The sequence below is a fragment of the Protomyctophum parallelum genome, assembly GCF_964188405.1.
Source record: "Protomyctophum parallelum genome assembly, chromosome: 23".
Lineage (NCBI taxonomy): Eukaryota > Metazoa > Chordata > Actinopteri > Myctophiformes > Myctophidae > Protomyctophum > Protomyctophum parallelum.
This window is the reverse complement of record NC_139715.1, coordinates 16,997,288-17,069,376: the sequence shown is the minus strand read 5'-3', so window position 1 is coordinate 17,069,376 and position 72,089 is coordinate 16,997,288. Positions and strand designations below refer to the sequence as shown.

The 72,089-nt window shown below is 43.4% G+C and overlaps 3 protein-coding genes across 8 annotated transcripts in view; all 3 read right to left on the bottom strand.

Moving 5' to 3' along the window:
- The window catches only part of creb3l1 (cAMP responsive element binding protein 3-like 1), a 61,339-nt gene extending 51,210 nt beyond the window's left edge, over window positions 1–10,129 (bottom strand). For all 3 annotated transcript variants that reach the window (XM_083759040.1, XM_083759041.1, XM_083759042.1), the window contains exon 1: window positions 9,564–10,129. In XM_083759040.1, coding sequence (XP_083615166.1) covers window positions 9,564–9,716 — 153 coding nt within the window. In that variant the 5' untranslated portion in view covers window positions 9,717–10,129. The remainder of the gene's footprint in view (window positions 1–9,563) is intronic.
- Window positions 10,130–31,054: 20,925 nt separating this feature from the next.
- Window positions 31,055–59,715, bottom strand: LOC310854168 (voltage-dependent L-type calcium channel subunit beta-4-like; the record flags this gene model as incomplete). 4 transcript variants are annotated; one of them, XM_083758699.1, is made up of 15 exons in its annotated part: window positions 31,055–31,315; window positions 32,041–32,226; window positions 32,856–32,951; window positions 35,670–35,821; window positions 35,988–36,097; window positions 38,234–38,292; window positions 42,413–42,493; window positions 45,154–45,173; window positions 45,757–45,833; window positions 48,471–48,598; window positions 49,271–49,393; window positions 50,410–50,460; window positions 50,530–50,595; window positions 56,929–57,012; window positions 59,617–59,715. In XM_083758699.1, 15 exons carry the CDS (start codon window positions 59,677–59,679, stop codon window positions 31,055–31,057), a joined length of 1,557 nt encoding a protein of 518 aa, XP_083614825.1. The 4 variants fall into 4 exon arrangements, with proteins under 4 accessions (XP_083614825.1, XP_083614823.1, XP_083614826.1 ...); XM_083758697.1 differs by having other exon boundaries at window positions 50,410–50,595; window positions 59,617–59,679; XM_083758700.1 differs by lacking the exons at window positions 56,929–57,012; window positions 59,617–59,715 and adding an exon at window positions 53,543–53,587.
- A 2,973-nt stretch (window positions 59,716–62,688) lies between these two features.
- On the bottom strand, window positions 62,689–65,967 carry ddx4 (DEAD (Asp-Glu-Ala-Asp) box polypeptide 4; the record flags this gene model as incomplete). Its single annotated transcript, XM_083758401.1, has 10 exons — window positions 62,689–62,757; window positions 63,041–63,145; window positions 63,242–63,512; window positions 63,593–63,692; window positions 63,801–63,946; window positions 64,036–64,202; window positions 64,360–64,489; window positions 65,079–65,233; window positions 65,535–65,687; window positions 65,788–65,967. 10 exons carry the CDS (start codon window positions 65,965–65,967, stop codon window positions 62,689–62,691), a joined length of 1,476 nt encoding a protein of 491 aa, XP_083614527.1.
- Window positions 65,968–72,089: the final 6,122 nt, after the last annotated feature.

The window sequence follows — 72,089 nt, the reverse complement described above, 5'->3', positions numbered from 1 at the left end:
TGTGTGTGTGTGTGTGTGTGTGTCCGTGAGCAGCTAATCTTGGCCACCGTTAACCCGGTCGATGCCAAATTTTGCACACACACTCCCTGGATGCCAACGATGAACCTCTGCCCCAAACTTTCCAGAACGGCCTGTTATAGCGCCACCAGGAGGCCGCTTTGTGCAAAACAAGTTTTTGCACAGTACACCTACAGATTTTGTCCAAACATCACGCAAATTGGTACACAGTCTCTCTAGAGCCATTCAACGAAACCGGTCTTTCAGATTTCTCAGACTCCATCCTGATTGGTTAAGATTGGCTTCCAAAGTTCACAGGAGTGCTCAGTTTCAAACAAAATGCTGCAAATCATGAACACATCGCGTGATTTCCGTGAAATTGTGCACCCACATTCCCACTAGGCCCAGGACGAAATGCCACATGAACAATTTCAACTCAGCCTCAAGGTGGCGCTATAACTGTCCGAAAAGTGTTTTTACCTCTAACTGCACGGATCTGTGGATAACTTTGCCAACTCCCTAGTTTACTTTTGTTGCCCTTTTATCCAACCACCAGATGAAGGCAAGCTGCAATGTCCTACATTCCTATCCTGGTGGAGACCTGTGCCCAGAAGGGCACTTTTTCTAGTTATATTGTATTTTTCTATTTCTATTTTCAATTCTATTTTATTGCTTACCTTTCGGAAAATGTATATGTGAACATTATGTAGGTTTATTTGGGTACATGTAAATGCATGGTGATATCGTGCCATCTACTGTGCTCTGGTTTTGTGGTCTGTCTGGTTCATGGGCAGGTTGAATTAGGCTCACCTGCTCTAATCACCTAATTTCATTCACCTGTTGGGTCTTGGGCATGTTAAGAGCAGAACAAACAGACCAGAGCAGAAGAGAGGAGCTTTCATGTCAGTCTCCACAAAAGATGAAAGAAAGATGACAAAGATAAGAAAGAAAATAATAACAAGAACTTAACTGAACTCCTAAAATCTGTGCAGAAGGCGCATACGGTACGTTCCCAATTGTTTTGTCTGTTTCTGTAAAAGTTTTATTGCTATTGTATCGTTTGTTCACATTTCATTGTGTTTGTGTACATATTGTGTTTCTTTATATAACAATACGGACATCAGGATTAGCTGACAAGAACATTCATATTTCATTGTTTCATTGTATTTAAAAGAATATTATGTTTTTGTTGCAGTTTTTCACGGTTGCCACTTGGGGAAAATAAAAAGCCCTCAGTGAGATCAGTTGGAACGGTGTCTTATTTCTGCCACGGATAAAGAGGGTTTAGGAGCAGTTACAACCAGTTTCACTTTAACTTTAATATCGTGGTGGTTTCTAAGTATGTGTAGCCCAGGGAAGTAGACTTTGGCGATCTTGCATGCATTATAGAAGGGTCGGTGTCAGGGAAAACACTGTCCACATTTTGCAGGTGTGGGAGGCGGGGGGACAGAAGATAGTTGTGAGTAGGGCAACAAAAACATCAGCTACAGCCCTGTGTGTGTGTGTGTGTGTGTGTGTGTGTGTGTGTGTGTGTGTGTGTGTGTGTGTGTGTGTGTGTGTGTGTGTGTGTGTGTGTGTGTGTGTGCGCGCAAGTGCGCGCACTACACATACCATTTACCCAGGGTGTGCGTGTGTCAGCCAGCCAGCACACACACACACCACCTCAGCACCTCTCATCGCCACAATCATGGGATGCCAAGTTCTTCCGCGCATTATTTATTTCCCAGTCCCACCCTTAGAGTAAGCTCCCACCACTGATTCAAAGTCACCAGTGACTGTGAGTGTAAGTGTGTGTGTCACTGTCAACATTATTTTGTTTTGAAACAAAAGCGCATCCCGCCGGTTACAAGAGAAGGAAATACAATGAAGGAAACAGACGTTTAGAGAGGTCCCAGCATGATGCATCACTTGCAAATGTGCAGGTATGTTGATGTGTTCAGACAGACAGTGACAGACAGTGTCGTGTTAAGCAGCTCAACCCACAGGTGACAGGAGTGACGGTGCTGTGCTGTGAGTAAACTGACAACGCTTGGCTTTCTGACATCCCTTTCTCACAATCTATATACAAGTGAAAACATGTGAGCGAAAACATGTGAGCAAAAAGGTGTACCCATGTCGTATCAACATGGTCACCTGTAAACTCACTCATTTACAAACAAGCTCACATCACAACAATAATCCATGTAATAATAACAATAATAATAACAATCACAATAACGATACTAATAATAATAACAATAACAAGAAGAACAACAATAACAACACTAATAACAGTACAGTACAGTACAGTAGATGCAACCGATCCGATATTATATCGGTATCGGCCTCCGATCCAGCTTAATTAATGTATCGGAGATCGGATTTGATGCCACAGCCCACAGATACACGCTCCGATACAGGAGGGGGACACGTGTTTAATGTTTACAGTCCGTCCTGCACAGACACGAATCCAACCTCCAGTATGTACAGACTGCAAACAGAGACTATAGAAAAAAGCCCCACTAAGGTGCAATATGCAAGAGAATGGAATCACTTACAGACTTAACAGTAATAAAAGTATAAAGTTTACCCGTTGTCGCACGGATGATGACGGATCAGTCAAATTACTGCATGCGCAGTTCAGTTGTGTGGTGGAGCCTATCATCTAGCTGCGTTCTGACATTGTTGATGAGATTGCTCTTGTAATCCATTCTTCTGCTATATATTGCACACACGTGCTGTTTAGCGCTATGTGATTCAATCTTTGTAACTTTATTATTGCCATTGAAAAAAATGCTGCTGTGACGACGACGATGATGATGAAGAATAAGCGCGTCGTCGTCGCGGTAAAATCCGTCTTTATATAATTGGCTCAGTTATCAAACCATGACATTGTTGTCAGAAGCTCAAACACTGATTCAGATTGTAAGTGTAGTGCAATTCTTAAGACAGACAGAGTTTGCAAACTAAAGTACAACACCAGCTAGCACCATAACAAACGTCCTGAGGTATTTTTATTCTCCCCGAGTTCTGTCGGTAAGGCTCAGGGCTTTTGTCACATGAAAGCGCAGCTGATTCCCGGCATCGCATTAGGGGTTAAAAGGTACCACGTGTATATAGCAATAATAATAATTAATATTATTATTATTATTATTATTAATAATAATAAACCATAGAATGAATTAACAGGTTACATGCAGGCATCACTTTAGGGCAGGGGTCGGCAACCCAAGATGTTGAAAGAGCCATTTTCGACCAAAATTAAATTCAAAATCTATCTGGAGCCGCAAAGAAAATGTACGCATTATAATGCAGCTTGCCAAACTTTATTATCTCCCGGGTTGCAACAAAACTAGCAGAATTTAGCATGCTTTCACTGGAAATGTCTTTCAACGTTACTTTTTTTGTTGTTTGATAGCTTCTCACTGCAGATTAAACATACAGGCAGTCAATCTGCATTGGCTGTGAAGGCAAAAGCCTCTGTCCACGAACTGTTAAATCCTCTGTTTTTCGTCGGCTATCTTTATTTTTCTCCCTGTAGAAGCCGTAGTAGCGTAGCAGGCAGCATCCTCACACACCCACCGGTTTGTTTATAATAGACACCTGGCTGGCACGGCACTGAGTGTGTCGCATGCTATGACGCAAATTTTTGTTTAGTTAAGTTTTCCAATTTTGTAAAAATGTGTAGAATAAATATTAAGAATGCTTGTCACGTTTGGCCTCCTACAGAAACCATAAATGAAAAATAATTTATTGCTACTTTTAATGCTACAGGGAGCCACTAGGGGTGTGCTCTAGAGCCGCATGCGGCCCTAGAGCCGCCTGTTGCAGACCCCTGCTTTAGGGGTAAAAATGTACCTTTGCACATAATAATCCATAGTATTAATTAACAGGTTGCCATTCCCTTAAGGTTTACAGGTTAAACAGTTCATATTCTTATTTTTACAGGTTAAACACTTAACCATAAACATCCCCTCTTTGAATTGTTTTGTATTTATTTGTTTTGCTATGTAGCCTACAGCAAATATCGGATCGGCAAATATCGGATATCGGGAAATTTCTAAATTAATATATCGGATCGGAATTGAAAAATCAGTATCGTTGCATCTCTACAGTACAGTAGAGTACAGTACAGTACAGGACTACAGTACAGTACAGGACTACAGTACAGTACAGTACAGTACAGTACAGTACAGGACTACAGTACAGTACAGGACTACAGTACAGTACAGTACAGTACAGTACAGGACTACAGTACAGTACAGTACAGTACAGTACAGTACAGTACAGTACAGTACAGTACAGTACAGTACAGTACAGTAAAATACAGTACAGAACAAAGAAGTACAGTAAAGTACAGTACATTTCAATACAGTACAGTAGACAACATTACAGTACAGTGCAATACTAAGGAGTGCAGTACAGTACAAAGGGGTACAGTACAGCACTCGCATCACCCTCCCGCTATTGCCTTCTTCCCATTTGTGACACATCGAATGGTGCTAGGATGAGCGGGCCGCAGACCCGCAAAATTCTAGTAATAGGAATAAGAGGGACACACAGAGTGACACACAGTCGGGACAGACAGATACAAAGATCTCCAATTGATTGCCACAAAAGGCACACACACAGACAGACAGTTACTCTGACAACGGTATAACGGGTATTGCGTAACAGTGGTGGGGCATGCATTGCATTCCCTAATTGCATCGTTCCCAACTTACATCATTCTTGAGTAGGGCCGGTGGCCGACGGGGACAAGACTAGTAATAATAATACAAATTATACAAATAATAATAGTAATAAAGTGATTGTGCCTATGTAACAATTGACCCGTTGATTGTAACGGGTCAATAATAGACGTCATGCTGCAGTGTCAAAGGCAGTTCCTCCGTGTGAAACCCCTTGTAAGCCAGCGTCTTGGGTTGGGACCCAGGCGGGTCAGCAGAGCAGAGAGACACATCTCTGGTGGTGGCTAACCCACATGACATGAGCCTCTCTCTCAGTCACCGAGCCACAAAGTCCTCAGCAGAAGGTCAGCGCAAGCACCGCAGCCACTTTGAGTTCAACGGGAGCAACCCCGCCCCCACGCATGCATGCACCCATGCATCCCGGTCTAAAAACAGTCCAAAAATCAGCCAACCGCCGCTCCCCACCCCCGCGGCCTGCAAGTGGTACGGCCCCGGCCCGGCCCAGTGGCCTCACACCGGAGTGGACGACTTTATTTAGCACAGTGAAGGGGTAGGAAAAAACCACAGCTAACCAACGGAGACAGACGGACAGACAGACAGACACTGACTGGTTCAATGACTTACTGACTATAATTGAGACCTGGATTGTGTGTGTGTGTGTGTGTGTGTGTGTGTGTGTGTGTGTGTGTGTGTGTGTGTGTGTGTGTGTGTGTGTGTGTGTGTGTGTGTGTGTGTGTGTGTGTGTGTGTGTGTGTGTGTGTGTGTGAACGTACTTGGAGGAGGGGGTGAGGGTACGTACTGTGGTGTCTGTGGTCCCCCTTCCCCCAGCCATTCTAGTCTCTCTCTCTCTCTCTCTCTCTCTCACACACACACACACAGACACACACACACACACACACACACACACACACACACACACACACACACACGTGTGTGTGGCTGTGACCTATGCTCCTTTTGAGACTTAAAAGGTGTTGTTTGGACTAGTACCCCACCCCTCACCCCAACATCCGCACGCACACACACACACACACACACACACACACACACACACACACACACACACACACAGCTTCCATCCGATTCGCGCACACGCCTCCCTCTCCTTTTAGTTCATTCAAGTTCATTCAGCGCCCCTCCACAGACAAAAATCACTGCTCTCTCAATGTGCTGCCGACTGACTGCTACCTGGAATTACACCCAAATTATACTGCTCTGCATCAGCTCCATCCTGTCTGTCTGTCTGTCTGTCTGTCTGTCTGTCTGTCTGTCGGGTGATTCCTTTGTCTGCCTGCCTCTCTGTCCGTCCGTCTTTCAGTATTTTTGGTTTGCTGCCTTCAGCAGCTGCCAAACCAGAAACCTCTAACGCTTGAAAAAGAGAATGAGGGTGAGACAGTGAGAAAAAGAGGCAGAGAGAGAGAGAGAGAGAGAGAGAGAGAGAGAGAGAGAGCGAGCGAGCATCATATCTGGACCTTTGATGACCACTTAAAATAGCGACCTGCTCACAGTGCTTTTGCGATGCGAGCTTGTAGATCAGCAATTTTCGCTGCGCGCCACCACCGTGCTTCAAAGTATATGAAATAGGGCTCACGTGGAGCCCTGGTTAGACACTCTCCCTAATGTGCTTCGCAAGGCAAGGAAGGTGCAGCAGCATACACAGGCACACGCACGCCCAAATAGATTCACACAGAAACAAAAGATGTGACCTTTATCTGGTATCCTTCTACGTCATGGCTGTTTTCCTTCCACTCAGAGACCGTGTGTCAGAGTGTGATGGCAAACAAACACAACCTACCACTACTTAAGCCCAAAATACACCAATGGGTGGCCATGCAACTCCTTGTAGATGCATGGTTTGGGCCATTGTTCGACGTGCAACAGGACATATCACACCACTGGGACGAACTGCTAAAACAGTCTCATCCCGTCTCAACCTCGACTTTACTGCAAAAAACAGGGTCACTTTTCATACCCCCCCTTCACTGGTGTGAATGGAAGTTTGTGGTGCGAATGGAAGGTTGTGGCGTCGTTCACTCAGGCAGACACAAAGATACAGGCTACCATTCCTTTTCAATGGAAGCCAGCGACGTGAAGCTACAAAGCAAATCTGACGTTTGTAGCTGCTACAAAAGATACAAGGATACAAAGCTACAAATAAGATGAACTGGCTTCAACTTCAGATGCAAAGATACAAAGCGACAAATATGCTGTGCATCTTTGTACCTTTGCATCTGCCCATGTGAACAAAGCATTATGTTACGTTCACACGTTGCAGATTAAACGATGCAGTCTACCATTCATTGTCAATGGAAGCCAGAGACATGATGCTGCAAAGACAGAATGATGCATGTAGCTGCTCCAAATCAACCCACAACGCGTCTTTGCATCGTTTCATCTGCCCGTGTGAACGCACGTCCTGTCTCCTGAACTGTTCAGTTCATCGATTACCGTACGACACTGTCAAGAATACAAAGACGTCGCCAGGACAAACATGTCGAGTGCGATTACAAGCTAGACACAACCACTCACTCGCAATGATCTACTCACTGGCTTCGCAAGGGACAGCTGGCTGCGTGACACTGGTGCATCTGTGCCCTGGGGCTGAAACACGAGGATACTTTGAACTCTCAGTTTTTGTTCAGCTAGAAAAATGTGACCGATGTATTACTTATACTGTGGCAAGGCAGCTGCCTGGCTGATACCAGCTCTGGTAATATTATCAATGGCCAGTTTCGGTGCAGTGCAGTCAGTCTACACCGGTACCGAGGTGTCACATTCTCACCCCAAGCCATCAACTGTCCCCTCCCAGCTCGTCAGATACATCCAGCTGCTTGGTAAACACGACGACTTGGGGGTGACAATTCCGTGTTGACCTTTAGCACTGTCGCTGGGGTGTCTCTCATCTCACCCTGTGAAGGGCACAGCGCTGTGGGGACCGGGGTAACAGTCAGTAACACATCGTCATGCATGAAGGCGAACAATCAAAAGGTGGGTGCACCAAGACGACAGGAACGAATACCTGCCGAGTGGCTGTAAACGTATACATGCTTCATTGTAACCACAAGAAGCGAAGACAGATCGATTTTCACAAATGTCCCTGATTCGTTTCCAAACGCTTTCATACCCGTTCCCTGATCCTGTTCATTTCCCCCCATATAGCTTCCTTTGATTGGGCTCAGCAAAACATTTTAACCGGAAACATGTACAGTAGGCCTACGCGTTTCCGGATCATGTCAAATCTAATGTGGATGCTGCTGAGCAGAACACAGCTATGCACAGAGCCTATTGACACACTATGATTGGGCCATCATCACCCCTTGCCCTCCAGGTGGAGACATCCTGGAAGAGAGGCCATTTAGCAAATGTTTTAACAGTCACTTGGTATTACAGTAGATATGATCATATTATGCCATGTTCTTCTTGGGAGCAAAATGTGTGGGCTTGAAGGAGCCGGAGGTGGGGTCACATTGGGGATATGGGCATTAGGGATGCACCGATCCGATACTCGTATCGGAGATCGGCGCCGATCCAGGCTAAAATTCTAGATCGGGTATCGGATCGGTGGCCGATCCATTATCCGATCCGATCCGATCCGATAATTATGTGTAATTACAGTATGAAAACAACTCTACCTCCTCTGTGACACAGCAGTGTAGTATTGACAGTATAACATGTGGAATGCAGCCAGGCTAGCCTGCGCACACATTAACCTGGTCTAATTGTTGCACAGTTATTTAATAAATAATTCAGTGCATTTATATCTGTGTTTGTTACATTTTGTTTTACAAAGTTGGGAAAGTAATGTTTAAGTCAAGCCTTGATGTTGCCTTACACAAAATAATGATTCCAGACTCCACACAGTGAGGCATACAGCTTAATAGGTTATTACGTTTCTTTGTGGGGGGTATCGGATCGGTACTCTGTATCGGCAGATACTGGACCCCCATTTATCGAAATCGGTATCGAATGCCAAAAAGCCGGATCGGTGCATCCCTAATGGGCATGTGTACGCACGCGCGTGTGCGTGCATGCGACGCGTGTGTGTGAAATGATGTCTTGACAGGGTGAGGTACCGTACAAGACGTGTCCAGTCGCGCTCTGTCTCTCAAGTCTCAATCACTACTCTAGCTATCCAGATCACTGCTCCACACACTGTGGTGAACTGCTCGCTGGAGCACTCAATCACCAACACACGGCATGCATATTACTGACATGTGACACCCCCCCCCCCTCCCAGTGACCCAGGTGTGCTGGTGAGATGTGCAACACCTGCTCTGCTATACATGCATGGAACACACACACGCGCACAAACACGCTCACACACACACACACACACAGAATAAGTGAGGGTTGCTGTGAGTGCTTGCTTGCAGTGAAGTTAACCAGTAACTTTAGACATCACACACACACACACACACGAGCACACGCACACAGTACATCTGATCTATATATGCCCATGGTTTGCTGTGATATGTAGATGGCCATCTTGCACAATTCTAAACTATCCTCACTTTCTATCTTCTCACACATACATAGGCTACTGTAGGCCCACAACTACAATACATACATTACATAAATACATAATATTTAGTTATCACAAGCACACACACACACACACACACACACACCTTGTTAAATGCATACGGGCGCACACACACACACACACACACACAGGATATCAATCAGGATCTGAGCCGTCCTCCTCCTTATAAGGTCCGGCTCCGGGGCATGAATAAAAGTATCGTTTCATTTATCAGTTCAGCAGCTGAACAAACGTGAGCATATTCGCATAATTATGTGACTTCCCAGAAAATAATAACAATAAATAACAACAACAACAATTCCCATATAGGCCTATATATATATAATATTCATTCTCCTTCTCCATCATCTCACCACATTGCTGAGGAAGTCTCCGTCATTGAGTTCTTCCAGGTCCAACAGGTGGTTGCTGCCGGTTCCTCCGGAGTCCAACAGGTGGTGGCCGCTGCTCCCGCCGGGAGAGAAGAGTTTCTCTGCACTTAGACTGTCCAAGATTGACTCCATCATTGTGTATATCTTCTGCTTCTATACCTGCGCGTGCTATTAACGTATAGACTCTATGGAAACACTCAGCAGTTTCCGTGGAAACTATTTATATGGGTTTTAATTGTCAGAACGAGTCGAGACGCCGTGCAGGAGATCCAAATCTTCTTGGCGTGAATTTTACATGCAGCCACGAATTGTCACGGCTGGTTAGGTTAATTAATGAAACGAGACTGACATCTGGGGAGAAAAAATATCGGCGACCCAAGGATTCAACAGGCGGTTTAAATGCGTATATAGTTTCTTTTTCGTTTTTTTTCCCGTCGTTTTTGCTTTGTGCTTCGGTTCCGTAGTAAATGGGAGTTTAAAAATGTTATGTTATGTTATTTTTCTTTTGCCGTCGGTCGTTGGTTGGTTGGACGGCACCGAGCCCTCTGCCTGCTTCAGAATCTACTCTCTGACATCCAGCTGCAGCTCGAGCCCTCTCTCCGAGAGGGGGCCGGACCGGCTCATGAATATTCTTGAACACCCCGCCCCCTCAACAAGATAACGCCACACCCTCTTTAAAAAAAATAAAAATACTCTTGTGTGAGTGTGTGCAATGGTGGGAAAAGTACTCACATTCTTTACTTTACATACTTTACATCTTCATATCAATACTGGCAGCATTAATACTTTTACTTTCGACTGTTACAAATAAGATAGGATAAAAGTCCAGAATTCAAAATGTATTTGAGTAAAATACAAAAGTATTAGTATCAATCTTTTGAAAATAGAATATCTACTATAAGCTCACAATGCGTCGCGATTCGTCAATTATTGTAGAGCATTGTTGTAGATCAGCTATTTTCAAATAGCGGCGGAATATATACAGTATATAGGGCTGAAGTGAGGTTTTGTAATAATCAAAATCTACAAAGTAACTAGTTACTAACGTTTTCAACTTTTCAAATAAATATAGTCGAGTAAAAGTAGCAATAAATATGTGGATCCAAGATGTAGGTGGGGTAGAAATACAAGTATTGGAAATGTATTTGAAATACTCAAGTAAAGCACATATACTTCAACATTGCATTTAAGTACAGAGTAAATGTACTTACACGTACCTTCCACCACCGTGTGTGCGTGCGTGAGCAGTGTGAGCACGTGAGCACGTTGGGGGGTGGGGATGGTTAAATACCAGAGGTAAGTGTTTTGTTATAACATTATATAAACTTATATAATGCTTAGTAATGCTATAGGTCTCAACAAAGACATGCAGGCCTTTAGGCGGTGTGTAAACCTCTAACAATTAACCTAGAATAACAGACCTAATGGAAAAGCCGAGAGGGATTTATGACACTTTAGCCTGTACTCATCATACAGGTGCAAAAAGCTAATGTTGGAAGATCCCACTCAGGGCTTAAAGCCAAAAACAATCCCAAGACTGAAAAGGTTTTTTTTTCAAATCTGCACTGATCTCATTAAATGACCCCTATGAGATCCTCAGGACTGAAATCAGTCCCCAGGACTGAGAACTTTAAGCCCTGTCCCACTGTAACGCAAGACAATAGTGCATTGTATAGGTACTTTAGGTAGGCAATCACTGTATTGTTCCCAATATAAGACGACTCTGATTATAAGACGACCCCCATCTTTCAAGACTCATTTGTGGAAAAATAACATATTTAACATATAAAATAACAGATTATAATACAACCCCGTTTTTAGGATATTTCCATTGGAGCAAAAAAAACATACAGTAGTAGTCTTATATTCATTCTGGCCAATAGGGTATTTGCAAAAGGCAAATTAAAATATGAAAGTAGAAATCAAACATTTTATCTCCTACCCCTCGTCTTTCTTCATCTCTCTCTCTCTCTCTTTCTCATCCCATCCCTCCCCACCCCCCACGGTGTCAACAAGGTGCCCTACTTTCCCCTCCCAGGCCCAGGGAGAGACACAAGGATACAAAAGATAAGTCCAGCAAATAATGGCTCAGTGACACATAACAGGTATCATATTATGAAGCATGTGTTTGTGTACAACCTGTACAACCTGTGTGTGTGTGTGTGTGTGTGTGTGTGTGTGTGTGTGTGTGTGTGTGTGTATGTCTGTCTGTGCGTGCGTGCGTTTGTGCATGTGTGTGTGTGTGTGTGTGTGTGTGTGTGTGTGTGTGCATGCGTGTGTGTTTGTTTGAGTGCTGTAACAATGACATTTAATCTGGGCAGATTCCGATAAAAGCGCCTGAAGGCTGCAGACCGGTGCTGTAGCTTGGAAGGATGGTTACAGAATACACTGTGACATTTCCTGGTTCTCACCTGTCAGCGCCGCTGTCTTTCCCAGAATACAATCACTTTTCTGGCTTGTTAATCATCTTTGGGCCCGGACAGGGTTCGGGAGCAGGTTCACCCCTGTGTGCGTCTAGAATGCATAAAGTTAAAGGAAAACTAACAAAACGTCACCCTTTTTGCACAAAAATGTTAATGATGTTTAGAAGATTTAGAACACTTTCCTGGGCGTATTTATGTGTGTAATATGTGGTTTTAGATATTTTAGATTGCAGCAGTGAGCCCATGTGTCTCTGATGTCATGGACACTGTGCTCACTTGCGTGTATATTTTCTACATCCGAGCATAGGCATGGTAACGCCCCGCCTGCCTCTGATTGGCCTACCGACACTGCCCGTCTTGCCTGTCCTCCGAGATGCAAGGCTGCTACGTGGTGGGAAAGTACATGAGAATGGCAACACGCAACAGTAATTTGTAACTTTATTTTTTGTAGAAGAGGCAAACTAATATTGTTTGTGCCGTTTCTTTGATTGAACACGTACGTACTATGATTTTTATTTTGGCTGTGTTCTAAATTAAAGTGTTAGTGTTGATTATCGTGTATTAATCTAAACTAACACTAAACTAATACTATTATACTAATAAAGATCAAGGGAAAAGAGATTTTTTTTTACAGTACAATAATGTTTCAAGTTTACACATGTATACAAATAGACAGGCCAACGGCATAAACAATATTAGTTTGCCTCTTCTACAAAAATAAAAGTTGCTGTCGCGCGTGCCAAGCTGTCATTCTCTTGTAGCTATTATATATCATACTTGTATTATTTATTTATTTCCCACCACAGAGTAACCTCGCGCAGCAGACTATCCAGCATGTATCTTCCACCTCGGCTGTGTCGGTAGGCCAATCAGAGGCAGGCGGGGCGTTACCATGTTTTAGACGTAGAAAAGATATACGCGGCTCACTTCCTTCCTACCCACAAGGAGGAGCAGTGCACCAAAGCATTATGGGAATTGTAGTCCAGGAAGGAAGTGAGCCCATTGTCCATGACATCAGAGAGCTGGGCTCACTGCTAAAATCTAAAATATCTAAAACCACATTACACACAAAGACCCCCAGAAAAGTGTTCTAAATCTTCTAAAAATCATTAACATGTATTTTTTGGCAAAAAGGGTGAAGTTTCCCTTTAACTTTATGCCTTCTGTTCGCCACGACTGATTTCAATCATTTGGATTCCATAGAATCCAGTGTGTATTCCATGGAAGCATGCAGCGAAAATAGGGGGGCACAAAGTCCATAGACTTGGGTGCCACATAATATCACGGGGTGGGGGGGGGGGCATGAAGAATACAAACATTAAAAAGACTATTAGACCTGGCTGCCACATGACGTCACGTCACAAAGCCAGACGTTGGAGGGGATAGCGCCACATGTGAAGTAAGCGAAGCCTCTTAATCATGATGATGTATGATGAAATTGAATGTCATCATATATCCCTTTTCAGGCCCACATGGCCTATAAGTTTATACGGAATAAAAAGTTCTGTAAAAAAAGTCCTTAGACTTGGCTGCCACATGACGTCACGGGGGTGGGGGGGGGGGGGGGGGGGGCACGCATTGGCACAGCTACACTGCTCAACACACTGGGAAGTGAATTCACTCAATGGTCTGCAAGAATGGACGACAATAATTATAGAGGAAGACAAAAATGTTGACATAGGCCTATAACTTGTTTTGTTCCAAATTAGACTAATTGTTCCCAAATAGACTAATTGGGAACAAAACAAGTTATATAGGCCTATGTCAAAATATTTGTACTTCCTCTAGCAGGCTATGACTGTATACGAATATGACCCGAGTTCAAATATTATATTGGCACAGTCAGAGTACAGACACCTTAGAAGATGTTCCCCCGAATTGTCTCCAAAATGGCAAATGTTGAGAAACACATTTTCCCATTTCCTGCCCTGGGATGCAGGCTCATTAAAACATATAAGGGCTCTTGTCACCAGCCAGCTGGAGGCCAAAGATGAGTCATTCTATGAACACTGGCTATGGGCAACGTGCGTCATCCATTTAACTCTATCTTACTGTCTGTCCGTGACTGTCAATATGTACCACCACCCCAAGCACACCAGCCCACCACCTCTCTATATACGATCATCAATCACTCCGAATCTTTTCTGTCTCACTCTCTCCTCTCACTTACTGACTGACTGACTGACTGACTGACTGACTGACTGACTGACTGACTGTCTGTCTGTCTGTCTGTCTGTCTGTCTGTCTGTACTACCAGGCATCTATCGTTCCGGTGGTCATTAAAGCAGGTTGCTATGGCAACTAGGACACCTGGTGGCCGACATGCACGCACAGGCTGTGCATGTTTGTGCGTGCACACATGCATGCCTGTTAAAGCACACGCTCGCACGCACTCGCGCACACAGACACACAGACACACACACACACACACACACACACACACAGGTCAGTGGTCAGTAAAAGGAGCCCATCTGGAGTTTGGTCGTAAACGGTGGAAGTCTCTGCTGTCTCACGCAGAGCCTTGGTTTTACTAAGTACTGTAGGAATCAATTATGTCCCATTAGTGACGAGAACTCCATCATCATGCTTATTGTCAAGAATGCTCGCTCTCTTGTCTGTCTGTCTGTCTGTCTGTCTGTCTGTCTGTAGCGTCAGTAGACAAGTCTCTATCCACCTGTCTGTCTGTTGATGGTTCTGTCTGTGTCTGTCACTCCGTCTGTGTCTGTCTGCGTCTCTCTGCCGATGCTTCTGTTTCCATCTTTCTGTCTATAATTATATCTACGACTGGAGGCCGAGGCGTGAAAAATGAGGAGGGGAGGAAATAGATGGTTAAAAAGGAGGCGTAGAGTTGTGTGTGTGTGTGTGGGGGGGGTGGGAGGAGTTTGAACTTGAAGAAGAAGTAAAGAGGAAGAGGAGGCACCATGAGGAAAAGAGAGGTGTTGATTTGATGAACTGTCAACAGACATTTGGCCACCAGAAGCAGTATGAATCAAATGTAGACAGACCCATATGAGAAGCATTATATTCCAACCGCAACCGCACTAAAACAAATATGTTTCTGCAACGGTTGCCCCAAGATCCAAAAGTGGACCATGAGATATTTTGACAGGTACAGTAAAAAAAAAGAAATATTAACAGCTTGAATGCCTACAATTTACGTCGTCTTTCAGGCTAGACTGCCTATGATTAAAGTTACCTTTGAACAGCCAGTGCACCGATCGCCGAGTTGCTCGTCATGAAAATCCACTTTAAAACGGTGTAATCGCTGTTATATTCCAAAGTGCTGACCACAACAACAGACCAGACGGGCAGCTAGGCAGCTCTCCCATTGTAAACAATGGGGACTTCATTTCCCATAACCCTTTGCACGTCGGAGCGGCGGACCTTTTTGCGATGACGTCATCAAAACGGGTCTCATATCCCATTCTGTCCGGTGGATTGCCCGTATGACTTAAAACTGATTAAAAAACGTGGATTAAACAATGATAACATAACTTGGGCAACTCGCGAATCGCAGGGAAAGTGTTCTACAATTAATTAACTCGAGCAACTCGTGAATAGAAGTCAAAGTGTTAACAACGTTAATATTTGTTCTCGCAGTTCACTTATTAAGCAAGTCAGTTTTGTACTTCATCATACAGCTCACAATGCGTTGTTCCTAGTACTGGACAAAATAATGGTATCCAAGGCGCTTTACAGAGATTGTGCATTACATTATCCCATTCACACACACATTCATACACAGAGGAAACCATGCAAGGCACCAATCTGCACATCGGGAGCAATTAGGGGTTCAGACAGAGTCTTGCTCAAGGACACTTCGACAGTAACTCTGGGGGAGCGCAGGTTTGAACTGGGCCCAGTAGCGGTCACTACTTTTTACAGCCTTAAAGCTGCACTGCATTTTTTTGTCAGGTGAAACCTGACTAATGACAGCTCATGAAATGTAAGCGACCTACTCATCAATGGAGCGAGCTATAGTCATCAAGTCCCATCCCATGCCGCCTAAGCCTATGTGAGTCTGACCCCATACTCTGAAACACCGCCTAAGCCAATGGGAGTCTGACCCAGGGGAGCAGTGAAGCCAGTAGTGTCTGAAGCCATCAAGCCAGTAGGAAATCCTGACTTCCTGAAAGTTCATATAATGGCCTGTTGTGGTGCTGAAGAAGAAGGGGGGGGGGAAGTCCCGCCTCGTTGTCCGGGCAGGCCAATGGCCAGCTGGGCCCAAACGGATCTAGAAAGATGGCGATTTACAATTCAAGGACTGACAGGCTTCATCTTACGTCCATATCAGACCCGGAGAACGCTTTGTCCATATCTTTTTACAGTCTATGGTCTGACCCCATACTCTGAAACACCGCCTAAGCCTATGTGAGTCTGACCCCATACTCTGAAACACCGCCTAAGCCAATGGGAGTCTGACCCATACTCTGAATTGCCGTGTCAGATCCTCCTGACCTGATCTAAATGTCTCACTAGAAGAACAGGGAGACCATGAAATACAACCACCCCAATTGGTTAGTTATATTGTATTGACATACAGATTTGACAAAATGACATTTTATTCATTAAAACTTTTTTTTTTTTTACCTGACTGACCTAGTGTCCTAATGACGTAGTGAGCTAAACCCGGTTCATGAAAATGTTACTGGGTCTGTTTAAAAATGGGTCCATAATCAAATTCAGACCAGCCCTTCTCTCACCCATTATTCCTCTTTTGATGTGAAATCCATATTTACTCTGTAAATGAGTCAACGCACACAATAACTGGCCCACTTTAGATCACTGTGTCTTGGTCTAGAGACTTATTATGTGTTGTTAAATACAACAGTGTTTTCAATCTAGTGTTTTCAACATTAATGTTCCCTGTGTAGAGTAAGAACACAATACTACATTGAAGTCCATATCCCTTAATAAAGGGAAGTATAGGCCTATGCATTATCATATATATACAGAGAGAGAGAGAGAGAGAGAGCACAAAGTGAGACGGAGATAATTATAGAGTTTGAGATTGTGAGGAAAAAATCAAACCAGTCTGAAGTGTGTGGTGCTGTACTGTACTCGTCTACCTGGCCTGTGTGTGTGTGTGTGTGCGTGTGTGTGTGCGTGTGCGCGTGTGTGACGCTGCTCAACAGTGCCAGTCAGTGGTATTAACGAGGCGTTTCAGTTGTCCGTGCCCGGACAGACACAGGGGCACATAGGTAGGGACACACATAGCTGCGTATAGGAGTGGCTAGCACCACCAAAGACAGACAGAAATGGTGAGAAATTGACAGTCAGACACAGGGAGAGAGAGAGAGAGAGAGAGAGTGAGTGAGAAGGGGGGATTAATGACAGTGATGAATGGAGAGAAAAGGATGTTATGACATCACGGTGGTCGCCTAGGTAAATAAAGGTCACAACCCCCGGTAAGGTCTTTTGTGTCATCTCAGAATAGAACATGAATCAGAACGTGCATCATCCTAACGACAACCAATGAGGAGGCAGCTTCATATGTAGCGTGGCTGTCGGGCGGAAACCTCATACAAGACACACGGTATACAGTATGTCGAAAACTTTTCACAATTCAAAAACGTGTTTTGAGCTTGTATAGATCGGCTATTTTTCGCTACTGTTTGTGCAAAGATTTGTGCCGCATTTTCACGATTTTTCAAAAAGAACAGACCTACAAAGCTCGTAGTGCGCTATGAGCTTGTAGATCTGCTATTTTTCAATAGCTAAAGTATAACATAATGCTTAGTGAAAACACCAAAAGGGGTTCCCGTCCAGAATGGGTTAAAAAAAAGTTAAATTATGGAAAAGCATTTTGGGGGATTTTGCCTATTTTCTGGGTGCCGCTATACCCACACGCTTAGGTGTTGCTCGTTCCATGATTGCAAGTTATACCTCATTGTAAAGTCGACTAATCTAATCAACGATAACAACAATATAAAATGCAATATCAGTTGTTATTATGGAAGGGAAGAAATAATCGACTTAATCGAGTTACGTTTCCATTTTGTGCCATAAGAGAAGATTGTTGTTCTCAGATTAGACTTAGAAAATAATATTACAACTGTTCATAGTATACTGCAGTGGGGAGGTAACAGTAGACAGAGTGAAACCTAAGATCTGAATCATTCTTATACATTCTCTCTCTAGCCAGTGAAATAATAGTGGCGTTAAACTTCTCCTCATTTTGACGGGGACTCCTGACCCCAAATTTAAATGCACTGGTATGTAAAAAGCTGCTCAAGTATTTTACACAACCCAGTATTCCTATCGTCAATGCCTTCCTATGGTCAAACGGGAGACTCGGTTCCATCAAGGACAAATGTGTTTTTTGTTTCTTTGGCGCGTTCAGACTCTAAAATGGGCCTCTAATAATGACTTTCTTTTGCCATTATGCAACAACTCACCGATCTGGTAAGTCTCCTCGTCCTCATTGTGTGTGTGTGTGTGTGTGTGTGTGTGTGTGTGTGTGTGTGTGTGTGTGTGTGTGTGTGTGTGTGTGTGAGAACTGATATTCCAGAGGAGGAAGGCAGAGCGGTGAGGGGGTGAAGTGTAGAGAGAAAACTGAGATTTGAAGGAAGAGGAAGGAGTTAAATGACTGAAACAGGGAGAAAGTAGAAAGATGAGAAAGTGAGAGAGAGAGAGAGAGAGAGAGAGAGACACAAGTAGTGGGTTGGTTTGTACTGTACACTAGATAAAATAATATAATAGAAGCTATTGTGAGAACAGGACAGGGTTGGGCACGGTGTACAGCACTGAACACCACATGTGACACACACTCGCGCACGTGACATGCACGCTGATAAGGATCAATTCAGTCCAATAGGAGAAGCTTCCATTCCATCTTCTCTTATTGCAATCCAATGCAGCAAGGTGTGTGTGTGTGTGTGTGTGTGTGTGTGTGTCAGTCACGTGTGTGTGTGTGTGTGTGTGTGTGTGTGTGTGTGTGTGTGTGTACACGTGTGCGTGCGTGAGTATCAGGCTGCTGAAGAAGCTTCCATTCCATCTTCTCTTATTGCAATCCAATGCAGCAAGGTGTGTGTGTGTGTGTGTGTGTGTGTGTGTGTGTGTGTGTGTGTGTGTGTGTGTGTGTGTGTGTGTGTGCGTGTGTGTGCGTGTGTGTGTACACGTGTGCGTGCGTATCAGGCTGCTGTACTCTGCCTCATGCAGGGTTAACTGCTGGGCCTCCATCAGTAAGGTCTCAGTCAAATACATTCGAACACTTAATGTACACTTAATGTCAAAAATCTGTTATCTCCAGAGAATTGGGCTTAACCACAGGACGCCCACCGTCCCAATGCTGAGCTCGTCATAATAGGCGATTCCGTGAAAATAGCCAACCTACCTAAGCTCACTTCCTCCTTGTATGGGACAGACAGGGTAGGGGTCGAAGGTTTTGAGGTGATGCACTAGGTATGTTGGTGTGTGGTATTTAAATGTTGTACGGGTCACTGTGTGCCTTTGTTGTCTTGTATTGTATCTGTATCTGTATGCTGCAGGGCGGGTCCTTGGGGTCCAAGACAAATTTCTCCTTCGGGAGACAAAATAAAGAAACCTTGAACCTTGAACCTATAGCCTTCCTCGTCTACTTTCAGCAAAGATTCTGCAAATGTGGTATAGATGGAAAAAGGGAGGGGACCAAACAGCCCCGAGGGACCCCTGGACACAGGGTTTTACTGGTTAACAGGCAACCACCAGAACCGAGTCACTAAAATGTCAGCACTGAGTGGTGTAAAGTAACTACATCTACTCAAGAACCGTACTGGAGTAATTTTCTGTACTTTTACTTCTACTCCACTATATACATCTAGTATATAGGCAAATAATATACTTTCACTTGACTACATTTATTTGAGAACTTTGGTTACTAGTGACTTTGTAGATATGATTATACAAAACATACATTATACATTAACCACTTCAGTCCTATATTCGGCCATTTAAAAATAGCCCATCTATAAGCTCACAATGCGTCGCGATGCGACGCATTGTGAGCTTGTAGTTGTAGATCGGCTATTTTCAAATGATTGTATACATTACAAAACTTGTGTAACGGGACATTCTGCACAATTGAATACATTTTCCTTTTGGTACTTTAAGTACCTTTTGATTTTTGATACCAATACTTTTGCACTTTTTACTTTGAATTCCGGACTTTGAATTCTATTATAAGTATTTCTACATTGCAGCACAGCAGTGTTGATACTACGTAATGAATACTTTTCCCACCACTGCTGAACGTCAGTTCTACGTTCCCTCTGGTGCCATCCATCCACTATGCAGGGACTATAGAGACAATGTAAGCTACTGTTGACATCTGATTCCACAAGTAATGAATAGTGCTATCGCTGTTACACAACAGCCCCCAAAGCTGGTCCCTGGGACATGGGTTTAACGTATGCATGGTCCCGCCGGAACCAGAATAGGGACCGTGGTGGGACCCGTGCACAGAAGAAATGTTGCAGGAGTGAAATGAAATAAGTGCATACTTCCAATTAGTGTGTGTTTTAGTGCAGTTGCGCTGGTGAGGCTGACCAACTGAGTAGCGGACTGATCACTTTTTTCGAACTGTGTATTTGATGATAAAAAATTAAAATAAATGTGCATATACTATATGTGAAGTCTTTAAATGTTTTTGATGAATTTAAAATGGAGGACACTGATGTAAACAAGTCTTAGTGCTTTTTCTGGTTTCATCCTCTTGGCAGTTTTGGACTGTACCCAATCTGTTAATACAATTTTCAATCAATCAATCAATCAATCAATCAATCAATCAATCAATCGGTATGTCCACCTAGCTAGGTGTGGGACAATGTACAGAAAACAGGGCAATCCTTAGAGCTAAAATCACTTTTAAGGCAACAAACACGGCCTTCTTTAGAGCTAAAATCACTTCTAACTGTACAAACACTGCCTCCCTTGAAGCAAAAATCACTTTTAAGGGGACAAACGAAAAACAAACGTAAACACACAAACACTGCAGTGTGTTTAAGATAAGATGCACACCCATAAAGCAAATGTACTGTCCGTGCGTATGTAGAGACCTCAAATTATGCAGGACAGACATACTGACCTGAGATTGAATGCCACACGCCTCCCACTTGCACCTTCTTGTCATTTTCTCCCTAAAGCTACAATCTGTGAGTTTTATGTCACTGCCGACTCTCCAATCCACTGTGCCATCTGCTTCAAATTACTTTACTGACATTGCCAACCAGAAGGTGTCCTACTACCGACACCAGTAATGGATACTTTTACTTTATAGTAAAAGTATCAACATGCAACATAAAGCACACAAGGACCCACACAGAAGAAAACCCTTTACCTGTACCCTCTTTCCTGTCTATCTTCACTTGATACTATCAATAAACTCAGAAAAACAAACAAACTAAATAAATCGTTAAGAAAAATAAGAAAATTAATCCTAGTAAAAGTGGAGCAAAAGATAAATATTGTATATTTGTCTCTAGTGGAGTAGAAGTAAAAGTATTGGAAATACGCCAATAAAATAGTACCTAAAAAATAAATTACATGTACTTAGTTACTTTACACCACCAGTGCCCGACACCAGGGTCTAAATGTCTCAATGGCAGAGTAGGGTTGCAGGTGTGCTTTTCTATTGGATTAACATAATATGTTGCCAGATTTTTTGGGAAACATTTAAATCCCGGATCGTAGCTTTAAAGAGAAGATATAAATGAAAGTGAGTGAGACTAGTGAGTGACAGTCACGTTTAACTAAGTGTCAAGTGATGGTGGTAGACGGCAAACACTTTTATAGAAAGAATACATGAATAAACGCATTGTAGTCTACTCGCAGAGAACTTTAAACCTGGACTCTTTTTATCTTAGAGCTCTTTTATTGCACAAGTGGCAAATATATGATAGCTAAACATAAGTCTTGCAAGCATTATATAAACTGCACACTTGAAAAAAAAAAGATGGTCACGTCTATAAACAGAACAACTTAAACTAGCACCACAATTGCTAGAGACTTTGTTCTGGAATTCCTGCATTAAAAAAATGTGTTACGGTGTGTCGGTATCCATATGTCAGTGAGACAGGCTTATAACTGTAGGAGAACGGACTGACAGATGGGGCAGACAGGACAATAGATAGGTAAAGGTAGGTATAGACAGTTGGATAGATAGTCAGACAAACCATGTGCAACCCAGATTCGGCACAAACAAGGGACTAAATTCAGTTCGCTCCTATGCCACAAAAATGTGGAACGCCCTATACCAACTGTCATTAAGACATGTGAATCCCTTGACTCCTTCAAAACCGCTTTCAAAAGGCACCTACGGATGGCTGCAATTGGAAACGGGCCCCCGTAAAATCTGAATCCCCCACCCACCCCTTTCCCCCGTCATTGTATATGTTTTTCCCCCCTTTATGATGATTTCCTGTTTTTGGCTAGAAGTGTTTTTTGTGATTTGTTCGTCTCTAAATGTTATGATGAATTGAAAAAGGTGGACACTCTTGTAAAATGTGTAATGGTGTCGTCCACTCACAGTTTTTGTATTGAGTTGTGCTTGAAATGTACTGTAATTCTGCAAACATACTTCAATCAATCAATCAAAATAGACAGTTGGATAGATAGTCAGACAGACAGGCGGGCGGACGGACAGACACATGGATAGACGGATAGAATGGGAGACAGTGAGATATTATACATTACGATTTGACTCAAAGCCAGCGGTACCATCAGGTCAGCTGCGTGCTACATACACCACAAGGCAGGAGCTACAGTATAATGAAGGAGTCAGCGTTTTAGACGGCTGTTGGGGGAACAATGCAAGCTACTGGGACGACGGCAGCATGAGGGCTGCAGGGCGGAGGCTGAGGTCAGACTCACCGGGGTGTGGTGGGGCGCTGAGAGAGAGCATGCTGCATGGGGCAGGGTCGGTCTGCGGCACCCGTCCCACCCAGCAGGGGGTTGGTTGAGGTCGGGTGGAGTCATGACCAGGCTTATTATATAGTTAACTGGAACTATAACTAACCAAATAATAGCCTGAATTAGAATAAAACAAAGCCTAAGAAAAATGCACATAGACCAAAATGTCTATGTGAGCACGCGCGCGCACGTGTGTGCGCGCGTGTGTGTGTGTGAGGGGGGGTTGTAGTCTTGTATAGCTTCCGTCCCTGTGTCTGTGTACACTACAGTAACCAATGATTTATACTTGGTCGCATGCCGGTTTCATGCATGGAAAGTATAAATCAGGCTTTAATATGTGCCTTGAGGGGTTTGTTTAGGGGGGAGGGTCGACGGGTGCGCACGTGTGTGTAACTAGTGTCTATGTGCCGTAAAACATGAAACCGGCCACAAAATCTTGCGAGATAAACTGTCACTGATGTGATGACACCTAGATTTGTGGTTAGATACCACTGAATGCATAAGTGTGTGTAGTGTTTGTATGTGCGTGTGCGTGTGCATGTGTGTGTGTGTGTGTGTGTCTGAGATTTATATACTAAAAGGTTGTAGGAACAGCAGATCGAGCTTTGTTGTATGTTATTATGTCAGATTATGTTACATTATGCTGCTGTAATACACAGAAATCTGGTATCTGCTGTTCGTTCTCTCTCTCTCTCTCTCTCACTTTGCTGTATTATTTTTTCCCCTCTATAATTATCTTCCCCTTACACTATCTGCTTTCTGTCTCACTGTGTGTGCCTCTCTATCTCTCTCTCTCCTTCTTTCCAGATGTTGCTGGCTCATCTTGAAGTTCACAAGTTCACAAAGTGATCACAATGTGCACAAGAGAGTGAGAGAGAGAGAGGAGGGAGAGGAGAGAGAGAGTCACTGTTGTTTCTGCCAGGTAGCGTTTTATAACCATAAAACTGATATTGCAAGTGACAACCTCGTTTGGCTGACTGATTGTGTGAGTGACTGAAAACGAACTCATGTCAGTCGGTGATGTGCCTGGGTGGCTGACGTTCTAAATTATTTAAGGGTTTACTTCAGCTTTTTCACAAATACCTTAAGCCTTTTAATTAAACATCTACAGTGAAGTCTCTCTTATCACAAAACGAGCCTAATAAGCAGTCAATCAATTCTCCCCCAAATGCATCAATCAATTCTCCCCCAAATGCAAAGAATATGAAATGCATTTGTCACCATCTAGTGGCAGCTGACAGACACACATGACAGACATTGCATATCGGTGACATTCAATGAATGAATAACATTCTGGGCCTCATCTCTGGACCCCCCCAATCTTTTCTTTAGACGATCAAATCAATAAGGCATATTTTAAAAGTATTTGTCAGAACAGGTCACTTGGAATGTTCATAACTTCATCACCACATAACAAGTATAGTTGTGATGAAAGTTTGCCCCCTGTGACACACACACACACACACACACACACACACACACACACACACACACACACACACACACACACACACACACACACACACACACACACACACACACACACACACGCTTATGGTTGTCCATCGAATCCGATGATGACGTCCACTTAACGGTGAGTTCTTTGGTGGCTAAAGAGTCCAATCCTGGAATTACATGTTTTATTGCAGGTGGGGCATGGGTAGGTTGGAGTGGTGGTAGTGGCAGTCATGGGTGTGTTTTTCCTGTGTCTCTGTTGCCTCTGTTGCTGTCTTCTGACAGTCCTGTCCTCCTCCAGCCTCTGGGTTCCTTCGTGACAGCGCTGCCGCCATGAGTCACGGTCAGCAGCAGCAGCCTCCAGGTCCTCAGGCCTGATCTTACATTTCCTCAGTGAGGTCTTCAGCTGGTCTTTATAGCGCTTCTTTGGCCCTCCTGCCAGGCGCTGGCCATGGTGGAGCTGGCCATACAGCACTCTATGGGGCAGCCGATCTTGGGGCATCTGTATCACGTGTCCGAGCCAGCACAGTTGGTGCTGGGTGATCATGGCCTCAATACTCCTGCAGTTGGTCTTAGCAAGTATTTCAGTCTGAGGTACATGATCACGCCAGGTGAGGCCAAGGATGCGCTGCAGGCATCCAACATGGTAGCCCTGGTCCAAGGCTTACAGCGAGTCCCTCTCTGACGCCTTGTGGAACCGGCAGTAATGTGATCCTGGCGGTTCGCGAGTGTAGGATAGCGTTACTGTAGTTACATTCAGGGTACATTGCGTTATTAAAATGGCACAAAGTGCATTTTAGAGAGAAACTGGGGACCCGAGACGCTTCCCAGGTTCGAGAATAGACTTTTACCAAGGTCTAGCAGGCTTTGTTTCGGTGAGTGGTTATGTCGTTTTGTTTATTTGCTGGTATTAGAAAAACAGCGAACGGGAGTGGAAATATGACCAGAGGGCTGTGGAAGGTACTTCCACAAGGCGTCAGAGAGAGGCTCGCTGTAAGCCTTGGACCAGGGCTACCAACATGGAAGCGCTCCATGGCCTTGATGTGACACACACACACACACACTTGAAATGTTTATTTATGTCCACATAATGAGAAGTACAGGAATACCTTGTACAAAGGACATAAACACTGCCAGTGCAGTTTGACAGTGGGAGAGCAGCCAGTTACAACGTGCATGGACGGCAAAGCATCATTACATACAGTACAGCACTACAGCTGACATGTCGGACACAGGGCAGCAGACATATATCATTGATAAAGGAAACAACGCCTCCTCCAAATTGAGCGGCTTCCTATAATGGCTGAAACTGAGCAATACCTCGCTAACTGCTTGGCTCTCCTTTTGGAAAGGCCGGCCATTTGTAAGCCCCTCACAACCAACTTATGCACATGCCCTAGGCTGCCAAAGATAAAACTAAAAGTTTACATCTGTAGCCTAGCGCGCGCACGCACGCGCACACACACACACACACACACACACACACACTGACACACACACACACACACACACACACACACACACACACACACACACACACACAGTACGTCATAGTCAATGAGCCCTGCGTCACAGATCGTCTGCTTGCTACAGTCAGACTAATCCATAATACAACACTACAGCGTCACCCAGTGTTCAACTAAAACACAGCAATGTATGCGGTCTATAATAATGAACCCACACAACCTCCTTCAGATCATAATACAGTGAGCCAACTCAGCCAAGTAGCCAACATAATGCTGCACGAATTATTCATCTTGGCTAGTTCATTAATGCTATACTTTATACATTTTCACGTTATAAACAACTCCCAGATAGCGTCATACTCACTGAGAAACTTGATGAAATGTCTCACACTCTTCTCCTTCAGCCCAGGTTAGCGTTTTGGCCACAGCCCCTATATGTAGTTAGTTCGGCTATTCATGTCAGCTTATGGAGTGAAAACCCTACCCAGCTCCAGAGTCCAAACAAACACACTAACCTTCTGATATCCTCACCTCTTAATGTGGTGAAAAAATACTACGAAAATACTCCACTGGCATCCTTTAAGTAGTAATTGCTTATGGGCAAACAACATGCAGCCCAAACACAAGAAATTAGAAAGCGACACACTACACAGCCAAATTCCAAATTCCCAAATTCTCGGCCTCGCTGGTGTTACAGTGAAATTGGTGACCTGCTGAAATATGTGACAATCGTGTAGACAATAACATAAGGTCAGTGTCTGAATGTTAATCGTTGCAGTTTGTTCATTAGCAGAGTTCAACCTAGCGGTATTCAGGCCACATATTTAAAGATCTTTAAAGTTAAGTTGTATGAAGTCCACAAGATGGTAACATATTTGGTCACCATTTTCACCATAATTTGCCATGCTGAGTGAGCGTTTGTGTATGGGCTGGATCAAACTCTGCGGATGACATAAAACCTTGAATGATTCTGATGCATGTTTAAAATAGTACAATAAACATTACTGAGACAAAACCACCGGAGGCAACTTTAGTACGACTCTTTATTTTGAAAAAGAAAAGTTTTTTTTTTCCTCTTCACTTTAAATTTTGCCTTTTGACACAATCATCTCCTGTTTGACATATTTTTTTCTTTTAATTCATTTTTATAAATTAGAATGGTATATTATGCATGCAATACCGCATTAGCCGTTAAGGTTTCATCTCCCACAGAACAAAAAAAAAGAAAATAAATAAAGAAAATAACTATTAACACAAAATTCCCTTATAAGAGTTCAGATGAAAGCTGCTTGGAAAAGGTGGACTGGAGAAGCCACAGCAGGAAGAGATGTACACGGTTGCGGTTGCATAGTACAGTACGTGACGTTCCTCATTTTAAAACAGCATGCCGTTTTTTGTATTGCACATTACTGAAACTTTGTATGCTGGACCTTGCTGCTGTTCTAAGTGTCCCACTCATTTTCAATGCGAGCACAAGTATACAGCAAATAGCATCTCTCAAAGACATTATGTACATGTATGTAATTTTGTTATAAAAATAATCACCAGCAAATATTAATCTATCACTTTTTTCCTATTGGGACAAATGTTAGTTTTTGTTTCTTTCTTATTTAGTTATTTTTTTTCTCCTCCTTTTTTCTAAAGAAAGAAAACGTCCTTGTGTTGTATGATCAACAAAACTGTTGGCCCAATGCTGTTAAATAAAACAGGATCATGATGAAACTTTAGCTTTAGACATGGGGCGTTGGCCTCTTAATCCTAAACAGAAAGAGCATGACATTGTTTGTACCGACATATCTACACTGTTCAAAGAACAATTTCGCTCTTCTTCCTAGAAGGGCATTCAAAGGAGCAAAAAGGTGTGGGGGTGACAACTGTGACATTCATTTAATTTAAATTACTTTTAACTTCTGCAAAGTTCCATAGTGATAAATAAGCTCAAAGATAAATTCAAGGAGGAATGCCATACTCCTGGGAGAAAAGTTGATTTATGTGATGGTGAAGGTCATGGGCGGGCGGGGGAATTTCCTGTTCACTGGAATGTGACAAAAGCAGACGTCGTATCCACCTGCACCACATCAACATGGCTGGGGGAAAGTGACAGAGGATGATGAAAGAAAAAACAGAACGAATTAAAATCCCCTCTGATTGTCGTGAGTAGCCATGCTGAATCTTGGCTGGTTTAAGCCCATTATACTTTGTCGGCACAACAGAACAGAGCACAAATTAGGCAATAGCATGTATAGTTTGTGAATGTACAGTATAAAGGAGGGGGCTTCCCTGTTAAATCATTATTATTATTTCCACCATAGGTCACTAGTATTACACAACTGATGCCTGATCATAAACTTGAATTTGGCAAAGTTATCAACAGGATCCTCAACCATACAGTAAGTCCTTAATGATAAGATAACTACAGGGTACATTTGGAACCTATTGAAGCTGTAAGGGGTGTGTACTACACGGAACCTCTGCGCTTTGTTACAATGGTTATTTGAAAACAATGAATAATTAATCATACAGTACATAATCATTAATATAAATGATTACAAATTATGAATTGATCATTCAATGTATGACAAACTGGTCAATCTTTCAAAATGAAGGTGTGTGCAATTACAATACCATACAATAAAATAAATATTGACTTCCTTGTTCCAAGTGGTTCCAACAGTACCACTATTGCATACCATGTAAATTTACTTTAAAAACTTGCTTATCGTTATAACCATTATAATGAGACCTTCATTGGGGTTACTTACTTAAGTAACAGTTTTGGATGGCTTTCCACCCAATGGCGACGATATAATGGAGCAGTCGTTTTTTCAGGGACAAATTGTACAGTACACACTTGTAAAGTCTGTTACAGACCTGTAAGGGTCCATTTGAAAAAGCTGTGAAACGGTACGACAAAGTTTGATCAAATTGACTACTTAAATCAAAATGCAGGTAAAACTTGTATTTCTGTTTTGTGGTATTACTTTTACTGAAGTAAAAAAAGTAAAAATTGTCCTAGCAGACAGAGGCCTCAAACTAAATCACTTCTCTCACTTGGATGTTCACTCTCTAACTCTCTAAGCACCTGCATTGATACTTTTATTAAAAATCCTTAGTCCACGTTTCAACAGAAACTTTCATCTGAGGATGGCAGGGCCAAATGATCCCTTTTAAAGGAAATGGTTAGGCGTCAGATGATCATGGGGCCAATTAATCACCTCCTGCAACATCCATTTATAACATTACAAAGTGCCAGACGAACAAAAAAGCCGGGGCAGTATTCAGAACCCCTTAACTTTTACTGTTGAGAACTAACTCTTGCCGACTAATTATGACTTGATAAAACATATATAGATAGATTCATTGTAATATCTGCCAAGATAGGGAGTATGAATTAATCAATGATGGAAGGTGAAAAAACACACCCTCATTTCAATCATGCACTTCGCTAACACGTGGCATTTCGGAAACCAAATAAAACAAATGTCTGAGGGTTGTCTTGTAAGCCACTTCAATGTCTTATAAGCCTAGTGTTCAAGGCATTACCGTTCATCTGCAATTTTGGGGGGAGGGGGTGCACGACATCTTCCTAAAAACTTTCACTTGATAACACTAGGGTTTCTATTTTTACTATTGAAAGGATCATGCTCAACATGCCAGCTACACGGAGAATGGACATGATGCAAAGGGAACCGGGGGTTGAGATTTCCCCAATGTCAACACAAATCATTTGTCATACAATGACATTTATACTTTGTCATACGATGACGTGTCGCGTATTCAGTTTGAAACCGGTCATTTTCGCCAAGTGACACGGTCGCACGACTAAGTATAGATTAAGCTTTACAGTAGTTGAGAGCTTCTCAAAAGCTAGGAAAGAAACAAAAACCCAACATGGAAGCCACATAGATGGTGATGGACCAATCACACAAGGCCGATCAGTGAACAGACCACCCTACTGTAGTTGACTATTAATATATATATTTTTAACTCTACTGTTACCTCAATGTGACTTTCACCATAATGTTTGCAAACCCAAACAATCGTTTAGCAGGAGATGCTCTTGTAAACCAATCCATCTAACATCCAGTTTTCTATTGTTTTAGTGAAGCCGGCGAATGAGAATATCCAGAAATGTTATGCCGTCTCTTATAGCGTGACAGTATCTATTCCACTCTGAGCGCATGTCCCACGACGACATCAAATACCATACTCATCTTCTTGTTTTGCTTTTACTGTCATAACTCTATCATCTATTGCCGATCTCTAAATGTCCAAGTGCTAACTGTTGAGAACAAAGCCAGCATCGACAGTCCCCACTGTGTCGAGATCTGATCCCGGCACCATCAGACATGCTCAAGCACACGGGTGAACGAGGGGCCTTCAATCTCTACACGCCTCAAAAATGAAAATCGTAAAACGCTATGCTACTGAAAAACACTGGCCAACCACAAACTGAATGTCAAACGGTATTATTATCTGGCAAGTGGAAAAAAGTGCTGGTTGACAAAACCAGCAGGCAAACCAGTAGTCATTGAAAAAACCCGGACCTCCGCGTCAGCGCCTTGTTCAGCAGAGTTGTCCCATGAAAGGCGGGTACTAAACCTCCGCGGAGTGGAGGTTGATACTCCGTCGTCAGCATGCAAACAGCTAAGTGGTGAGGAGGATTTACATTGAGCACGGTGGGGGGTCAGGGACAGCTGTGTGTCTATGTGCAGCGGGGTTCCATCCAAGGCCGGTGGCTCCTCCCAGGCACTTATAAAGCCTGTACATGTGTACCATCCAACCGCACTCCCCCTGCGGACCTCGCCGAAACGTTATCGCCCGGGGTCAGTCTGCACTGCATGTCCGCTGAGCGTGCATCCATTGAGTACTGTTAGTGCAAACGAACCCAACAAGTCCCCAGAAAGGAAGAAATACGGACGGTTAAAATAAATCAGAGATCACAGCAATTAGCTAATGGTGGCTCTCTCTCTCTCTCATGCTGATTAATCAAGAGTTTTGGATCGACAGGGTTTCCCTGGCAGGCTGACTGAACACAATCTGACTGTGTAGCTTGTTGGACTTTGTTAGAGAGGAGAAAAGAAAACACAGGACAACAAATTAGTATCAACATAAGAAATTATAACAATAAGAACAATTTGGGAGCCTCTTGGTTCTGTTGCAGTGTTTTCTTTTAAGGGGGCAAGGTGTTGGGGGAGGTTCAGTTCAGGCCATAAGTAAAATTGGCAAAAAGGAGGGGTGCTCAGAGCCGGTGCCGGGAATCATGGCTGTAGCTACCCGGCGAGCTGCGGTTGCGGTGGGGCTTGTAGGAGTCCTGATAGGGGTCCTGGTAGTCCTGGTAAGGGTCCTGCTGCTCCCGGCTGTGCTGCGAGCCCGACGACATGCGGTTGCGTCCCTTGTGCGCACGCTCGTTGTGGTAGTTCTCGTCCGACGTCATCAGGTTGCGGCGCTCGTTGGGGGTGGAGTGGTCTCCTGTGTGGTTGCTCTGCTTCATTCTTTGGCTCTGCTGATCGCAAGAATGTTAGCGAGAACACAGGTTACACTGAGAATGTGAACGCAGAGGTTAGGTTAAAACGATCTGAATGAGAACTCAGGATCAGGCTAAACAATGACTTGGCGACAATAATATCAAGGCAGTCATTTCGACCATTAAAACAAAAAATACAAATAACAGCCTGGCTTTGTGTGTGCCCTATTGTGATGTCATGTGGCAGCCAAGGCGCACCTCACTTCACACGAGTGTGATGTTCTACTGATTATTATTTGTATGCATATATAATATAATGCAAATATAATGATCACTTATGGCCATTCTAGTAGTTATGAATTCAAGGTAGAATTCTTTATTTTCTGATTATGTCATGCAATGACTTAATCAGAGGGGTCACGGTGGCACAGTCGGTAGTGCTGTCGCCTCACAGCTAGAAGGTCCTGGGTTCAATTCCCGCCTGATGGCGGGGAAAAGAACTGGTTGGAATAACGTGTTCCTTCCACGCGCTATGTCTGGCCAAGGAAATTCCTTGGCCAGACAGAAGCAGCTTGGACTCCTCATGCATAGAAGGAAGCATGAGGTCAGTCCGCTGACCCCCCCCCTCCCCAGGTTGGCAGAGGAAGTGTAGCGCCCAGGATTACATTGGATATTTGACACTGGGTGAAAAGAAGTGGAATAGAGAAAAAAAAGTGATGCAATGTTTAAGCTTTCATTTCCCTGCTTTGCTGAGCCTCTACCTGCAGTCCAGAGATGGTGGTTGGATAGGGAGAGAGGGCAGTGGGACCCAGGTTCCGCCCCAGCAGGGGGTTTAGGGGCGTGGCCAGAGAGGTGTGCGTGGCCTTCCAGTAAGCCTCCAGATACTCGGCTAAGTGCTCACAGGCGTCTTCCAGCTGGTTCTCGTCCAGAATGATGTCAAACATCTCCTGTTAGGAGGACCAGAGACGAAGAGATGGATGAAGAGCGAGAAGAGGGTTCTCTGCTGGGTTACGTAAACAGTACATGCACGCTAGAAAACAGATTTACACATTATTTCATGTAAAACATTTATACATTCTACGTATTAAGGCAGGGGTTCTCAACGTTTATGGCTGGGGGACCCCCGGAAATGCTTTTGCCATGTCTCGCGACCCCCGCCCCCCCTCCCCACCCCAATACAAACTGACTGCAGAAATAACCTTATACAATAGAGAAAATATATCATAAATGAATACTGAAACCAGATATAATCATTAAGGAAAGTTATGCATGTACTCTTCATTTCCATATTTCATCCATTCAGTTGCACAAATTTGTTTTTGAAAATAATTTGGGGACCCCCCCCAAAATAATTTGGCGAAATTGGAACAACATATTTTGAAATATTGAGAACGACTGATATAGAAACATGAGGTTTTTCAGAAAAAAAGAAAATGTAAAATTTTTTTTTTTAAATGTTGACGTCAGGCCTAAATGGGTTAAGGTACCATTAAAATGAAGTTGTATCGTGTCTGTGTGGCTCTACTGAAAAAACCCACTATAATAAAGTTTGTTATGGTTCTTATGATGATCTTACCGGTGGACACTGGGCCAGTTTGTCAGCCGCCACCAGCTGGACGTTAAGGTGTTTGCTCTGGGACTTTCCTCTGGATTTCACCAGCCTCTGCAGAACCTATAGATCACAGGATGGGAGGATAGAGGACACATTTGAGGTTCTGAATGATGGCACTAGACTAGGACCTGACAGAGCTCTGTGGTTTCCAATCAGGCTTTGATAGGCCTGCATTGGACGGTACAACACCCTGATAGCCGGCGAGCGGTTTCGGATGTTATCTCCGTATTTAATGTCCGTCATCAGCCGTTATCAACACCATTCAATTATGCAGCCAGTATGGACAGTTCCACATACTGATGTTCTGCGTCCGTGAGTGTAAAACCACCACTTTGGCACAGCGAATTCCAAGGTGCAAGTGAGGCACTCGTCCAAAGAGGAATACTTTCCTCAGCGGTAGTGGTAGTCTTAATAGCTAGAAGTAATGTGTATTACGCACAGAAAAAAGCTTGGAATGATGCCATCTGGATCCGGATACGGCCCCTTAATCAGCCATGTAAGACAGTTTCATACTGTTTTCGCTTCGGCGGCAATAATTTCACTTACGCATTTCCTGCTCGCGGTAGGCAGTATGCGGAAATGTCCATACTGGCTGCATTGGATGGTCTTGATAAGAACATACTGGTGATTATAGGTTGATAGCATTCGAAGTGGGTGGAGATAGTGTGGAGGTAAATGAGAATCTGTGCAAAACCTCTAGGCCTGTGCAGCTAACTCCATAAGGCAATTTATAATATAATTAGCCCATTCTCTACTGTAGAAGCAAAGGTGTTCACTTAAACCACTTATACCCCTACAATATATACTTCAGGCCCAGATTGGACAGTCTGGCAATTCTGGCAAATGCCAGAAGGGCTGGGCAGTCATGGGGCCGGGGCTGGGCCAAAATAAAAATAAAAACTAATAAAGAAGACATAGTAGAGTCCTTTGAGCGGTCTTTGGGCCAGTGAAGACAACACATGTCAGGGCCGATTTTCTGTGCCGGTCCGTGCCTGATATACTTCATTGACCGCAGTTCACCAGGGGTCTGTACTTCACCGAAAATAGTAGCTCACAATACACCACTTTGCGAGCTTGTAGATCTGCTTTTTTCACTTAATGTTTGTCGCATAATAAGGACAGTAGGGTTCATGTGGTTAATTGACTTGACCTTTTAAATGAGGGGGATACATCCCAGTGTTCAAAGAAAAGGGCAGCTGATGTGCACACACTTTTCCATGCATGGTGACATGCAATCATGGATACATAAAAAATATCACGATATTGCATAAATACAGCAATATCACAGTAATAACGCAATTTTGGTCCCCCCGCCTACTACCATTACCAATGCCTGCATTTATAGGGTGAGGTTATAGGAGAATTTCGGCTAAAAAGGCTTTCTTACCCTAATTTGTAGTTGCTACGTCCCCACTAAAGAGGTCCAGGTGTTATTTTGTGCAAAATCCCATTATTGGCAATTTCCCCTACCATAAGCCCTCAATGGGGCATTGGGTTTTAGTGCCAATTTGCTTATTTCCATCGAAATAAGTAGTAAAGTGTGCCACTTGTGATACTATTTACATTATGAAGAGAGGATATATTTAAAAAAAAAAAGATTTTCGAGTGATGGAAAATAAGCGAATTAGCACTAAAACCCAACGCCCCATTGAGGTCTTATGGTAGGGGAAATAGCCAATAATGCGTTTCTGCATCAAATAACACCTGGACCTCTTTGGTGGGGACATAACAACTACAAATACAGGTAAGAAAGCCTTCTAGCCTGAAATTCTCCTTTAAGAAGATAATCAAGGCTATTTTTGAGACATAACATTGCTTATAGCTTAAAGATACTGCATGAGTGATGGAGGGGACACTGACAGCCTTCATCTGTGCTATAGACGGATGCTTTCAGCAGGAGGGAATTCTTATTTAAGGTGTTCATGCGGTTTGCCTTCATCAACATTCACAATCAATAAACTCCAATTGAGACATTTTGTGTGACAACTGCAGTGGACAAAACTGAGAGATGCAATTAGTGCTCCACCGTTTTCCACCTGTGTCACCTGTTTTCCGATCAGCTACGCAAGACCAGACGGTGAGCCCGTGTGGCCCACTAAACACTGCTGTTCTGAGGAGAAATAAAGGTCATTGAAATTGGCTACCTTTGTAAGGTTTAAAGGAGACACAGTATGAGTTTGTTAATGTCACAAATAGATGCTACTGTACACCTCACATCACCTCACATCAGAGAGGCGAAGGCCAGAATGTTAACTAGGTTGCTAGCAATGGAGCGCGCCATCTTGAATTTCGCACGCACCCACTCTATCTGTTTTCTTACGATCGCCTTTATCTCCAATTCATTGTTGCAGATGGCATTTCTGGTCAAAGCAAGGTTTATTCCACGGGACATAGCCGTGATCGTGATCGTCACGATTAGGCTTTAACTCATCGTCGAGCGGGAGACCGGAAGTGGATGGGACAACACACACATTGTAAGTAACATTTGTAACATCCGGTCGTGGGTTTGGCTCTTCAAAATAAGGGTAAAACGGGGGGAAATCCTGGCGTGAATTACAGCAAATGTATTCATTAATCCTGGCGGGTAGTGTGTTGGTTATTATGAAGTTCATATGATAAACGTAGTCGCAATGTAACTGCCTTCAGTTGGCCCCTTCATTATTTCCCTGTAAAATGACCGATCTACACTGCGACATTCTGTATTGTGAGCTTTGCCGAATGTTCGGGGTGCTAGCATTCATGTGGTTAATATAGTTTAAGGTCTACCATATGCCTTACCTTTGGCGAGGAGACTTTCACATGGACAATGATGGGAGCCAGAGAGGTTTTCAGAAGCTGGGCAGGGTGGTTTATCGTGTCAGCATCCAAGACCACCAGCTGGAGGGAACGAGCGAGCTCGAAGATCCTCTCAATTTCACTCTGCACCTCCGCTAGAAAAGGGGGGTGGAAACAAATGCAAATTTATATTGATTGCAATGACTCAATTCAACGTTCACAAAGTTTTTGGCACGGGTAGATACTAAAAGCTATACAAGTAAATTATTACTTTTACTTGTATAGCTTGTATTGCTTGTGGAAGCGTCATACATACTGTACCTAGGCTAGAGCGGGTGTTGGATCTCTCGATGATAGCCCTCTTACTGGGATTATTCAGAACGGACCGCTTGGCTAACGATATATCTGCTGTCACTCGTGTGATGGATATCCTGCAACAGAGGGGGAGAAAAACCCTTTAACAAAAATCCAATCGGAAGCTTTTAAATGTCTTGAAAAGTGAAAGCTGCAAAATAGCTCCTGTGAGTGAAAAATCACACCCGTGTGAAGCGAGTGGTGCAACTCCGTGTGGGGGTCCTCACCCCGGGAACTTCCAGACCCACAGGAACGCGCCCAGGGTGCTGGCCGGTTCCGGCGAGCCGTCACGTGTCCGAAAATGACAGTTAAGGGGTCCCCAGGGGGTCCCTCTACTGTACTGTACTGTCACACCCGAAATCATCATATATACAGTTAATGTGTGTATGTGTGTGTGTGTGTGTGTGTGTGTGTGTGTGTGTGTGTGTGTGTGTGTGTGTGTGTGTGTGTGTGTGTGTGTGTGTGTGTGTCTGTGTTAGGCTGCATAACAGTGACACTTGGTTGTGAAAACGAACCAAACGCTATTTTCGTGCTCGGACAGACCCAGCCAGGGACCCAGGGACACACACAGTTCTGAAATGAAGTGGTTGTACCACAAAAAAACCTTATCACTTTAGACTGTTTAGGAGAAGGTCGACCTGAAAATCAACAGCTTTGTAAAATCATACATTCTGCTGTTACCGAAGGCAAATTCCTAAGTTTATTATTAGCATGATTCCATGAGGTGAGCTCCCCTGTGGTAGCCTGGAAGCCTCTAATAAGCGTCTGAGCGTATCAAAGCCAGAAAGAAGGTGACACAGTGGTAGGCAGGCGTGTGCTTTGCCCAACAAAGTCAACAAGAGCAGTGAAACTGAGGGAACATAGTGTCACTCTCATAGAGTCATTCTCTCTCCTACCAAAAGTCCACCTGGCCTGGAATTGATGATATGCACACGGCTGCCATCTTGCCAGCAAGGTGCTACCTAGGTGCAACTTCCCATAGACAGCCCATTCATCCAAACAGAACAGTCCTATCTAATTCCATTAAATAACGTCAAACTCACCAACATTGCAGCTGTACGGAAAGCTTGAATTATCCTCCCTCTTTCTATCTGCAATGTGGTTGTTTAATAAGTATCCACTGTAGACATATGAGCTACTCCCTGTCAAGAAATTCCTTGCAGATGATTTGTGCTGGAGTTTGGAAGTGCTCGTTGACTATCACACAACAGCCCATGTGTACCACCTGTTTAGAATTTGCACATAATGCAGGAGGCAGCAGGACGTTGCTTTATTGATAAACTCTGACACTTAAAATAATCATCTGCAAGGAATTGCTTGATAGGAAGTAGCTCATAACAACACAACACTTTGCAGATAGTAAAACGATAATTCAAGCTCAAGGACTTTTCTGTTTGGATAAATGGGCTGTCTATGGGAATTTGCACCTAGGTAGCACCTTGCTGGCAAGATGGCAGCCGTGTGCATATCAATAGGACTAAAGCCAATTCTGTTGCATTACCATTAGTAGCTTTATTCAGACAGGAAAACCTGATGTTTCTCACATCTGACCTTTGCAAGTGATCATATTTGTGTATTCATCAGACATCGTCAACCTGCATTGGTTGATGTGGTAACGACCAACCACATACTGTAGGCGTTCCACGTGACGTGAGAATAATTATCTGTCGTATGACGGTGTCACTTCTGGGAAATAGCAGAGCTACAAGCGATGCATGTAGATTGTCTTTTTTTTATTTTTTATCAGGCTTCAGTGTCCAATTGCCCAGACTGAGAGAAATCTTTAGAAATCATCATCATGGCACAAATCTGTTTCCACGTGGTATTTTTCCGTTCAGACTTAATAAACAATCAGATTTCAAACTGCATAGGCCAAAAAACTAAGGTTTGGGCTGCCAGTCTGAACATAGCCCCAGAGGTATGATTCCGTGATGTGAAAGTCTAAATTCCTATTCATGACGTCAGAAAAAACAGGAGTAACCAGGTGCTCACATGGGGTAAAAATGGATCAAACAGGATCAAGACAGAAAAAACAACAGACAATCCGGGCACTCAAGAGTTAAAAAAAAAAGAGGAGCAGCCATTATTTAATTAAAAGGCGACCATGAAACGTCTTCATCAGGGCGAAAAACGTGACATTTAAAAGTAAAACACACACAAAATAACCACTGCTGTCCTGCTTTAAACGGAAGCGCTGGGCTTGTTCAGCTTACCTGCCATCAAATCTGTGCTTGAGGAAGTCAAACAGAGCTTTCTGCATCATATCTGTTACCTAGGACAGAACAAGAAAAATCTGTCAACTTATTGGTAAATAAATTAGCCTACAGTTGTTATATTTTATAGGCATTCATTTGCCGTCTTAGTTTGTTGCCTTTTCGGTGCCTCGCACAATAAATAGCTGTTCCATGAGCTCAGAATGAGCTTATAGAACAGAGTGTTACGACCAGCGGTACAGTGCATACGTGCATGTCACCTTCAAGCAAGAAATCCATCCCTGATGTTTGAAAGCTCCCAAACCAGCAGCAGGTTAACCCATTTTGACCTGACGTCGAAATTTGTATGCTCTCATGTATCAGTGGTGCTCAATATTTCATGTCAAGGACGCCGAAAATTATATGTATTTGGCCGACCCCCATCTGAAAATATGTTCCAGGGACCCCTCAGAAGCAAAGACTTGAGTTAAAAATGTTCGCTCTGAAAGAATATACATTCAAAGATTTGTTGCCGCATTTTCACGATTTACAAGTTTGTAGATCTGCTATTTTTCAATAGCAGATAGTTTAAGTATAACAATGCTTAAAACACCAAAAGGGGTTCCGGCCCCAAAATGGGTTAAAGGATTTAGTAAACACAGGGAGCTAATTTACTGGCAAAATAAGAAAAGTCTTTGAAAGTCTCTGAATAGTCTTTTTCTTTGCTAAATGATAGAAATCACCCAGAACTATCTACATTCTACAGTATGTGGCAGCCATGATAAGAGCCAGTCTTATCTCTAAATGCTAAAGGAAGTTGCTTCAATGCTTTCTTATCTCCTTTAGCATGGGGAACACGGCATCATCCTTTACCAAAGGAAAGGAGATTTGCTGCCACCACAATTCTGTGCACCAGTAATAAAAAGACAGTACCTGTCAATAAAGGCTCAGAAAAGCCTGACATTTTTACTTTAAAAGAAAGGAAAAATAAATCGGCTATGAGTTATGTGGTGATTGAAAACAGATCTGTAATTAGATCAGCCTATTATTCTGTCTAAAAACCTCAGAATTAACCCATTTTGGTGTTTTAAGCATTACGTTATACTTTAGCTATTGAAAAATAGTAGATCTACAAACTGTCAAAACTTGTAGGTCTGCTATTTTTGAAAAATCGTGAAAATGTGCGTCAAATCTTTGAATATATATTCTTTCAGAGTTTCAGTTTTTAACTGAAATCTTTGCTTCTGGAGGGTCCCTGGAACAACATATTTTAAGATTTCGGCGGCATATTACATAATTGAAATATTGAGAACCACTGATATATTTTTTATTTTGACGTCAGGCCTAAATGGGTTAAAAGGAAACAATAACCCTGCAATAATCATGCACATGAAAAATGTGCATGATGGACTGATGCATAGGTAATATAATTATTTTCTGATGAATACTTTTAATCACTATATTTATACCATTATTTTTATCTAATGGTTTTGTTAGGTATGGTAAAAAACCTATGTATGTGATCTTAAAGTAATAATATCCAAACATAGACAGTCGCAACCACACAAAACACCAATAGAGAGAGAAAGAGAAAAACACATACATTTACATACATTCTCATGCACTCGCACGCATGCACGCACGCACGCACCATTCAGGGGCTGCTTCTCTGCTCTCCCGTTCTAATTTCAAACCTTGTTCTACTTCTGATGCTGATGCGTTTGCACCCAGAAGGTTGTTACCGCGGCAACAGTGCACACTGGGGGGGGGGGGGTTAGGAGAGTGATTGTGTTCTCTACTTGCAAGGAGAGGAGGAGGAGATAGAGAGATGGAGGGAGGGAGAAGAAGAGGGGAAGGAGAGATGGAGAGGGAGGGAGAGGAGGAGGGGATGGAGAGATGGAGGGAGAGGAGGGGGGATGGAGAGATGGAGGGAGAGGGGATGGGGGGGAAGGAGAGATGGAGGGAGAGGGGATGGGGGGGATGGAGAGATGGAGGGAGAGAAGGGGGGATGGAGAGATGGAGGGAGAGGAGGGGGGGATGGAGAGATGGAGGGAGAGGAGGAGGGGGGGATGGAGAGATGGAGGGAGAGGAGGAGGGGAAGGAGAGATGGAGGGAGAGGAGGAGGGGAAGGAGAGATGGAGGGAGAGGAGGAGGGGAAGGAGAGATGGAGGGAGAGGAGGGGGGATGGAGAGATGGAGGGAGAGGAGGGGGGATGGAGAGATGGAGGGAGAGGAGATGGGGGGGATGGAGAGATGGAGGGAGAGAAGGGGGGATGGAGAGATGGAGGAAGAGGAGGGGGGGATGGAGAGATGGAGGGAGAGAAGGGGGGATGGAGAGATGGAGGGAGAGGAGGAGGGGAAGGAGAGATGGAGGGAGAGGAGGGGGGATGGAGAGATGGAGGGAGAGGAGATGTGGGGGATGGAGAGATGGAGGGAGAGAAGGGGGGATGGAGAGATGGAGGAAGAGGAGGGGGGGATGGAGAGATGGAGGGAGAGGAGGAGGGGGGGATGGAGAGATGGAGGGAGAGAAGGAGGGGAAGGAGAGATGGAGGGAGAGGAGGAGGGGAAGGAGAGATGGAGGGAGAGGAGGAGGGGAAGGAGAGATGGAGGGAGAGGAGGAGGGGAAGGAGAGATGGAGGGAGAGGAGGAGGGGAAGGAGAGATGGAGGGAGAGGAGGGGGATGGAGAGATGGAGGGAGAGGAGGAGGGATGGAGAGATGGAGGGAGAGGAGGAGGGATGGAGAGATGGAGGGAGAGGAGGAGGAGGGGAAGGAGAGATGGAGGGAGAGGAGGAGGGATGGAGAGATGGAGGGAGAGGAGGAGGGGAAGGAGAGATGGAGGGAGAGGAGGAGGGGAAGGAGAGATGGAGGGAGAGGAGGAGGGGGGAAGGAGAGATGGAGGGAGAGGAGGAGGGGAAGGAGAGATGGAGGGAGAGGAGGAGGGGAAGGAGAGATGGAGGGAGAGGAGGAGGGGGGAAGGAGAGATGGAGGGAGAGGAGGAGGGGAAGGAGAGATGGAGGGAGAGGAGGAGGGGAAGGAGAGATGGAGGGAGAGGAGGAGGGATGGAGAGATGGAGGGAGAGGAGGAGGGGATGGAGAGATGGAGGGAGAGGAGGAGGGGAAGGAGAGATGGAGGGAGAGGAGGAGGGGAAGGAGAGATGGAGGGAGAGGAGGAGGGATGGAGAGATGGAGGGAGAGGAGGGGGAAGGAGAGATGGAGGGAGAGGGGGAGGGGAAGGAGAGATGGAGGGAGAGGAGGAGGGGAAGGAGAGATGGAGGGAGAGGAGGAGGGGGGAAGGAGAGATGGAGGGAGAGGAGGAGGGGAAGGAGAGATGGAGGGAGAGGAGGAGGGGAAGGAGAGATGGAGGGAGGGAGGAGATAGAGGTGTGGTGAGGGTGATGGATGAATGAAGCTGCAGACTTTTCAGATTCAAAAGAATGGATAGAGGGCTGGAATGGAACTATTGAACATTTTCTTTTTAGAATAATCGTGTTTGTTAAAAGATGTGTTTTTAATTTCTATATAAACGAAAGGACACGCAAGAAATTCACTTATTTTTTTTAATAACCAATTTAATCGATTAACCACTTAAGCCCTATTTTATACTTGTACAGTACGTCGTACGTACAACGACGTCGTGCAAATATCGTTGCTGCCCTTGCTCCTTTTTTCGTGCACCTTGGCAGAAATAATTGCTCACGACACGCTGTGTCTCCGCTGGAGGCTAACGTTCTATAAGAGGATCTTGTATGTCGTGTTTGTCTGTGCTTGTCCAGAGCTAATCTCGCACACCGCTGGACCGATCAGTACCACATTTCCTGCGCACACTGCCAGTAAGCCGAAGAAGAAGTGAACCGAAACTTGTATTGTTAGAACACGTGGTTGGTACCTAATTATAGTGTGTTTTTATTAGTTACATGCATTTTTTGCGTTATTTGAAAAACTGTTTAATTGTAGTAGTACATGCAGTAAAGGCCGTCGGGATCAGGAGTCGAACCCGCGGCACACTGCCAGACTGGATTACCAGCCAAGGTGCCTGGACCGCTGAGCCACGGCCCAGGCCAGTACTCAGGATTTTACTGTGTACAGGGAGAAACAGACAGAGAGAGGGAACGGTGTCTCGTCAACCCTCGAAGTGAGAGCAGATGGTCGAGCACCACGTGACTGAAGGAGAGGCTACAGTATGTCCGCTCCCAGCTGCTCACCTCGTAACCCTTGAGCGAGGGTCCCACCAGCACCACAGGCCTCATGGAGGGAACCACGTCGTATGGGGGTACGTGTTCTGTCTGTGGGGGGAGAAGAGGGGGAAGGGATGCCAGTCAGTCACCAAGTGGACTCACTCCAGGGCAGGGCAAACTCGACGGACATCAGCAGTAACATCTAGCCATCCAATAGCCTACAGCTTAAAGGAACATACCACCGTCAATACATGTCATCGTCTATTCACAGCCTCAACCATGTATTGTATTATTATTTCATAAACAAGACGATGTTCCTGTTCATGGCTTTATTTGTAGATTTATTATTTCCCGATAGTAATTTAAACATGAGCAAAACCTGATAGAGTAAATGTTGGACAACGATATTGCGGGATTTATGAGTCATGGGCGTACGAATTTCATTCGTAAATCAATCTTTTCTCCAGTGAACTATATTCGGCTAGACTTTTCAACCACACGATAATGTAACGTTCACCGTCTCTAGAAAGTTTCAAGTCTCTACATTTTCATACCATGCTGAAGTGAATGGATGCTGCTAAAAATCCAATATACCATAGTATGCTTTGTAAAAGAAAGGGTCAGCAGCAAAAATGTCAAGTACTGTAGTGTATAGCATGAGTCATTGTCAATGGACTGAACATGCCAGACACACCCGGTATGGTCCTTTAAGATCTACAGGGTAGCACTGCTTAAAGGGATAGTTCAACCCCAAAATAATTTTTTTTTTCTCTATCGCTTACTCACCCCATGGAGACTTGAATTCATGGACATTTTGTTGTTTTTGTCAGATTCCTACACAATGATTTGAGTAGACTATTTGTATCTCAGGTTCCCAAAGTGGGGTCCGGGGACCTCCAGGGGTCCTTGAGGGAGTTCCAGGGGGTCCCCAGCTAGATGATAGTTTGGAACCAAATGGACCCTTATGGGTCTGTAACTCTGAGAGTGTACACATGGAACCGAATGGACCCTAATGGGTCCATTTGGTTCCTTTTGTACGCTCTTAGAGTAAAATTTACATTGATTTTACAATATTAATTGGGGTTCCCAGAAATAGAAATGCCATTAAATCCGTAGACTGTCAAACTGGGGGTCCTTGAAATTAAACGGATTGAGAATCTCTGTTAGAGCCGTAAAAGTCTTCTCTTCATGGGGGGCCCTGGCATATCTCTTCAAATGGGGGTCCGCGGGCTAATTATTGTCAATTTGGCTGTCCTTGACATGAAAAGGTTTGGGAACCACTGCTATAGGGAACCACTGCCGGTCATCAAAGTATTGACTTAGTAATGCAACAAAATACAAAATAAATATCCATGAATTCAAGGCTCCATGGGGGAGTAATCGATAGGAGAAAAATGAATAATTTTTGGGGGGTTAACTATCCCTTTAATATAACACAATGAAAAGAATCAGCATGAGAGGATGATTGCAAGTGGTTAGATTTTGTTATATTTAAAGCTGCTATAAGCAATATTATGTCAAATTATTAATGATTTCTTTCTTTTTTTTCAGACAGCCAGCAATGAGTAAAATGCTCCCCAAAGAATGTAGTCTCTGTGACACATCTAGGGGCCACAATCTGCATTCAAAGATGTTCCTAGAAACTTTGTCATTGGTCAAAAAAACCCGGTCAAAATGACTAACCAATCAGGAAGTAGTTTTTTGGGAGTGTTTTACCCATTGCTGTCTGAATACCAAAAAAAAAATCATTACAATTTTCACATAATATTCCTTATAGCAGCTTTAAGTAGAACAGTGGCTGAAGGAATGGAGTGTGTTGCGTTGAATGGGATGTCAACACATTTTCCTTTTCTCCCAATTGCGGTCTAGATTGACGCGGCAGAATTGTCATTATACCACAGTTATACCTACTAAATTATAATACACTAGCCCAGCTAGAACAAAAATATGTACTATTGCAATACCATATCATATACAGTAGTAGTACCACAATAACAATACCAAGGATTATTATAATAGCATGTCATACTACAATACCATGTAATATATACAATGTCATATTACAATACCATGTAGTATCACGAATCACATGTAGTATCACAATACCATGTTGTATCGCAATACCACGCACTATTATAAAACCAGTCGTACTGTATGTCAATTAGTAAAGATGTCGAATGTCATGGAAGGTTAGGACATCCATTAGAACAGAGGCAGTCTAATGGTGCAAACAGGCAGGCTCATGATTTTTTTTGTATTTTGTGTCATTATTCCAATGGTTTAATTTATTTAATTGTTATTTTTTATTGCAACTAATACTATTTGCAGCCCCGTATGCACAATTTATACTGTTATGATGTATAAATTGAACATTTGACCACAATGCTTCAGAGTTCTTTAGCACCAAGTATTGCGACGGGACTGGTATTGCAGATTTTGGTAGCGTGGTAGTAACGTGCAATGCATCTTGGGATGTGGCATGGAGTCCTATAGCCTGAGTTATACTTGGTCGGAATGGTCGCACGTCGTGTCTCGCAACATAAACAACAGATCGACAAGCCCACATCGCATCACGCATCACGCCGCGACACATTCAGAGCTTGTTGTTCGGCTATTGTTGACGCAAGACACTGGCACGCAGCGAAGTATAAATCAGGCCTAACTGCTTGTTATTAGCTCCTATTGTTGTTGTTTATTTGTCTTTTCTACTGGCAATAACAAGATTCTAGTGGATGGCAAATGATCCGGTGTTACCGTCACCAACTTACCACTTTCTGTTTCTGTTTTCCTGTGAGGGGGGGGGGGGGGGGGGGGAGACAACAGATAATCGTCAGTCACGAGACATTGTGGGAAACGTTTTATATCACCAAAGAAAAGAGAACATCAATTAGTTGAAACCCAACAAGGGTATGACTAACAACAAGTTATATGTACAGTATATGTTGTTGTAAAAGAAGGATCTCTATTTGTCCTATTGTGATATTCACAAAGTCACGAGTGCAGTTCAGAAGGGGGGGGGGGGGGGGGGGGGGGGGGGGGGAGTGTCATAGCCTTGTCGTTGGTTTCACACTGTGGTAAGCCCCACGCTCAGAACGCCTGCAGTCCTCAACTGGAGGAAGAGGAGGATCATGGGAAAATGTACCAACAACTCTACAAACTCTACGCACGCAGCAATAACAACATGAACTTAGGCTCTATGCAGAGGCATGGGAATGCTTTAAGCGTGGGTGTCTCTCTCTCTCTCTCTTTCACACTCTTTCCTTCTCTCTGTCTACGATGGCTCGGTCGATGGAAGCTGGGTTGTCTAAGCTATAGCGGCTGGCGAGTTAAGCGGTTGCGCCTTCCTCCCCCTCCTTGTCTGATGCGCTCACCTGTGGAGGAGATGAGGGGTCGGACTGAGGCTGACACCTCATCCTCCACACTGGAAGAGGAGTTCCCCCCAGACTTACTGAAAAAGACAACAGGGGATAAAGAAAGACACAAACATACCATGGCATTAATGTGGAAAAAATAGAAGTGAAGAAAAAAGTTAAAGTAAAAGTTTAAAAAAAAAGCGAAACAAATGATACAGGGCTAATATAGACTCTCATCGATATCGATCACACGCCTCAGAGCTAAGATGCTGATCAAGGACAGCTGGGAGAGGCTGGATTGAAGGGGGACTATTGAGCAAACGCACATTCCACATAATGTATTTAATGATTCAACTAAATCTAAGCTAATTTTCTTTTCTATTTTTTTGTCAGCCTGTTGATGTTAGACAGTTTAATATTACATCTCCATTGTAAAATGTTAGGGATTCATATTTTTTTATTAATAACAGGCACTAATAGACGACACACTCACACACACGAGTACTGTGTGAGTGTGTACACATCTTGAAATAACCTTTGAGACCCGGGGCTAGATTTATGGAAATTTTGAAAATACTTGATACGTGAGGAAGCCAACGAACAAACTCGGCACAAACGGGACTTGGTTTTAGACCAGTTAAAAACATTCACTTTGAAAGAATATATATTCAAAGATTTGCGCCCCATTTTTACGATTAAAAAAGAATAGCAGACCTACAAGCTATGAGCTTGTAGATCTGCTATTTTTCAATAGCTAAATTATAACATAATGTTTAAAACACCAAAAGGGGTTCCCGCCCAGAATGGGTTAACAGGGTGATCATCACTCCCATGCAATGGAAGGCTCAAATTCAAACATTATTTATTCTAAAAGAAAATACAGCCCAGGTTAGTGGTCAAGAGATCAGATCCCTTTGACTGAGAGAGTCTAGGAAAGACGCAAAACCAACCTAACCTAGAGTGGCTGTGCACTTATGCAGAATTAGCGTTAAACCCAGCAGCCGAGCTCCGTGCGCAGCTTGAGTGGATGCGTGTAGTAGTAGGGCATAAACCCTGGGCGAATTCAAGAGTGATTACATGGACATGGCCGCTACTGTAGGAGGTAACTACTAAATAATACAGCTCTGAGAAATGGCCACATTGCTACATTCTGCACGAAGAGAAAGGTGGAGAAATGGGTTAATAATCCAGTGATTCTCAGCCTGTGGGCCGGGCCCACTGCTGGGCCGTGAGTGATGCAAGTGGGCCCATCAATAATTGGCAAAACACTAAGATTTGAATGATAATAATATAACAATTAATATAAAACAAGTAATGTAAAACAAAACCAAAAATGTCATGGTGTTTTTGGAGAAAGAAAATATATATATTAAGTATATAGTTCCACTGATCCAAACTGGAATCGATTGATCGATCATTCAAATAAGCGGGCCCTGACAATGCACACGGCCCATCCATCTGCCCACTTAACAGAACACATATTCAAGTGGGCCCTGATCCAGAAAAAGGTTGGGAACCACTGGGTTAATGGGTGTATATACTGTATACGGTGAGCCGAGACAAGACCTGGGTCAGGATACAGTTGCAAATCCATATACGCCACCTAATAATGCCTATGCATTTCAGAGGGTGATTGACTTGGCTTGGTATATAGTACAAACTCAAGCATGTGACAAGACACGGTGGAACCGAGAAAGAAATATACCTTAAAAGGTCAATCAAATCCATAACAAATCCCATTTGCATCTCGACAGGAAGTTATCGTACAGTATATAGAATGTATTTTATTTTCCTACATTGATTTTTGTAACCCATTTCTTTCACCCAGTGTCAATTGTCTAGTGTAATCCTGGGCACTACACTCCCTCTGCCAACCTGGGGAGAGCAACGGACTGACCTCATGCTTCCTAGGCTTCATTACATGATGAGTCCAAGCCGTTTCTTTTCACCTGATAGGGGGGAGTTTCCCCGGCAGTATAGAGACCAGGATTACAACATGTTTTTTTGTGAGGGTATACCTACCCTAGGCGACACGGGGAGAACATGCAAACTCCACACAGAAAGGTTCTTCTAGCTGTGAGGCGACAGCGCTACCGACTGCGCCACCGTGACCCTCGTATATGGAATTTATTTCTCTATGTCTGCTAATATGGAAAGAACCAAATGAACCCAAGTCTGGTCAATGGACACACACACTGGGTCAGCAGTGGAGAGAACTTTATGACGTATTAAGAAACAGTAGAGCCTGCATACTGTATTCTGCAAACAAGGTTTATGCAAAGAACACAAATCCAAAGTGTTAAAGGAAGGGTAAGTGATATTTATTCATTAAAAAAGTTACATAGTGAGGCTTTAATTATCTGGATAGATATGAAGGCTCTATTTTCTTATTTCTTTTTTATTGTAGACTCCATCTAGAACCCGTTGTTGAGGACTGGGTTTTGCATGGACTTTGGCATAATCTATACTTCGTCGCAACAACCTTTTTCACAAGTGAGGCTCAACAAAATACGTTGGTTTCAACTTGCATGAACTTTTCGATAAGTGCCGCTAAAAAAACATTGATTTCAACTGGGACAAATTTAAAAGAAAGTATCAAAGCAACACTTTTTTTTCAGTTGAAAATACACAATTATTTTTTTATCGAACGAAAGGCTGGTGCGATGCCATATAAATGAGCCTTCATCATTTTGTAATTTCCTTTGTCCTTCTTCTGTGGGTCTGTGTCTTACCCTTGCATGCGGCCTCTCTTCTGCTCCTGCTGCAGTCGGATGTTCTCCAGCTTGAGTGGGCTGGGGATGAAGCCGATCTCACAGCCCTCCTTCACCAGCCGGCCAATCCACCAGTCATTGTTGAACTTCTGAAGAGGTTGCAAGTGAGGAAAAAAATCACACCCGTGTGAACTGAGTGGTGCAACTCCCCTCTCCCCCTGCCTCCCCCTGCCTCCCCCTGCCTCTCTCTCTCTCTCTCTCTCTCTCTCTGTGTAATTAGCAGGCAACAGTGCAACATTATCTCGCTCTCTCTGTTTCTGGCACAACAGCGCCACTTTTGCCTCATAGTCACATAGGTGAGGACATACTCTAAGGGACGGACGGACATTGCTGTTCCTTGGAGTGGTTGCACCACTCAAAAAGGGGAGTAATTACGCTGAGTTTTTACTGTTAGTGATCTGTGACACTTCCTCGTGAAAAAACTGCAACCTTTTGGCTGCCGTATAGTATATAGTAGGACTGCAACTATCGATTATTTTCTTAGCCATTCTATTCTATCAGAAAAGTGTTTTACATGCACATGGACATGCGTACGCGTGCACACAAACATCATTATTAATATTTTATAAAAATCTATTCAAATTTGAGTCGATTAATAACTGACGAAAACTACACAGCAACTTACAATTTATTCAACAACAAACCTGTTATTGCAATGCCGACGACAGCCTACTCTACAAATGTGAACAGTTCCATAGGGTGTGTTAAGATTTTAGAAGCACGCACTGTACCCTCATAATGTTTCTGACCCACTCATGTACCTCTTTTATGTGTAGAAAGTCTCTGGCATCGAAGGAGATGGCGGTGGCGGGCACTGGCACATCCTCGTCCAACGCACCGCAGTAGCTGACATTGGTCTTCACTGCAAAGGCCACGGCTTTAGTCTGAGTGGTGGTAGACAATAGAATGAAAGCAGCACACCGGTGAACGGTTATGTATTCAGAAGTACTCGCTTTGGACACATGTAGCTAGAAGTAAGACTTTTTTTTTTTTTTTTTAAGATTTTTTTTTGCGGCTTACGCTTTTTATTGATTTTTGAAGGGACAGACAGTAGGCTGACAGGAAACGGGAGAGAGATGGGGGGATGACATGCAGTAAAGGCCGTGTCGGGTCCGGGAGTCGAACCCGCGGCACACTGCGACTGGATTACCAGTCCGGTGCCCAGACCGTTACGCTACGGCCTGGGCCAGAAGTAAGACTTCTAGCTACATGTGTGGATAGTTACCTGTGTGGATGCACAAAAAGGTCCGGGGAAACCCCGGGGGTCCTTGAGGGGCTCGGCTATTTGAAAATCTGTATAAGCTCAAAACTATCTATGGAAATATGCGAACAAAATGTGTTCACAATGTTGACAAATGTTCTTTTCTGGGGTCCCTGGAACAAAATCAATTAAAATGGGTGGGTCCATGGCGAAATACATATCAATTCGGGAGTCCTTGACATGAAAATGTTAGTGACTTCTGCTTAATGCAGTGATTCCCAGTTTAACCCATTTTGGGCGGGAACCCCTTTTGGTGTTTCAAGCATCATGTTCTACTTTAGCTATTGGAAAATAGCAGATCTACAAGCTCATAGCGCGCCACCGAGTGGCGGGCTACGAGCGTGTAGGTCTGCTATTTCTTTAAAGTCGTGAAAATGTGGCGCAAATCTTTGAATATATATTCGTTTTTAACTCAAATCTTTGCTTCTGGGGGACTCCCTGGAACTACATATTTTCACATGGGAGTCCACAGCCACATAGATAATTCTGGGGGTCCTTGACATGAAAAAGGTTGACCGCCGTCCACCACTGACATAGAAACATAGGGTTTTTCAGAAAACTTTTTTTGAAGACATTTGTAGAATCGTATTCAGGTCTAAATGGGTCAATTTGGCAGTGGTGTTACACAGGGACGTATACCTTGGCTCTCTCCAGTTGTATGGCGGCCTGCTGCTCCCTCTCCTGTCGGCTCTGTCCCGGCGCCTGGCCCGGGCTCTGGCTGGGACTCTGGCCCGGCCCGGTCGGGACCTGGGCCGGCACCTCCCGCTCCTCCTCCAGAGAGACATCCGAGTCCGATGGTCTGCTTGTGTAGGAATCAGCTGAGCCCTGCACAGTGACAGAACACAATCAATGGACAAGAGTACATACTTTAGCATGAGAGAGAGAGAGATTGGCCGAATATTCAGCCGCAGAAAATATTCGTCAGAAAATGGCTAAAAATGCTTTTTTGGCCTATTCGGTTTCGGCCCGAATAGGCAGACAATATATCACCGAAGAATAGTGTATGCAATTAATGCATTCAAAAGAGCTGAATAAATGTTTTATGGACCCATAATAGTGATTATTATTTAAGTTAAGTTTTGCCATAACCATTTATTTTGCTATAAATTAGGTAGCTTTAAGGTATGGCCATGACAGCAATGGTAGGAAAAAGGATATATAATTCCTATATTCGGTTTCGGCCAAGAATTTCCCTTTCGGTGCATCCCTACTATATTAATACATAGATGCCAATTTGCCCATTTCCCATTGCTGCTTTGTTGTTCATCCTGGTTGCTCATCCTGTTCTGGGGCACCATTTTTAAATGGAAATAAACAGGCTTTCCAACAATATAAATGCATTGCAAAGAATCATTGTTACAACAAAGACATCTACCAAAAAACATTTCCAAAGAAGAAAATAGGAAAATGTGATAGCAATTTCTTTGATTTAAAGCAGAATTCCATGCTAGAAGGCTTTCTTACCTTTATTTAGTTGTTACCCCCACCAAAGAGGTCCAGGTGTTATTTTGTGCAAAAGTGCATCATTGGCTATTTCCCCTAATATACAGTAAGCCCTCAATGGGGGTTGAGGTTTTGTGCTAATTCGCTCTTTGGTGGTGACGTAACAACTACAAATAAAGGTAAGAAAGCCTTCTAGCATGGAATTGTCCTTTAATATGCTTAGGTCTGTGCATATTCATTCATTCATAATGAATTGAAATAGCTTTTACTGTATTTAGTCTGTCACAGTATTTTTGTCTTTCTTATTCCTTTACTTAATAACTTCCATGGTTGCATGCATGCATACATTGTGTCTGATCAGATGAAAAGATTCTAGACAAACTAGACAAATTATTATAGTTCAAAGTTCAAATTGAAAGAAATACATTATAGAATGATCCACGATGGGTGCTGTCCTGTCACATCATGTGGGAATACAATCTCCAAATAGGAGTCCTTCACAACCCTCTCTTCTGCCTTTACCCACCAAACTGTCCAGCAGAGCACAAAAGCCCAGCAACAATTCCACCAAAACTTGTCACCTTCCCAAAACGTTACACACTTTGTTTTGCAGCTGCAGCAGAGCTATGGGCGTTTTATTTTTGCATTTTGCCAGCTTGCCAATGCCATGCAGTGAGGGAGGGCAGCAGTTTAGATTTTTTCCTGGGACATGATGACCAGTGTAGCCTTCTGCTGTGTTCATCTTAAATGTTCAGCAGTTTAATGATGATTGAATTAAGCAAGAGACGAGAGCACTCGCTTCAGAAAGACACAGCAGCTAGTGCTACTGTAGTCATCATGGCGAAGCACTTTTTTCTTTTACAAGAAGCAAGCCATGACTGAACCTTACTTCAGCACACCACTAAATTGAACTACTCTGTCTGTGTGTGTGTGTGTGTGTGTGTGTGTGTGTGTGTGTGTGTGTGTGATGTGTGTGATGTGTGTGTGTGTGCGTGCGTGCGTGTGTGCGTGACGTGTGTGTGTGTGTGCATGCATGACGTGTGTGTGACGCGTGTCCAAGCACAAAGTGCCAAGCTCGGGAATCCATACAGTGAGGTTTCTCTGGCGTCTGGCATATTTTCACAGAATAAGCACATTCTATATACCGTATAGTCCAATCTATGGACTGTAACCCCCACCACCATCACAACAAGAAACCCTGGATGTTGTTTTACAGTGAGTGTTATGAAAGCTGGTAGCCTGGTGGGCACATCTTTGCGATATACGCTGGCTACATGATCCAATCAGCCATGTTCGAGGCGTTCGTGACTCACGTGACTCATGATGTGACATCAGAGTCCACGAAATGACATCACTAGTACCCACACGATGCCTGGAAAAGGCACGACACGGCGTGGCAAAGGAAAAGAAGCACCGAAGAGAAGAGAAATAGAAACTGACTGCACCTTTAACAAAGGCTGAGAAACGCAGCGGGGGGACGCCGCGACGAGCGGAGATTGATCAGTCCTTCCCACCCTGCACGGTCCCACAAAGGCGGCAAGGAATGGGCCTCGGGGAGGAGGCGGGAGGTGGGTGGCAGTGAGAATGAACATCTTTGGCTCACAAAATAATGTCCAGGTCCTATTGTATATATTTAATTCAATTTATTATTTTCAGATGAGAGCTACAGTGTGTGATGTACACTAAATGGCTCCTCGAGTGTGAACACAGCCGCACATACACGAGAGAGAGAGAGAGAGAGAGAGAGAGCGAGAGAGAGAGATAGAGAGAGAGAGAGAAGGGGGGGGGGGGGGCTTGTGGTGGGCGAGATGCGGCCAAATTCAGGGTCCATTGGACTAATGCCATGCAGGCATACAACATCGTCGGATGGTCACATGCACCCACACACCCACGTAACGGTGTGCATGTCACACACATCAGCCGCCATCTCCCTAATGTGTGCACCAGCCCCCCACCTCATCTCACGCTACACTGTAACGATGCTTACAGCCACGAAAGCCTGCATGTAGGTCTATGTGTGTGTGTGTGTGTGTGTGGTATGTATGAGAATTACAGCTTCCCATCAATAACCCCACACACAAACATAGGCAACACACATAGAAATGGCACAAATAAACTCATACCAAAGGAGTGCTTTCATCAGCAGACCCTCACCATATTACCCCTGTATCTCTCACACACACACACACACACACACACACACACACACACACACACACACACACACACACACACACACACACACACACACACACACACACACACACACACACACACACACACACACACACACACACACACACACACTCTCACTCTCTCACTCACTCACCGCCTCCGAGTCTTCAAATCCATGCAGGTACAAATTGTCATACATGGAGGTCTGCTATTCCAACGGCAGCTCTAGAAGAATGGAGGAGGGGAGAGGGAGAGAAAAAAACGAGAGCGGAGGAGGGGGGAGGAGAGTGGGAGCTGGGGGGGGGGGGGGGGGTAGGATCCACCACAAAAAAGGAAGAAAAAAAGGATGGATGGATGAGGGATGGAGGAGGGGAAGGGGGCGGGGTGGGCTTTCAGATGGGCGTCGATGACAACGTTCCTCCTTTTCTCCACAGCACAGACGGACGGCGACGAGGCGGAGATGGAGAAGCAAAGAAGACGAAGAGGAGAGCAGGAAGGAGGTGGATAAAGATAAATAAAGAGGAGAAATGGCTCTCGGTTGTTGGAAGACGCTGTGTGGACAGGATGCTCCCCCACCTCCCCCACCTGCTCCGGTCCACCCGCCGCTCCTTCCACAGGCCCGCCGTCCGTTCCACGGAATAGATTTCACGTCTACCCCCCGCCCCCGAGTATGCCCTCCCCCCCACCCGGTGCCCACGCCAGCCAAAAAAAAAAAAAAAAAAACACAACAACAGGCTCGCCGCTAGCTTTTACATTATAGGACCGAGACTCCTCGCTCCCCAGAGGTGGGCCTGAGCTCTCAGCATTCTCATGTTCTGTCTGCCGCTTCCAAGGGCACGGCACACACGCACACAAAACACACGCAGCGAGCTGCTGGCGTATAGAACAGCAGTTATAACGGCGAAGAGAGCGGCGGTTAGCAGCAAAGGCAGCACAGCAGCAATAGCAGCAAAGCAGAGAGAGGAGAGAGGATTCTTCCTCAATGCCAGAGATGATGACAGGGCCAGTGTTGCAAGGAGCTGATTGGCTGGAACCCTCCACACTCAGCTTGGGGTGCACACACTCTCCTTGATTGGAGAGGGGAGTGTGCTGGGAAACAGCAGCAGTGCCCCTCACCCCCACCCACCCTGGCTGTCTCTCTCCTTTTCTACTGTATCGCTCGTCTGTCTATCTCTCCACAGTGTGTGAGGGAGAGGAGGGGAGGGAGAGAGAGGGGGAGAGAGAGAGAGAGGGGGGGGGGGGGGTGTGGGTGGATGGGATCTTTGTTATGGAGGAACGCATTCGAGGTCTTGTGGATTCCGAGAAATGGCAATAAATAGCCATCTTTATGGCTATTTTTATTCTTATTGTGTGTGAAGTGTCTGGGCTTCTGAAATGAATTCAAAACAATATTGTGATCAGTTGCCGTACAAACATACTAATAGGCTGTAGATGGGATCGGAGGTGTCGTGTGAGCGTGCAGTGTACGGATGATTGTGTGACGTGTTGCTCGTCACATTCCTTTCGGCGGATTACTGTGTGTGTGACTCATGGAGCAGCATCGCAGGAGGTGTACCTTATACTGTATGTGTGCCATGAAAATTCATACGCCATATGTAACCATGGGCAAATGACCACGCTTTACATATGGCAGAGGTTTCTCAAACAGTGCCATGAGATCTTTAAACCCATTTTGGGGCGGGAACCCCTTTTTGTGTGTGGTCTCCAAATTTCATGATATTCATAATAATATACAGTAGGCTATGTCAAATGTTCAACTATACATTTTGGTCACTGTGCTAAGCTATTGAAAAATAGCAGATCTACAAGCTCATAGCATGGCACAGAGTGCCGCTCTATGAACTTGTAGGTCTGCTATTTTAGAAAAATCTTGAAAATATGGTGCAAATCTTTGAATATATATTCTTTCAGAGCGAACGTTTGCAGCGCTATGAACTTGTAGGTCTGCTATTTTTGAAAAATCGTGAAAATGTAGTGCAAATCTTTGAATATATATTCTTTCAGAGCGAACGTTTTTAACTCAAATCTTTGCTTCTGGGGGTGTCCCTGGAACAACATATTTTCAGATGTGGGTCGGCGGCCAATTACATACATTTTTTGGGGGTCCTTGACATGAAAATGTATGAGAACCACTGACATAGAAACATTTTTTTAAAGAAAACTGTCAGGATCAAGGGAACAAACCTTAAAGGACCTAACATAAAATTCTACTTTTTCAATTTATTTTGTGTTTTTGGGGCTCCCATATGTGTTTTCTATCCCCACAAATAACCAATTTTGAACAATCGGGCTTTCATATCATATGGGTGTATTAATGGAAATTGCTCTCAGGAACAGCTCAACTGATTTTGGCCTCATCGTGATGTCATCAATGTCACCCTACTTATATAATTCCTCCTCTTCTTCAGTCTTCAGTTCCAAATTTGCATTTCCACTTTGTTTACAATGTCCACTATTGTTGATCTTCCAAGCTGGCATGGAATGGAAACAAGCCTGGGTTTATCTAGCATCAGTATTATAATGACTCAAATATTAAATAATCTGCATATCAGCACCCCACCACCTCAGGACATTGTGGTACTGCAGCTAAAACTGCTTTCAAAGTCCAGAAAGAACTGACAAGGACTGGTTATATCAGAGTGGTGATTGAGGCTCAAACCATTAGAAATAAGTTTGAGGGACATAGACAATATGATATTAAATATTAAAAGCAATTTTAAAATGCATGTTATTTGCGCTTTAATGAACTCTATTGGACTGGTCATATGACATATTATTTGTGAGACAAGACAGGAATCAGATTCGAGCTTGGAACCTTTCACCAATGCTGCCAACTGTTTTGAGCCCACCAGGCACCTCCACGCCTCCATTTATTAAGAATTCATGTTACGTACACATTTTACAGCCATTTCAAATGTCTTTGACTTTTTCTTGTCGACTTTCATTTTATAATCATAATTAATCAAAGATAGTTCACAAAGATCTACTGTACGTTGTATTCGAGTCAAAACCCACACCAAAAGGGGGTCAAGAAAGGTCAACTCAAGACTTGGACTGAGGGGAGTCGAGAACAATCTGAATATTTTTCTATCCTAATTGAGAATATTAGCAAATTCAGTTTTTTCCAAAATTTTCAAGTAAAATACAATATAATAGAATGCAATATTTTGATCGGAAACACCCCAAGGAGGCCACCAGAGGGCGCCTTTGGAAAGAAGAAGAAGAAATGTGGATTTTGTCCACATCACCCAGACCTAGACAGCACTCATTCCGGTTTCCTATTGGTCCAGTCTCCAGGGATCAGAACAGGCAATCTTCTGATCACAAGTTCCACTTTCCACTTTTATATTAAAGGACAAATGGGCATTCGCTTGTCATTATGCTTCCTTATTGTGTTTTATCTACCTGCCTCCTGTGCTCCAAGTACCTCAAGGTGTTGCATTGTTCCATAATCACCTCAAATGCAACTACAATACTTTTTTTTTTAATATATATAATTCAGTGCCACCCCCACTGTAAGAAATGGTTGCATTGCAGTACCTGTCTGAGGATGAAGCTGGTGGAGGTGGTGCTTCCATCAGACCTCTTCAACCGGCTCCTCCTTGAGTAAGTCCCCCGGTTCACCTGTAGGGGGCGAACAAATCTCACTTTACAGACAAACGCTTTGGGCCAGAAATCAACATAAAAATAAAACTCCAATCAATTAAAACTCCAACGCAAAAGAAATAGCAAATGCAGTAAGCTCATTCAAATTATTGAAACATAAAAGACAAGTCAGACTCATAATGCATTAAACATTTCATTTCAACAAATATTAAAGCAATAGAGTATTTCATACAAATAGGATGTAATTAACCAGTTCAAACACAGTATGGCAAAGCACTGAAATACAATAAAATAAGATAAAACGCACACATTTATTGCACCAATATGCCATTACCAAATTTCACACATGCCAATTTGACCTACTAATATTTCTGTAAATTACCGATTCAACAGTTTCCCTAAAACTGGGTTGCGAGGATTAACTCTGTCTGAAGCTAATATGTGCTGTTGTTCTTACCCAGGGGTCCTTGAAGGAGTCTGCTAACGCTCAATGCCAAAAACCAAATTACATTGTAAATTGCAATAACGTGTTTGTGCGAAAATTAAATGAAACAATTAAAATGTCATGACCATGATAGCCCTTTAAAGTGGGAGGAGTATGGATGTTTCGGGTGGAGTGAGCCAGGTAGGGATGGGAAGGGTTGAGGGGACACTGACAGTGAGTGAACGCTAGAGGTCAGAGTGTAGAACCTGAAAGTCAAATGGGAGCCACATGCTGTCCTCACCTTCACTTAATGTGGCCTGCATGCATTAATATCAGAATACTGATATATTATTGATTTCAGCTGTTATAATTCCAAACATGCAAACATTACCGGCTTTAATTATTAATTCAGTCTAAATTAGTAGCTTAATGAGTAGTATTATTTTTTGTATATATTCTTTTATGTCCAATGTATTTGTATTTAGTTCATAAAGTTAACAATTAACATAACTATAATTAAAGGCATTTGAAAGGTATTACAAATTAAATAAAAATGTTACTTTTCAGGATTGCAATTTAGAAATTGCAAAAAAAATATTCAGGGTGGAAATATAGCAAAGATAGCTGATCTACAAGCTCAAAACGCGTCGCAGCGCGGCACGTTTTGAAATTGTAGATTGGCTATTTTTTCTACAACACTAATATGCAATGTGGCCCCTCTGGAGTGAGTGTGGAAATATAGTGGCCCTCTCCATCGTCAAAGTTTCCCACCCCTGCTGAAAGGTGTCAGCGGGGTCCCACTGAATCTCACACATGTGGTATCATCATTGGAAAGCAGGATGTCCTGTTCAGATTACAAAAGGATACCACCGTTTTGCTCTAAATGAGCAAAAAGATAAATGCATGCAAATGTTTTCATGGGCCAAAAATGGAATGCCTGCCTGTTCCTCCGGTTTCTTGTAGGGAAAGTATGTGTACAAGACTTCATGGCTGTAGGTCAACTGTCAAACAGGGCATGAGAGATGCCTGTTTGAAGCTCAACGTTGTCAACCTCTTGCTAGTGAGTAGACAGTGACCCCCTTTAGCCAATCAGAGTAAGATCTATTCTTTGGAAATTGTAAGAAACGCCTAAAGGAAAACTTTGATCATCTGACCAGAACTCGGGCTTATACCTTCCATTCCTTATTCTTACATTGTGCCGTCAGCTCTATGCCTATATCATAATTCACAAAAACAAATATTAAACTCTGTCTTATTAGGGCAATACTAATACCTGTAGTAGCCTACTTGCTTGAACCAAATGGTTGGAATGGCTACCTACTTCTATGTGAGTGCCTTTGCTGTGTTACTGTTTAACACAAGCACACAGTATCTATACTAGTATCTATAGTAGCCTACAGATATATATGGCCCAGTTTAGATGTCCCTGTTTTATTCAATTTGGGGGAAGTAGGCTAAGTTCAGACATTTCAGCGGCGGTGACATTGGTGCTAACTCTGGAGAATTTACCAGAAATGGGGCAAATCACTGCTAGATAATTAACTTGTCTCTCTAGAGATGACCGCTGTTGCTATATTTAGATTGAAGCGTTTTGGAAAAGCTAAGGATGGAAATTAAGAACAAAAAGTGATAAAGAAAGGACTTTGGAGAGATAGTAGTGAATAAATAAAAAAATAAATACATAAATAGAGAGAATGCAGTAAAAATGTAAAAGACAGGGTACATTTTAGAGACCTGCCCTGTGTGTAATAGCTGACTACTAAGACTATAATTCCTAATGCAAGACTACCCTCTCACAGTTTGATGTCCAACATTTGTCAAATAGATCAATTTATTTTGCTTTACATTTGTTATATTTGGTCATAGTGGACCAGCAGCACAACACAAATTTATGTTTTACTCTTTCCTCAAATAAAACAAGAAGCAAGCAGCTACTACTACAGACACTTTCAATAAAATACACTTAAAGTGCAGATAACTAGAAAATCATAACAAAATGAAAACCTTTATGCATTGCATAGGCAAAAGAAATAACCCTACATTTAAACTGTAAGGAATCTGTTACTTGAGCCACCACTATCCCACAATAATTCATATAAACTTAATGAAACGTGTAGGCACACGAAGAGCAACTTTTTCGTTCAGAAAATAAAGTCAAATAGAGGGACCTCTCTGCGCGCAGTGTGCAGGTTTCCTACCTGGAAGATGGGCGCTTGGATGCCCTCGCCAATCTTGTTCCGTATGTAGATATGTCGAGACATCTCGGCCAGGACATCGGTCCAAAGGGGTGGTGGTTGCCGCTCCGGCCCAGCCCCAGCCCAGTGGAAGTGTGGTGGTGGGTTCTGAACTGCTTGCTCCAGCTTCAATCACCTGAAATGTCCGCAGAACCGAACATGAGTCGAGCGTGCACACACAGTGGGGAGGCAGCTCTTCTCTCAACTCGTTACCGGCTGGATGTGACGGGTGCGCACATCCCTGCGCACGTTTGCGCACGCCGCTCACAAACACATGTGGCTCAATCTTAGAGTATATAGGGCTCAATGGGAGAACTATTTTAGGCATGAGGCGCTCGTCCTGGCCTGGGCTTGTTCGCGTCACAGTGAGTGACAAGTGAATCCTTACAGTATGATTCGATGAACTGATGCAGTAAGGTTCTGCTACTTTCGCTTTTAAATCTCACATGGAACTCAGACCAGCCTCTCCTCTTTAGTGGAAATCTCAAGAATGTTTGACCTACTCACCAATACAAAGACGGTTTGTGTCATTAGAAAGCCTACTTTCCTTAGTGGACACACTCTGAGCCCCCCACCACACGTATAAATGGTACTTTTTGGCCAGAAGGGATTTTTTTTCACCGAAGGAAAAATATTCTCTGGGCAATATCGGTAGAGGGCGCATTGGAGTAACTAAAAGTATTTTTTTCCCAGTGGAAACAAAATCCCTCAGAGTGATGTATGTATGTATTAACAGTTTGCAGAATTACAGCACAATTCAAGCACAACTCAATACAAATACTGTTAACTGTGAGTGGACGACCCAATAAAGCATTACACTTGTTTACAAGAGGGTCCACCTTGTTCAATTCATCAAAACATTTAGATACATACAAATATACACGTCTTCTATAAAGCCAAAGAGCAGAACGGGAATTCATCATAAAGGAGGTAAATGGGGAAAATAAACATATACAATGAGGTGGACTTCGTTAACATTAAGGAAGTATCTAGATAGGTACATGGGTATCTTGGTGGTGAATCGAATCTTGTGGACAAGACCCATTGCAAGATGCTGTACTGTCTTCGACCCTAAGCCATTCCAGCCTGTTAAAGTGGGCAGGGGGGTGAGGCCAAGTAGGAGCCTGATAAGTTTGTTTTGGGAAGTCTGGAGCCTTGTTTTAAGGTCCTTTGAGGTGCTGTGGTACCAAGAGGTGCATGCATAGTCGAAGAAACCTTGTACGAGGGCACCTGTTAGGGTCTCAAAGTGTTTTCTGTTGACCAGTGTACCTGTTAAGGAAGCTTGTTCTTTGGTTGACTTTTTTGATTACTTTGGTGGCCATTTTATCACCGGAAAGATTAGCCTCCAGGATGGAACCTAGGCAGGTAATTTCATCTTTTCGTGTGATATTGTCAAGAGTGCTCCCACTAAGGAAAGTAGGCTTTATAAGGACACAACCCGCCTTTTTTTTGGTTCGTAGCAAAAACGTTATTTTTATTTACACTAAAGAGGAGAGGCTGGTTCAATGTGAGATTTAAAAGCGAAATTAGCAGAGCCTTACTGCAGGGCAGAATTATAGAAGCAGTAAGGCTGTGGACCAGAGCTAAGTAGGCTAGTAATCAATATAATTTAATAGAACATACCCATAAGTAGGCCTATACCTACAAACAACTACTGGTTGTCTGGCTCATACACATTAGATTTACACAATATTGATAAACACAGTGATCACCGATTAAACTAATACCTAACCGATACTATAATTTAATCACAAAGCAAAGCAGGCACAATTTTAAGTAGAATGGGTGATACTATACCATGAGTTTGCATGGGATCGGTTACTTAAAACGGAGTTTGGACCCTCCACCCCCCTGTCACATCTTCAGTCCACATCCACCTTGAGCAGAGCACACAGACTAGTGCTTCATTAATCATTATCAAACCATTCCGCTTGCTTATTTATTTGACACATCAACAGTTTTCACCATGGACCAGTGTTCCAAGTTCTCACAGAATGCTCGCACATTTCACAAACGTTCCATCACCAGATAGGTACATACCTGCTTTATCTATCTGGTGGGGCAGTCTGTGAGAATCACTACAAAAAGATGGCAAGAGGGAATCCAGTTTGTTTAATTTGATTGTCAAGTTTTCAGTATTAAATTCCATTCAAGGCATTTATGAAACTGTAATGTTCTTTACTTTCTGCCGTTTATATATCAGCGTATGACTTGTGTTCAGTGACACATCCTGACCTACACAATGTAACTGTGTCTGCCAAGCATGCGTTGTTCAAAGCAAGTTGTTGCAGGGCTCACTTCTAAAACGTAGACTGAGAACAGGTGTCATACTGTCATGCAATACATTTAGGCTCAAGCATACAAACCAGACTAACCACACTAGAAACACTCAACACATTTATTCACATTATGGGAAAAAAGGGTTGAGCACAAACATTGCATTGATTGTTTATAAGCTCCCTATTCTTTGTATGTAATGATTTGTGTATTTTCTGTCTGTTCTCTCTCCCTGGTCGTTCTCACATACAGTGAAAAACATGTTTCACACATCATCACAACTTCAGGGATGGTATGGCCAGGATGCAAACAAGTTGCCCTGTATTGCTCCTGTGACATCAGGGGAGACTGACAAAGGAGAATCGGCCATCCGTAAACAATGCATCATGTCCATCAGCATGCAGAGCTGGAAGGACCTAATTGATGCTTTTGAGATCACGGCGCCCATGGTCTGAGCAAATAATAAAAATAAAATAAAGTATTCAATCAATCGTCCAAATAACTATTGATAGCCGCCCCCAGCAGGCTCAACATTAATTAACCAAAAGATAATACAGATAACCAAACTTTTCTTCAATCTTTTTTAACACAAAGTAGCCACAGGCTCATACGAAAGCTTATTCAAACTAAAACAAAATGAAATAAAGAAAACCAAAAAGAACAGCACACTTCATGCATTAAAACACCCGCATGCAAGTTTTAAGACAAAATAAGACAACATAAAAACATAAAAAAACTGAAAGAAACTCTTGTGGCGATCTATTCCCACTCATCATCTCCATTCTGGGCAGCTGTTTGTGGCTGGCTGTCAGTGGGGAAAGCTCCCCCCTGAGGGTAAATAAAAGAAGCCAAGTTAGAACATTGTCAAACATGTCCCCACAGAGGAAAAGCTCAAGTTTGCTTTGTTTCACTTTGCCATGATGTAGTATTTGGTCCACGTGTGCATGACATCTGCAAATGTATATACTCTGTGTGTGCTTAATAAAACCCAGAACATGTCGTCATCTTGTTCTGACCTTGTTCTTGCTTACAGATGGGTAATTATGGCGAGCCACCACCTCACTAGCCCTAAAAGGTCACATCGAGTATTTACTTAATTCATGACAATTACCTTCCTAGAGTCCGTGGAAGCAAAGGTCCGTCCTGAGCTGAAGGATGAAGAACCAGTGGCGCCCATCGCTGAATCCTCAAGCCATTTAGGCACCTCCTGCTGAGCCTGTAAATCACAGTCAAACCAATAGGAACCATTAGGGCTGGACATGGTGCTTTTTAAAGCATTCAGAGTGGCGTGCAGAGTAGTCAGATCACCTACACTAGAGAGAATTTTAACCAGGGAGCGAGCCATTTGGTTGTCGTTGTCAGGATCGTAGAAGGAAATGGCTTTCCCAGTGTTGCCACAACGACCGGTCCTCCCGATGCGGTGGACATATTCGTCAATGGCTTTGGGGAGGTCATAGTTGATCACGTGCTGCACATCGCGTATGTCCAGACCTCTTGCAGCCACAGAGGTAGCCACCAGGACGGGACATTTTCCAGAGCGGAAGTCGTGTAGCGCCTGCTCTCGCTCACGCTGCTCACGGTCGCTGTCGAGAGACAATAAAGTTCAAATGCTGCTCCATTTGAACGCATACTGGCTCTTCTTTTTTAACAAGCTCCTACTTACCCATGGATACTAGTAGTAGCAACCTTCTCCTGACAAAGGAACGTTGCAATGAAATCAGCTTGTCTCTTTGTCTCCACGAACACCATCGTACGCTCAGATCCTGCATGAAACAACAAAACAAAAACTTGAAACAATTGTCGTTTCTTTTTCAAGCCCGTTCAGGTTGTTAATAGCAGAGACTTGGAGGTAGTGAGGTTGGAGACGTTACCAGTGGTCTTTAGGACATCAAGAAGTTGAACTCTCTTGGAGAACTTGGTGACCTCAATCAACTTCTGCTCCACATCACTGCAGGCTCCGCCCACCACACCCACAGCCAGGAACAAGTAGTCAGTCTTGAGGAACTCAGAGGCCAGCCTGTAAAAAAAACACCATGCAGAGAAATGGATCAGTATTGAGGAGTTTCACATAAAGACAACCTATAGAAGATACATAACACAGTGTACCTTTGGATTTCCTCAGGGAAGGTGGCACTGAACATCAGGGTCTGACGCTCCTCTTTTGGTGGTATACCAGGAGAGCCCACCAACTTGCGCATGTCAGGCTCAAAGCCCATGTCCAACATCCTGTCTGCTTCATCCAACACCAGGTAACGCACCTTACTGAGACCCACCTAAAGGGTACATCATTATAGCAAGAATAAACTTACGAAATCCATCTCAACAGTCAGTAGAAATAAAATGGAATGCATCTCAACAGATCCAAGCCTTGAACTAAGAAACCAGAAAGGTTCACTACCATCAAAAAATTACTGGTGAGACGTAAATTACCTTTCCTCTTTGAATCATATCCAACAGCCTTCCTGGAGTCCCACACAACACGTTGCATCCCCTGCAGATGTCTCTGATTTGGTGTCCAGTTGCGATTCCACCATACACCACAACAGGACGCACACATGTCCTACACAGGTCAGATGAGAGAAAATGTCTATTAATGTACAATGGTGTGTTTCATTGGCCTCTGGCCAGTGTGCACTTTTACAGACTCAAATTATTACTTTCCCTGTGCTACTACACTAATGTGTCTGACAGCTGTATGCTCTAAAGTGATAAGCTATATATGTCACTTCCACTTAAGTTAGAAACACTAAGGACTGCCTATGCACCAAAACGCAGCCATTTCTTGTTAGACTGCTGCTGATCTCCATTAAACAGGACAGGAACGTCTTTGTGTTTTAAGCATTTTATAGTACTTTAGCTATTGAAAAATAGCAGATCTACAAGCTCATCGCGCAGCACTCAGTGCCGCACTAGAGCTTGTAGATCTGTTAAATGGGAGTACTCATCTCCTCGGGCCAAATACAGATAATTCTGGGGGTCCTTGACATTAAAGAAGTTGAGCACCACTGACATAGAAACATTGCTTCCAATAGGATTTAGAAGCAATTCTTTTAGAATCGGCTTCAGGTCTAAATGGGTTAAAAGACTTCTGAAACTTAACGGAGCATGCAGATAATACTTTTCTATCCAACTATTGTGACAATACAAACCCATGGGCAAACTTCCTGGCCTCCATGTAGATCTGATTGATCAGTTCTCTGGTTGGGGCAACGATCACGACCTCAGGTTCCTGCAGCTCACTGAACTGACTTGCTGCCACTCCGTCTGCCATCAGCTTCTGGAGCATTGGCAGCAGGAAGGCAGCCTGTAGGGAGGAAAACAGAGAACCAAGCTCACCTCCATTTCTGGATCTCGACTAGTCACGCATAGCCAGACCACTATTGCGCACTTACCGAATGGTACAGTAGAGCCTGGAACTATTTTAAATCTCTTTACATTTTATAATTACCATTTCTGATAAGCAGCAATCACGCTTCTAATATTTTGATTTATATTAGGACAAATTTGGAAGCAGGACCTATATACAGTATGTTCAAGTTCAATCCCTAAAATGGACAATGTGCCCTGTCCTCAATCATTCCAGATAACAGCAAGCTGAATCTCACCGTTTTGCCTGAACCAGTCTGGGCACAGGCCATGAGGTCTCTGCCCGCAGCGATAATAGGGATGCCATGCTTCTGCACTGGAGTTGGCTTCACATAACCGGATTTGCTCACATTCCTTTTCAGGGACTCGCAGAATTGTGCCTCCTCGAAAGTCTGAAGATGAAGACAAACAGGGTTTCATTGCAGTCTGAAGAAAAACTAAAACCCATAACTTATTAAACAGATTGTGAAGACGCTGCCAACATATCCATACCATGATGGCATTTGGTGGGTTGCTGCCACTAACCTCCACCATGATCTGATCATACTTGTCAAAGTTAATGCCAGATTCATAGTGGGAAAAAATTGATTCTTCATCCTCAGGGAGGGCTTCAGGAATATAAGTCACCCTTGGTCCTGGGGAAGAGGTTAGACTGATTTTAAACAAAGGCATAGTAGAAAAGACAAGTTTTCAGTGTGTTCACAATAGACTGATTTACTTACTCTCTTCACCTCCTTCTGTGTCTCCACTTGGACCTGTAACGGATTCACACAATTAAATATCTGCAGCATGTTTCCCCAAGCCCCAACTCCCAAGCTGACAAACTCAAACATGGAACCTAATTCACACCAATATTACCTTTAGAGAAGACTTCTTCATCTTTTCCACGGTATCCTGCAGTTGTCACAAAAGGACGATCAGTTGACATTCACTCATTAACATGATTCAGTATTTCGCTTTATAGTTATGGCTCATTTACCTCCTCCAGAACCTTCTGTTCCATCTTCTGTTCCACCTTAAAAGAGTCATTAAAGTGTCATTACACTTCAACCACTTAACTGTTAATTCCTCAAATTGTTCAGGAATACACTCAATTTTCACTCAAAATATATATTTGAAAGATTACAACTGCATTCAGGTTTTACTATAAAAGGATATTTTTATTTGAGACAAAAAGAGACAGATGACAGTTAGCAAACAGCATACTTGTTGTAGGCACAATTCACCATGGTAAATGTACAGAAATCTGTGTGGTATGCCAAATGTGTATTTTGATTATCTGTGTTCGTCTCGTTCCATTTTATCTTTTGGAATGCTAAAATAGAAGAGGGACCACCGCTCATCTGCTGAAAAAAACTTTAGGGAGGTGCTGGAGCCACAAAAGGAATATGAGGGAAAATAAAGGGAAGCTCCGCACACTCAATCTGCGCACAATCGGTTTATTTCTTTGCAAGCTTTCGGTCTACTGACCTTCTTCAGGCATGTTGGAATGCTAAAATCTTGTTGTGGAGTTTTCCAGAAGAATCAGTTTAACAACCTTTAGAATTTCTAAGCACATTAGGAGAGGATTCAAATTGGTGTTTAGAATACCATGACGGAAGCCTCCTCCTCTTCCTCCGCGACCACCTCCAAAGCCTGAGGAGAATTTTCTTTTTAAATATTTTTACAAAAATACATTTCTGTATGGAAAGTTTGCTGAATCACATTCAGTCAAACAACTAGAAAAACTCCATTACAGTCAAAATTACTAGTTAACCTAGTTTAAACGGCCACTCCCCCACCATTACCTTCTCTGGATTCTCCATCATCTCCATCACTCCTACCTCCTCTGCTGCCCCCTGTGAGGTGACAATATTACAGTGGACTGCAAGAACCACTGATTTCAACAGATGTCTTGTTTTTAACATTGATTTCATTAAAAAGCTGCTTCAGTGTGAACTACATCCCATCTCACCTCTGCCTCGCCCTCTGAAGCTTTGCTCTCCTCCACTGTTCCAGCTGCTGCTGCTGCCGCCGCCGCCGCCGCCTCCTCCTCCTCCTCCTCCACTGTTCCAGCTGCTGCCTGCTTCGTCTAAACAAAATACACAACTCATATATATAATTAACGTAATCACTAGTGCAAACAGTCTACTCCCATCCCAACAAGCAAAAACACTGGTACGTACCATTAGCGTTCTCATCAGCTCCTGCAAAAGAAAGGTAAAACGGTTTAACAATAGTATGCACGTCGTGGGACAATGGTAATGTCACATGATATTGGAAATGTAGCAATCTCGAGTCAATCACTACATTGGCACAATCCTCAATTTGATTATATTTTTAGCACATAGAACAAAATATAAAGTATTGCTGTGTATAAGAGTTTAATGATTTTGAGTAGCTATGATGTTGCTGAACTCATATGCTCGATTTGTTACCAGATTATTGGCAAATGAAATGGATCCTTAAAAGTAATACTGTATCATTGGTGTGCAACCCAAATGTATATATTTTTTTTACCATTCTTAAATCCTCCTCGTCCGCCGCGACCTCTTCCTCCACGACCTGTAGAAAACACCAAGGGTGGGAAATTACCAAGGGTGCCTGAGCACTCCAGCACCCACTAAGTCAAACTACCAAGGGTGACGGAGCCCTCCAGCAACCACTAAGTCAAACTACCAAGGGTGCCGGAGCCCTCCAGCACCCACTAAGTCAAACTACCAAGGGTGCCGGAGCCCTCCAGCACCCACTAAGTCAAACTACCAAGGGTGACGGAGCCCTCCAGCACCCACTAAGTCAAACTACCAAGGGTGACGTAGCCCTCCAGCACCCACTAAGTCAAACTACCAAGCGTGACGGAGCCCTCCAGCACCCACCAAGTCAAACTACCAAGGGTGCCTGAGCACTCCAGCACCCACTAAGTCAAACTACCAAGGGTGCCGGAGCCCTCCAGCACCCACTAAGTCAAACTACCAAGGGTGCCTGAGCCCAACATTGGGACCAACATTTGCATTTAACAGTCAACTACCTGATCCCTCTAGCAAAGTTAAACTTGAGCCCATTCAGATATCTTGCAACTTATTAAATATCAAGGAGGAATCACATTTCCATTCACAAACACTTACCCCTTCTGTCACCTCCTCCAAATCCTCCATCATCTTTCCAGGAGCTTCCTGGATACAAAAGTAACTCCATTCCATCACCCATATGAACATTCAAGTGGTAAAATGTTACCCCTACTGTTTACATACATGAGGGTATTCCATTATTCATATTCTACTTTGTGACTAGTTTAACAGTACAATCATGGGAGTTAATCAAACCCTGAGTACACTACATTAGAACTATGTCATAGTTCATTGAACAGTCAGGATTTTGCTGTGTGGAGCTGCTATGAGTAAACCCACCGCTGTCTGAAGCTGTGCTGAAGCCAGTGAATTTACTAGTGGTGGTGCTGGTTGCCTGTAAACATAGACACAATGAAACCTGTTATGACTTCAACAGAGTCTGAATGTTTCAAATCAAATCAATTCTCTACATTTTAAGTTACCTCTTCCTCCCACTCGTCAGTCATGATTGTCAGCTGATTTGGAGAAATGAAAAATGAAGATATATAGCCGGAATGAAGATGTATAAAGCCTGCAATAAAAGAAAACAGAAAACTATTTTAACACTACTAAATGTATGGATCCCAATACGGATACATAATTAGGCTGCAGACCGTCACCCCCATATGATTTTTTTCTATTTTTAATTAAATATGAAGCAGTCGAACCTTGATGCACCTTAAGCAAATAATTAGTCTTTTTCGGGCTTGGGCATGAAGGGCATGCTCTTGGTTCGTTAATAAATGCACGACATCACATAAAGACAACTTAAGTGCTACTGCAGCCCCTTTCGGAACCCTCGGTTAAGAAAGGGGCTGCTTACTGCTAGCACTATCTGTTGTTCACCATGGTCAACTCGACACCACGTACAGCGCTATCATAATATGCTAAAGAGAAATGTACGGTCCCCAGACTCCCCACAGTTTTTAGATAAGGTGTTGGAACAAATGAAGGGGGGAAAAGGGGTGGCGATGTCCGCACACATAAGTTTGCTCCCCGTCCTCTCTTTAGTTTAACAGCGTTTCGCCCGTCTGGGCTTTCTCAAGACATTATATCCTTGACTGGTCGTGTGACTTTCTTTGTCAAACAAATGTTAATGCATAACATAATTATCGTTCGTAGGCTAATGTTAATTATTGTAAACGCGTCGGTTGCGGCGGCCATTGTGTCTTCCTCCACGTGGTGCAGCGTCAACTGGCATCGCATCAATACATAAAGTTGTATTACTCTTTTGTCAACTTTGTCAACGGATTATTACCGTATCTACATGAAGTATTTCGACACCAAGTACACATAGACATACATATTTAGCATTATTATTAATACATCTTCATCGTCTACTCATTCTTTGGCCGACCTTACCCTGTCGATGTTGCGCAGAAAAGGAATGAATCCGGGATAATTGACGCACGTGTGTGGTTCATAGGGGGGGTGGGTGTATCACTGCGTAGCGTTGAGAGGAAATGACTGACAGGCTGATTGACCTGTAACAGGTAGCAGAGTGCTGTTGACCCGCCCTGCTACGCCCCAGCCGCATGCGGTCGCACCTTGATTGGTTAGTTCGTCGCCAGGCAACAGGTGTTTTTTTTGTTTTTTGTTTTTAATTTCTTTGTCGCTTTCTTTTGTTCAGATTCAGAGGTAGGCTTACTTTAGTTTACATTTGTTTTTGTATATATTTATGTATTTATTTATTTAATTTAATAGAGTTGTGAACCTGCAGGTCTTATCCACCAGAGAGCGCTACAACACCTTCAGCAGCACCAACTATACTGGGATAACTGATTATTAAACTCAGATAGTTTTAAAGTGCTGTAGTAGTGTTAGTTTGGAATACAAATATGCAAACACAGAACTTTGAACACTCAGGATGTTGCAGTGCAGAAAATATTTGCATCTAATGAGAGCAGACCTAACTTGACAGCACCAAAGTGTGCATACATACGTGATTCGGTGAAACCAAATTGTCTACAACAAAACAAAGCTCAACTATAGCAAAACAGGGGGGGGGGGGGACACATGGTTTAAACAGATAGCAAACAATCAATCACAATAATAGGTCACAATATGACAAAATAAAGGATAAAAAGTATTGCAACATAGCACAAATGCATAGATCATAACAAATAACGAGTAAATAAATGGTATATATATAACACAGTGACAGCAAAACACATCAATTGCTGTCTGTCTTCAGTAAACCCCGTCCAACACAAAGTCCCAAAAGTGCAGAGGCAGCACAAGAACTCCATGGTCATGATGAGCGCTCATGGGGTGGGAGTGGGATGGCTGTTTGTTTAATCATTTGGACAGATGTAAAAACAAAACAAAAACAAACAAAAAACACTGTCAAATTGAACAATTTACAATTTATACAATTTAGCAGACGCTCTTAATCCAGATTTAGGCCTATACAGTAAGCAAATAAAACATTTTAGCTGTATTCCCCCACAAGATGGCGGTATTAACAAGGATAATGACACAGTTTTAACACAGAAAGAGAGAAAGAGACCGTCTTTTAATAGTGGAGAAGGATCAAAGCTGCATTTTCAGTTTAGTAAGCCTAGAGTGATTGATTGATTGATTGATTGATTGATTGATTGATTGATTGATTGAAATTGAAACAGTTTGCAGAATTACAGTACATTTCTTTTTTTTTTTTTTTTTTTTTTTTTTTGCGGCTTACGCCTTTTATTGATTTTTGAAGGGACAGACAGTAGGCTGACAGGAAACGGGAGAGAGATGGGGGGATGACATGCAGTAAAGGCCGTGTCGGGTCCGGGAGTCGAACCCGCGGCACACTGCGACTGGATCACCAGTCCGGTGCCCAGACCGTTACGCTACGGCCTGGGCCTACAGTACATTTCAAGCACAAACTCAATACAAAGACTGTTAACTGTGAGTGGACGACCCAATTAATCATTACACTTGTTTACAAAAGGGTCCACCTTGTTCAATTCATCAAAACATTCAGAGACTAAATAGACACATCTATATAGTCAAAGAACAGAACAGGAATTCATCATAAGGAGGTAAAAAGGGAAAAGAAACATACAGTGCGGGGGTAGGTAGTGGGGGGGGATTCCGATTTTACAGGGGCCAGTTTCCTACAGTGCAGTATAGTATCAGAGATATGAAGTTACCTCAGAGTACATTTTCTTACTGTATTGAATTTCCTATTCAATAATACTTTATTTTTGAGTGGTGCAACCACTCCCTTACGGAGCTATGTGTGTGGCTGGCTGGCTGGCTGGCTGGCTGGCTGGCTGGCTGAGTGGCTGGCTGAGTGGCTGGGTGGCTGGCTGGCTGAGTGGCTGGGTGGGCGTCTGAGCACGAAAACAGCATGGTTGTTTTTCACCACCTACACACACACACACACACACAAACACACACACACATATTAACTGCATATATGGTGATTTTGGGTGTGCCAGTACAGTACAGTACAGTACAGTACAGTACAGTACAGTACAGTACAGTACAGTACAGTACAGTACAGTACAGTACAGTACAGTACAGTACAGTACAGTACAGTACAGTACAGTACACGCACATATTAACTGCATATATGGTGATTTTGGGTGTGCCAGTACAGTACAGTACAGTACAGTACAGTACAGTACAGTACAGTACAGTACAGTACAGTACAGTACAGTACACCCCCGGGGACCCCCACACGGAGTTGCACCACTCACTTCACACGGGTGTGAT